General features: G+C 39.2%; 2 protein-coding genes across 2 annotated transcripts; both read right to left on the bottom strand.

The window, feature by feature from the left end:
* Nucleotides 1–14,342: 14,342 nt before the first annotated feature.
* Nucleotides 14,343–59,609, bottom strand: GLMP (glycosylated lysosomal membrane protein). Its single transcript, XM_053704583.1, has 6 exons — nucleotides 59,501–59,609; nucleotides 30,849–31,106; nucleotides 29,237–29,440; nucleotides 28,327–28,545; nucleotides 27,874–28,151; nucleotides 14,343–16,967 (listed from the first exon to the last, which is right to left on the bottom strand). Exons 1-6 carry the CDS (start codon nucleotides 59,573–59,575, stop codon nucleotides 16,799–16,801), a joined length of 1,203 nt encoding a protein of 400 aa, XP_053560558.1. The 5' UTR covers nucleotides 59,576–59,609; the 3' UTR covers nucleotides 14,343–16,798.
* A 786-nt stretch (nucleotides 59,610–60,395) lies between these two features.
* Nucleotides 60,396–70,011, bottom strand: CCT3 (chaperonin containing TCP1 subunit 3). The gene is made up of 14 exons (XM_053704573.1): nucleotides 69,862–70,011; nucleotides 67,289–67,350; nucleotides 67,070–67,120; nucleotides 66,876–66,938; nucleotides 66,512–66,608; nucleotides 66,281–66,398; nucleotides 65,886–66,072; nucleotides 64,684–64,833; nucleotides 64,371–64,503; nucleotides 64,162–64,243; nucleotides 63,502–63,682; nucleotides 62,094–62,339; nucleotides 61,680–61,811; nucleotides 60,396–60,756 (listed from the first exon to the last, which is right to left on the bottom strand). The coding sequence occupies exons 1-14, from the start codon at nucleotides 69,887–69,889 to the stop codon at nucleotides 60,658–60,660; spliced, it is 1,629 nt and encodes a 542-aa protein (XP_053560548.1). The 5' UTR covers nucleotides 69,890–70,011; the 3' UTR covers nucleotides 60,396–60,657.
* Between the last annotated feature and the right edge of the window lie 2,078 nt (nucleotides 70,012–72,089).

Genomic DNA, 72,089 nt, shown 5'->3' with positions numbered 1-72,089 from the left:
CAGCTACCAGTACTCTTACTAAGAGGTTTACATTGATATAGCATTAACCCCAGTCCTATCTTGCAGGCAAACTACCCATTAAAGGACAATCCAAATTTTTCTTCTGAGCACTTTCTTCTTCAACCTCTATGTCACAGAGGCAAAGAATGACTGGGGGAGTATGGGAAGTAGGAGGGATACTTAAAGGGACACTGTACCCAAATGTTTTCTTTCGTGATTCAGATAGAGCATAACATTTTAAGCAACTTTCTAATTTACTCCTATTATCAAATGTTCTTCGTTCTCTTGGTATCTTTATTTGAGAAAGAAGGCATCTAAGCTTTTTTTCTTCATTCAGAACTCTGGACAGCACTTTTTAATTGGTGGATGAATTTATCCACCAATCAGCAAAGACAACCCAGGTTGTTCACCAAAAATGGGCCGGCATCTAAACTTACATTTTTGCATTTCAAATAAAGATACCAAGAGAATAAAGAACATTTGATAATAGGAGTAAATTAGAAAGTTGCTTAAAATGTTATGCTCTATCTGAATCACGAAAGAAAACATTTGGGTACAGTGTCCCTAATGCTTTGGCTGGGGTGTCTTTGCCTCCCCCTGGTGGCCAGTAAGTGAATTCCCAACAGTAATGAATTAATTTGTGGACTCTCCATGTCATTGGAAAGAAACTGTGGTTTCAACCAGAATCCTTTAAGAAATTTAAAAGTATATTGTGAATCTCTAACTTACCATGCAACTAGCTACTTTGGGTTTCAGTACCCAATAGTTGAATACACCCACATTAATTTCTGACCTCCTGTCATCTTCAGACATTTCTCTCAATGTCTGCTTGGGTGTATTTAACAAATAAATATGTTATTGAAACCAAAGTATCAACAAACAGTAGTTAGAATTGACAAGGTTCTCAGAATTACCATACCACAAATAAAAAGAAATGAAAGTCAGAAAATAATACATTTTTAAAGATATTTATTTAACATAGAAACATAGATTTAGACGGCAGATAAGAACCATAGGCCCAGCAAGTCTGCCAAATATATCCTAAAAGTATAAATGTATCTAGTTTGTAGGGTAGCCTTATGCTTATCCCAGGCATTCTTAAAGTCCCCCACAGTGCTTGTCATTACCACCTATTGTGGAATGAATCAATCACCCTTTTCTGCTTCTTCATATTACTCCTGAATCTACTACCTTCAAGTTTGAGATCATGACCCCTTGTTCTTGAATTTTTCGTTTTATGAAAAATACTCAGCCTCAGCTTTACTATGACCTTTAAGATACTTGAAAGTTGCTATCATATCACCTCTTTACCTTCTCTTCGCTATACATAATTTAGATAATTGAGCCTCTAATGGTAAGTTTTGTTTTTTGGATCATGTACCATTTTGGTAGCCCTCCTCTGCACAGATTCCAGTTTGTTTATATACTTCTGGAGATATGAGCTCCAGAACTGCACACAATACTCAAGATTAGGCCTAACGAATGATTTGTAAATTGGCATAAGAACCTTACTATTTCTGCTGCAAATTCTACTGGCCTTGTGATAAATAGCCATCTGATAAGGGTCCTGTCAGAAGAGGCTTATATACAAAGTAATCACAGAGGTAAAAAGTATATTAATATAACCATGTTGGCTGTGCAAAACTGTGGAATAGGTAATAAAGGGATTATCTATCTTTTTAAACAACAAACAATTTGGGGAGTAGAATAACCCTTGAAGGCTAGAGAAAAGGAGATTTAATCTCTAGCAACGTAAATGTTTTTTTCACCGTAAGAGCAATTAAATTGTGTAACTCATTACCTAAGGAGGTAGTAAATGCCAATACCTTAGCTACATTTCTAGCTAGAAACAGAGTTCATGAATATGATTTGCTGGTGTTAAAATAGGTCACGTGTTGTTAAATGGGTCAACTGGAGATTTTATTGTAGATAAATTAAGATTTGTGTAGATTAAACTTGATTGACTTGTGTCTTTTTTAAAGCTCATCTACTATGATAGTGTGTATATATATATATATATATATATATATATATATACACACATACACATGCTCACAAAAGTGAGTACACCCCTCACATTTTTGTAAATATTTTATTATATCTTTTCATGTGACAACACTGAAGAAATGACACTTTGCTACAATGTAAAGTAGTGAGGGTACTTCTTATATACATGCAAATTTGCTGTCCCCTCAAAATAACTCAACACACAGCCATTAATGTCTAAACCGTTGGCAACAAAAAAGTGAGTACACCCCTAAGTGGAAATGTCCACAATTAGCCATTTTCCCTCCCCAGTGTAATGTGACTCGTTAGTGTTACAAGGTCTCAGGTGTGACTGGGGAGCAGGTGTGTTAAATTTGGTGTTATCGCTCTCACACTCTCTCATACTGGTCACTGGAAGTTCAACATGGCACCTCATGGCAAAGAACTCCCTGAGGATCTGAAAAAAAGAATTGTTGATCTACATAAAGATGGCCTAGGCTATAAGAACTTGCTAAGACCCTGAAACTGAGCTGGGCAAGACCATACAGCGGTTTCACAGGACAGGTTCCACTCAGAACAGGCCTCATCATGGTCGACCAAAGAAGTTGAATGCACGTGCTCAGCGTCATATCCAGAGGTTGTCTTTGGGAAATAGACGTATGAGTGCTGCCAGCATTGCTGCAGAGGTTGAAGGGGTGGGGGGTTCAGCCTGTCAGTGCTCAGACCATAGCCACACACTGCCTGGCTGTCGTCCCAGAAGGAAGCCTCTTCTTAAAATGATGCACAAGAAAGCCCGCAAATAGTTTGCTGAAGACAAGCAGACTAAGGACATGGATTATTGGAACCATATCCTGTGGTCCAATGGGACCAAGATAAACTTATTTGGTTCAGATGGTGTCAAGCGTGTGAGGCGGCAGCCAGGTGAGGAGTACAAAGATGAGTGTGTCTTGCCTACAGTCAAGCATGGTGGTGGGAGTGTCATGGTCTGGGCCTGCATGAGTGCTGCCGGCACTGGGGAGCTACAGTTCATTGAGGGAACCATGAATACCAACATGTACTGTGACATACTGAAGCAGAGCATGATCCTCTCCCTTCAGAGACTAAGCCGCAGGGCAGTATTCCAACATGATAACGACCCCAAACACAGCTCCAAGACAACCACTGCGTCTTGCTAAAGAAGCAAAGGGTAAAGGTGATGAACTGACCAAGCATGTCTCCAGACCTAAACCCTATTGAGCATCTGTGGTGCATCCTCAAACGGAAGGTTGGGGAGTGCAAGGTCTCTAACATCCACCAGCTCTGTGATGTGGTCATGGAGGAGTAGAAGAGGACTCCAGTGACAACCTGTGAAGCTCTGGTGAACTCCATGCCCAAGAGGGTTAAGGCAGTGCTGGAAAATAGACACTTTTTGGGCCCAATTTGGACATTTCCACTTAGGGGTGTACTCACTTTTGTTGCTAACAGTTTAGACATTAATGGCTGTGTGTTGAGTATTTTGAGGGAACAGCAAATTTACACTGTTATACAGGCTGTACACTCAATACTTTACATTGTAGCAAAGTGTAATTTCGTCAGTATTGTCACATGAAAATATATAAAATATTTACAAAACAATTAGGGGTGTACTCACTTATGTGAGGTGTGTGTGTGTGTGTATATATATATATATATATATATATATATATATATATCATTGCCAATTTTGCTTGAGAAAGAATAGAGGGTGAGTATAATTTGTACATTATATTGCATTGTTCTTTTACTGGTGTTTTAAATAAAATGTCTTCTCTCTGAGCTTCTCTTCCCGGCTGTGTTTGTAATAGGGTTGCATGCTAAACACAGGTCTATAGTAGCTGAAAAACCAACCTGGTGACAATTACTCGTCACCACTCAAGGGGGCGCAAACGAACCCAATGGTCCAAAAAAACACCACACAAACAATACAATGATAACAATATAAACCAATGGTTATAGTACATATAAAATACTAAGACTTATCAGTCCGTAGGATAATCAGTCGCTGTTAGTGTAGTCCTCACTTGGACCTGCACCCATTGGAGTCTCTTTCCTCCAGTGACGGCCGCTCCTTCCAAAAAGATGTCAAGACAGATCTGTGAGAGGGCAAACAAAACACAGAAGGGCGCCTCCTAGTGTGATATAGTACAGACTATATACATATGTACAATTACGATCGACAGGTACTCACAAGTGTAGCAGCACCCACTCATGCTTAGTGGCACCTACTGAGATCTCTCAGTGTCCCAGCTCACTGATCTTGGGAGAATTAATCAACGTCTGTAACAGCTGCTTATAGGGGTGTGACAACACACTTGTGTTTCTATTGGTCAAGTTTAGTTTAAAGCTCAGAGCTCTCAGTCGGGTTGTAGATGCCTGATGAAACAGCGTGTCAGCTGAGAAACTAGTTGCATGATCTTAATACATAGTGGTAACTTTTGTACACTGTGTTTTTAAACTGTATTTTATTATTATACATTTCACTTGATTGAGAGCCTGAGTTCTTTTAGTTTGGAGGAAACGCCCTCGACGGAGGTGTGTGGGATCCCAAGAGCAGTGAGCTGGGACACAGAGATCCCAGTAGGTGCCACTAAGCACGAGTGGGTGCTGCTACACTTGTGAGTACCTGTCGATTGTAATTGTACATATGTGTATAGTCTGTACTATATCACACTAGGAGATGCCCTTCTGTGTTTTGTTTGCACTCTCACAGATCTATAGTAGCTGAGGCCACTGGTGCAGTAAGAAAAAAAAATAAAAAAATGTATACTTACCTGATAAATGTATTTCTTTCCGGATATGGTGAGTCCATGGCTTGAGTAATTACTGCTGGCATTATCACTCCTGGCCAGCAGGAGGAAGCAAAGAGCATCACAGTTAAACTACTAAGTATCACTCCCTCACCCACAACCCCCAGTCATTCGACCGAAAGGGAAAAGGGAGAAAAAGGATTAAGGGAGAAAAAAGGATTAACACAAGGTGTAGAAGTGCCTGAGGTTATAGTCAAAAGAACAACTGTCTTAAAATAAAGGGTGGGGCCGTCAACTCACCATATTCGGAAAGAAATAAAAATTTATCAGTAAAGCATACATTTTGTTTTTCTTTCCTAAGATATGGTGAGTCCACGGCTTGAGTAATTACTGTTGGGAACCAATTCCCAAGCTAGAGAACATGGATAAATAGGGAGGGACAAGACAGGCAGTCTTAAACAGAAGGCACAACCGCTTGTAGAACCTTTCTCCCAAAAGAAGCCTCAGCCGAGGCAAAAATATCAAATTTGTAAAAAGTATGTAGAGAAGACCAAGTTGCAGCCTTGCAAATTTGTTCCACAGAAGCTTCATTTTTGAAAGCCCAAGAAGAGGAAACAGCTCTTGTGGAATGAGCCTTAATTCTCTCAAGAGGCTGCTGTCCAGTAATCTCATAAGCCAAACAAATTATACTTCGTAACCAAAAAGAAAGAGTAGTAGCAGTAGCTTTCTGACCTTTACGTTTCCCAGAGAAAAGACAAAGAGGGCAGAGGACTGTCAAAAATCCTTAGTCGCCTGTAAGTAAAATTTAAGAGCACTTACAACATCCTAATTGTGTAACAAACGTTCTTTGGAAGGAGGAGGATTAGGACACAGAGTGGGAACAACAATTTCATGATTGATATTTCTATTAGAAACAACCTTAGGAAGGAAACCTAACTTATTATGAAGAACCTCCTTATCGGCATGAAAAATAAGATAAGGGGAATCACACTGCAGAGCTGAGAGTTCCGAGACTCTTCGAGCAACAAGAAACAAAACCTTCCAAGATAACAAATTAATGTCTATGGAATGCAACGGCTCAAACTGAGACAGCTGTAAAACTTTAAGAACAAGGTTAAGGCTCCAAGGAGGAGAAACAGACATAAAGATAGGCCTGATTTTGACCAAGGCCTGACAAAAAGATTGCACATATAGCACATCCGCCAAACTTTTATGTAGTAAAACTGATAAAGCAGAAATCTGCATCTTCAGGGTACTGACTGACAATCCCTTTTCCGGGCCTTCCTGAAGAAAAGAAACTTCTAGGTATTCTAATTCTACTCCAAAAGTAGCCCTTGGATTTACACCAATAAAAATGATTACACCATATCTTATGGTAAATATTTCTAGTAACAGGCTTGCGAGCCCGAATCATGGTCTCAATGACCGACTCTGAACGCTTAATTCTGTCCAAGCGTGGTTTTTCTATCTCCATGCAGTCAGCTTAAGAGAAACGAGATTTAGATGAAGGAAGGGACCCTGAATCAGGAGGTCCTTCCTCAGAAGTAGTCTCCAAGGTGGGAGAGAGATGACATCTCCACTACGTCTGCAAACCAGATCCTGCAAGGCGACGCAGGGGCTATTAGAATCATCAACACCCTCTCCTGTTTGATACGAGCAATGACTCGTGGAAGGAGAGCAAACGGAGGAAACAGGTATGCCAACCTGAAAAGCCAATGAACCGCCAGAGCATCTATCAGAACGGCCTGCGGATCTCTTCACCTTAAACCTTACTTTGGCGTTCTGACAGGACGCCATCAGATCTAACTTCGGCAACCCCCATTTGAGGACTAAGCTGGAAAACACCTCCGTATGAAGTTTTCACTCCTTGGGATGAAAAGTCTGTCTGCTCAGAAAATCCGCTTCCCAGATGTCTACTCCTGGAATGTGGATGGCAGATAGACAGCAATTGTGGGTCTCTGCAAGATGATGTAGGTATTTGGAGGTGGTCTGTGGGCTGTTTTTGACCGTTCTCACCATCCTTTGCCTCTCCAATATTTTACTTGGCCTGCCACTTCTGGCCTTAAGAACTGTGCCTGTGGTCTTCCATTTCCTCACTATGTTCCTCACAGTGGACACTGACAGCTTAAATCTCCGCAATAGCTTTTTTGTAGCCTTCCCCTAAACCATAATGTTGAACAATCTTTGTTTTCAGGTCATTTGAGAGTTGTTTTGAGGCCCCCATGTTGCTACTCTTCAGAGGAGGGTCAGAGAACAACTTGCAATTGGCCACCTTAAATACATTTTCCCATAGATGGATGCACCTGTCTATGAAGCTTAAGGCTTAATGGGCTCACCAAACCAATTGTGTATTCTAATTAATAAGTGCTAGGTAGTTACAGGTATTCAAATCAACAAAATGACAAGGGTGCCCAAATTTATGCACCTGTCTAATTTAGTTTTGATGCATAATGCACATTTTCTGTTAATCCAATAAACCTCATTTCACTACTGAAATATTACTGTGTTCTTCAGTTATTTGATAGATTAAAATGAAATTGCTGATCCAAACACCCAATTATTTATAAATGAAAATAATGGAAATTGTCAGGGGTGCCTAAACTTTTGCATACAACTGTATGTCAACAGTCCACGGATCTGGGACATCTCATATCCAGGCTTGAGAGAACTGAGAAAGTCTGCCCCCCACCTCATCCGATCCTGGATCGGGGGCAAACCCTTCATGCTAATTTGGAGTCAGCTGCGGGTTTCTTTGATTGTTTCCCCTTGTTCCAAGAATGATTGGGTTTCCAAGAAGACTTGGATTGTTTCTGCTTGGAAAAAGAAGGGGAAGGCTTTCCTCTGAACTTCCAAAAGGAACGAAAATGACTCTGACATCGTTTAGGCCTATTCTTCTTATCTTGAGGTAGAAATGACCCTTTTCCACCCATAATATCAGAGATCATTTCTGCCAAACCGGGTCCAAACAAGGTTTTGCCCTTGTAAGGAGTCGCCAGAAGCTTGACTTTAGAGGAAACATCCGCAGACCAGGTTTCAACCATAACGCCCTGCGGGCTATGACAGTGACACTAGAAGTTTTAGCATTCTGCTGAGGCTTAGATACAATGTAATTACAGAGGTAAAACTTGTATAATTATAACTGTGTTGGTTATGCAAAACTGGGGAATGGGTAATTGAGGGATTATCTATCTTTTAAAACAACAAAAATTATGTGTTGACTGTCCCTTAAGGCAGCAATTGTTAGGAAAACTCAGTAAGTACCTCTTTACAAGTTCCTAACTGCTTTAAGGCCACCACTACCCGACTGCAAGGAATGATGTGGAATACGGCTATACCCCAAAACTTGCTTGTAGATTAAATCATAATTTTTCTTCAGACACCTAAACTTCACCTCCTCCATGCACCGAAGGCAAAGAGAATGATTGGGAGTTGTGGGTAAGGGAGTGATACTTAGTTTAACTGTGGTGCTCTTTGTCTACTCCTGCTGGCCAGGAGTGATATTCCCAACAGTAATTATTCAAGCCGTGGACTCACCATGACTTAGGAAAGAAAAATGGGAAAAAGTAGCTAAGACAACAGGAAGGTAAATTACTGAAGATGTCAAGTGTTAAATGTAGTAAAAAAACAAAACAAAGCACACAAAAACAGAATTTATGTTTACCTGATAAATTACTTTCTCCAACGGTGTGTCCGGTCCATGGCGTCATCCTTACTTGTGGGATATTCTCTTCCCCAACAGGAAATGGCAAAGAGCCCAGCAAAGCTGGTCACATGATCCCTCCTAGGCTCCGCCTTCCCCAGTCATTCGACCGACGTAAAGGAGGAATATTTGCATAGGAGAAATCATATGATACCGTGGTGACTGTAGTTAAAGAAAATAAATTATCAGACCTGATTAAAAAACCAGGGCGGGCCGTGGACCGGACACACCGTTGGAGAAAGTAATTTATCAGGTAAACATAAATTCTGTTTTCTCCAACATAGGTGTGTCCGGTCCACGGCGTCATCCTTACTTGTGGGAACCAATACCAAAGCTTTAGGACACGGATGAAGGGAGGGAGCAAATCAGGTCACCTAGATGGAAGGCACCACGGCTTGCAAAACCTTTCTCCCAAAAATAGCCTCAGAAGAAGCAAAAGTATCAAATTTGTAAAATTTAGTAAAAGTGTGCAGTGAAGACCAAGTCGCTGCCTTACATATCTGATCAACAGAAGCCTCGTTCTTGAAGGCCCATGTGGAAGCCACAGCCCTAGTGGAATGAGCTGTGATTCTTTCAGGAGGCTGCCGTCCGGCAGTCTCGTAAGCCAATCTGATGATGCTTTTAATCCAAAAAGAGAGAGAGGTAGAAGTTGCTTTTTGACCTCTCCTTTTACCAGAATAAACAACAAACAAGGAAGATGTTTGTCTAAAATCCTTTGTAGCATCTAAATAGAATTTCAGAGCACGAACTACATCCAAATTGTGCAACAAACGTTCCTTCTTTGAAACTGGATTCGGACACAAAGAAGGCACGACTATCTCCTGGTTAATGTTTTTGTTAGAAACAACTTTCGGAAGAAAACCAGGTTTAGTACGCAGAACCACCTTATCTGCATGGAACACCAGATAAGGAGGAGAACACTGCAGAGCAGATAATTCTGAAACTCTTCTAGCAGAAGAAATTGCAACCAAAAACAAAACTTTCCAAGATAATAACTTAATATCAACGGAATGTAAGGGTTCAAACGGAACCCCCTGAAGAACTGAAAGAACTAAATAGAGACTCCAAGGAGGAGTCAAAGGTTTGTAAACAGGCTTGATTCTAACCAGAGCCTGAACAAAGGCTTGAACATCTGGCACAGCTGCCAGCTTTTTGTGAAGTAACACAGACAAGGCAGAAATCTGTCCTTTCAAAGAACTTGCAGATAATCCTTTCTCCAAACCTTCTTGAAGAAAGGATAGAATCTTAGGAATTTTTATTTTGTCCCAAGGGAATCCTTTAGATTCACACCAATAGATATATTTTTTCCATATTTTGTGGTAGATTTTTCTAGTTACAGGCTTTCTGGCCTGAACAAGAGTATCAATGACAGAATCTGAGAACCCTCGCTTTGATAAGATCAAGCGTTCAATCTCCAAGCAGTCAGTTGGAGTGAGACCAGATTCGGATGTTCGAACGGACCTTGAACAAGAAGGTCTCGTCTCAAAGGTAGCTTCCATGGTGGAGCCGATGACATATTCACCAGGTCTGCATACCAAGTCCTGCGTGGCCACGCAGAAGCTATCAAGATCACTGATGCCCTCTCCTGATTGATCCTGGCTACCAGCCTGGGGATGAGAGGAAACGGCGGGAATATATAAGCTAGTTTGAAGGTCCAAGGTGCTACTAGTGCATCTACTAGAGTCGCCTTGGGATCCCTGGATCTGGACCCGTAGCAAGGAACCTTGAAGTTCTGACGAGAGGCCATCAGATCCATGTCTGGAATGCCCCACAATTGAGTGATTTGGGCAAGATTTCCGGATGGAGTTCCCACTCCCCCGGATGAAATGTCTGACGACTCAGAAAATCCGCTTCCCAGTTTTCCACTCCTGGAATGTGGATTGCAGACAAGTGGCAGGAGTGAGTCTCCGCCCATTGAATGATTTTGGTCACTTCTTCCATCGCCAGGGAACTCCTTGTTCCCCCCTGATGGTTGATGTACGCAACAGTCGTCATGTTGTCCGATTGAAACCGTATGAACTTGGTCTTTGCTAGCTGAGGCCAAGCCTTGAGAGCATTGAATATCGCTCTCAGTTCCAGAATATTTATCGGGAGAATAGATTCTTCCCGAGACCAAAGACCCTGCGCTTTCAGGGGTCCCCAGACCGCGCCCCAGCCCACCAGACTGGCGTCGGTCGTGACAATGACCCACTCTGGTCTGCGGAAGCTCATCCCCTGTGACAGGTTGTCCAGGGACAGCCACCAACTGAGTGAATCTCTGGTCCTCTGATCTACTTGTATCGTCGGAGAAAAGTCTGTATAGTCCCCATTCCACTGACTGAGCATGCACAGTTGTAATGGTCTTAGATGAATTCGCGCAAAAGGAACTATGTCCATTGCCGCTACCATCAAACCTATTACTTCCATGCACTGCGCTATGGAAGGAAGAGGAACAGAATGAAGTATTTGACAAGAGTTTAGAAGTTTTGATTTTCTGGCCTCTGTCAGAAAAATCCTCATTTCTAAGGAGTCTATTATTGTTCCCAAGAAGGGAACCCTTGTTGACGGAGATAGAGAACTTTTTTCTACGTTCACTTTCCACCCGTGAGATCTGAGAAAGGCCAGGACAATGTCCGTGTGAGCCTTTGCTTGTGGAAGGGACGACGCTTGAATCAGTATGTCGTCCAAGTAAGGTACTACTGCAATGCCCCTTGGTCTTAGCACCGCTAGAAGGGACCCTAGTACCTTTGTGAAAATTCTTGGAGCAGTGGCTAATCCGAACGGGAGTGCCACAAACTGGTAATGCTTGTCCAGAAATGCGAACCTTAGGAACCGATGATGTTCCTTGTGGATAGGAATATGTAGATACGCATCCTTTAAATCCACCGTGGTCATGAATTGGCCCTCCTGGATGGAAGGAAGAATTGTTCGAATGGTTTCCATTTTGAACGATGGAACCTTGAGAAACTTGTTTAGGATCTTGAGATCTAAGATTGGTCTGAATGTTCCCTCTTTTTTGGGAACTACGAACAGATTGGAGTAGAACCCCATCCCTAGTTCTCCTAATGGAACAGGATGAATCACTCCCATTTTTAACAGGTCTTCTACACAATGTAAGAATGCCTGTCTTTTTATGTGGTCTGAAGACAATTGAGACCTGTGGAACCTCCCCCTTGGGGGAAGCCCCTTGAATTCCAGAAGATAACCTTGGGAGACTATTTCTAGCGCCCAAGGATCCAGAACATCTCTTGCCCAAGCCTGAGCGAAGAGAGAGAGTCTGCCCCCCACCAGATCCGGTCCCGGATCGGGGGCCAACATCTCATGCTGTCTTGGTAGCAGTGGCAGGTTTCTTGGCCTGCTTACCTTTGTTCCAGCCTTGCATTGGCCTCCAGGCTGGCTTGGCTTGAGAAGTATTACCCTCTTGCTTAGAGGACGTAGCACTTGGGGCTGGTCCGTTTCTGCGAAAGGGACGAAAATTAGGTTTATTTTTGGCCTTGAAAGACCTATCCTGAGGAAGGGCGTGGCCCTTGCCCCCAGTGATATCGGAAATAATCTCCTTCAAGTCAGGGCCAAACAGCGTTTTCCCCTTGAAAGGAATGTTAAGCAATTTGTTCTTGGAAGACGCATCCGCTGACCAAGATTTTAGCCAAAGCGCTCTGCGCGCCACAATAGCAAAACCAGAATTTTTCGCCGCTAACCTAGCCAATTGCAAAGTGGCGTCTAGGGTGAAAGAATTAGCCAATTTGAGAGCATGAATTCTGTCCATAATCTCCTCATAAGAAGAATCTTTATTGAGCGCCTTTTCTAGTTCATCGAACCAGAAACACGCTGCTGTAGTGACAGGAACAATGCATGAAATTGGTTGTAGAAGGTAACCTTGCTGAACAAACATCTTTTTAAGCAAACCCTCTAATTTTTTATCCATAGGATCTTTGAAAGCACAACTATCTTCTATGGGTATAGTGGTGCGTTTGTTTAGAGTAGAAACCGCCCCCTCGACCTTGGGGACTGTCTGCCATAAGTCCTTTCTGGGGTCGACCATAGGAAACAATTTCTTAAATATGGGGGGAGGGACGAAAGGTATACCGGGCCTTTCCCATTCCTTATTTACAATGTCCTCCACCCGCTTGGGTATAGGGAAAGCTTCGGGGGGCCCCGGGACCTCTAGGAACTTGTCCATTTTACATAATTTATCTGGAATGACCAAATTCTCACAATCATCCAGAGTAGATAACACCTCCTTAAGCAGAGCGCGGAGATGTTCCAATTTAAATTTAAATGTAATCACATCAGGTTCAGCTTGTTGAGAAATTTTCCCTGAATCTGAAATTTCTCCCTCAGACAAAACCTCCCTGGCCCCCTCAGACTGGTGTAGGGGCACTTCAGAACCAATATCATCAGCGTCCTCATGCTCTTCAGTATTTTCTAAAACAGAGCAGTCGCGCTTTCGCTGATAAGTGGGCATTTTGGCTAAAATGTTTTTGATAGAATTATCCATTACAGCCGTTAATTGTTGCATAGTAAGGAGTATTGGCGCACTAGATGTACTAGGGGCCTCCTGTGTGGGCAAGACTGGTGTAGACGAAGGAGGGGATGATGCAGTACCATGCTTACTCCCCTCACTTGAGGAATCATCTTGGGCATCATTTTCTCTAAATTTTGTGTCACATAAATCACATCTATTTAAATGAGAAGGAACCTTGGCTTCCCCACATACAGAACACAGTCTATCTGGTAGTTCAGACATGTTAAACAGGCATAAACTTGATAACAAAGTACAAAAAACGTTTTAAAATAAAACCGTTACTGTCACTTTAAATTTTAAACTGAACACACTTTATTACTGCAAATGTGAAAAAGTATGAAGGAATTGTTCAAAATTCACCAAAATTTCACCACAGTGTCTTAAAGCCTTAAAAGTATTGCACACCAAATTTGGAAGCTTTAACCCTTAAAATAACGGAACCGGAGCCGTTTTAATATTTAACCCCTTTACAGTCCCTGGTATCTGCTTTGCTGAGACCCAACCAAGCCCAAAGGGGAATACGATACCAAATGACGCCTTCAGAAAGTCTTTTCTATGTATCAGAGCTCCTCACACATGCATCTGCATGTCATGCTTCCCAAAAACAAGTGCGCAATAGAGGCGCGAAAATGAGACTCTGCCTATGATTAGGGAAAGCCCCTAGAGAATAAGGTGTCCAATACAGTGCCTGCCGGTTATTTTACATAATTCCCAAGATTAAAATAATTCCTCAAGGCTATGAAGTATAAAATATGCTTATATATAACTCGTTTTAGCCCAGAAAATGTCTACAGTCTTAAAAGCCCTTGTGAAGCCCTTTTTTTTTCTTTATGTAATAAAAATGGCTTACCGGATCCCATAGGGAAAATGACAGCTTCCAGCATTACATCGTCTTGTTAGAAATGTGTCATACCTCAAGCAGCAAAAGTCTGCTCACTGTTTCCCCCAACTGAAGTTAATTCCTCTCAACAGTCCTGTGTGGAAACAGCCATCGATTTTAGTAACGGTTGCTAAAATCATTTTCCTCTTACAAACAGAAATCTTCATCTCTTTTCTGTTTCAGAGTAAATAGTACATACCAGCACTATTTTAAAATAACAAACTCTTGATAGAATAATAAAAACTACAGTTAAACACCAAAAAACTCTAAGCCATCTCCGTGGAGATGTTGCCTGTACAACGGCAAAGAGAATGACTGGGGAAGGCGGAGCCTAGGAGGGATCATGTGACCAGCTTTGCTGGGCTCTTTGCCATTTTCTGTTGGGGAAGAGAATATCCCACAAGTAAGGATGACGCCGTGGACCGGACACACCTATGTTGGAGAAATGGCACTAAAGGGTATTATAAAAAAATAACCATGATAACATAAAGCTCTCTTTTACTTACATAAGATTAATTAGAAAAAGTTTATTTAACAAATGAATTAATGCACATGAAGCAAAATATAAAACATTGAATTGTGATGCAACTGGATGGAACAGAGTGGTATTATTTTATGGATATCTTTAAAAAGAAGATGATAGTGATACATTAGTATGATGGTAAGGAATACTAGAGAAAGGTGGTGTATTGTCACACAAACAAACATATAATTACCATTTAAAAGGGGCTTTGATTATAAATGTCAGCAACCATCAAGTAGTTGTTTCTTAGACTCCAGAAGAGGAAAGCGATTTTGTCTGAATTGTCAGCCACAGTGATTTAAAAAACCCTTGATATTTATAACATAATAAAGAAATATGTATTTTGTTAAGCTCTAGCATGCAGTGTAGATCAGATACTTCACCCACATCATGTTTAAATGAGACCATGTGGATCGCTTAGCACTTGCTATGCCCCGGGAGGGGAGAGCGCTAGAAATGTGATAATAACCAAAACAAAGGTCCTACGTTAATAGTGCAAAAAATCTAATAAATATCCCATAGTCCATTGCCTCTATTAGTGGTAGATTTTGTCAGCAATACACCCAATGCTTCCTGTACGTCAGTGATACCATCACAAGGAGCAGCAGAATAGAATGGGAATGTAAAATGATATAAAATAGCACATATTTTGATCTTAAGAGTTTATCGCTATTTCTACTATTTTTCAAAGTGTTCTTTGTTCTGTAACCAGAGTTTTAAGAACAAACATGGGGAAAAAAATCTTCCAGCCAAAGGAAAAAAACATACATTATTGCTTATGTTTTATTACACACCAGTATTTAAAGAGATATGAAATAAAAAAAATGTTTTTCCATGATTCAGATAGAGCATCCAATATTAAACAACTTTGCAATTCACTTTTATTTAAATGTGCTTTTTTCTCTTGTTGTACTTTGTTTAAAAACATACCATTGTAGGCTTGGGAGATGGAAGCTAGCTGATTGGTGGCTGCACATATATACCTCATATTTGGCTTCTCAATGTGTTGAGCAAGCTCCCAGTAGTGCATTGCTGCTCCTTCAATAAAGGATTCCAAGAGAATGAAGCAAAATTAAGTAAATTGGAAAGTTGTTTAAAATTGTATACTCTATCTGAATCATGAAAGAAGAATTTGTGGTTTCATGTAAACTTTAAATTATCCAAAGTGTTGATAAAATTATTATGGGGCAGCCATCATAGGATTTTTTCTTTTTTGTCTACTGATGACTCTTCTTTTGCATTTATTATATTTAGTTCTGAAATCTGACATTCCTCTATAGTGTCATAATTACCTCAGCTGTTCATTAAAGGGACATTAAATTCATGTTTTTTTATATGTACCAGAAATTAAGCAATGTATTACAAAAGACCTGCATACAAAATGAAAAAGCCTTGGCAATAAGTTTATCTTGTGGTCTTTGCTGTGGCCAGTAAGGGACAAATATAAATGAATTGCAAATGAATACAATGCATTGATCAATCACTTGTAGGGCCTCTCTGAGCACCACTGAAAAAAAAGATTCAAGAGAATATAGCAAAATAAATAAGTACATTACAAAGTTTTTGTACTAGACATAATTAAAAAATATATTGGTAATTGTGAGTTTAATGTCCCTTTAAGAAATCTAAGGTTAATAAATTGTCAATAAAGCCATTACAAAACTGTTCCTCCAATTTAGTCGCAGAATAGACATTATTATAAACAGCCAGAAGATTGTAAACAGCAGATTATGAGATTCCCTTAGGTCCTACGACTTCCATACTCATTGGTCCTGTAAACACTGAAAGTACAGCACATATATTGTGCAGGTAAGGTCACAAAGCTGTAGGGATGCAACAATAGGAAGAGATCATCTACAGCCCCATGTTCTATTATTCTAACATCTGCATATTAAACTATAGGATTTGTACAATTTAACGCAATATATAAAAAAGATTATTATAATAAAGACATTTACAAATCAGTAAAATTACTCTCAAGTTGCTGACATAATCCAATTAGCCCAGTCCTGCATATTAACAGGGAAAAGAGTAAAGGCAGCATACAGTGTACACACATAAAAGAAAAACAGTTTATCCCTTTAGTCAACTTCTCAATTACAAAAAAAAACACACAAAAAGACCACACACTTCTACTCAGTTCAGGGCTTTTTGAAAAGAGCAAAAATGCACAGTGCAGTTTTAAAGCAGCAGTGGTGGCAAGAGACTGGCACACAATTCAACATTCTGCAGCACTTGGCACAGATAAAATAAATGTCAAACTGGTTTCACCATTAAATTAAGTTGTTCTGAGGTAAACACTAATTTTCCTGCATTGCCTTATTGCTACCAGTTTAGTTTATATGGGGAGTCCATGTGCAAACAAAGTGAGGGACCCACTCATCCTGTTGAACGACGCTGTCAGCAGTCTCACATTTCCTCATTTGGTCTCACCCAAGTCCTAGTTTATGGGTTCATAATTAGAGTAAACTTTGTTCTTCATTACGGTCACTACAATTGCTCCTATAATAAGCAGTACTATAGGAGTGCCCAGGGCAATCGCCATAATACATATCACCAGGATGGAGAAGGTGTCCTTGGGAGGTGTGCCGTAACCAATAAGAGCAGACCTAATAAGAATAAAATAAATAAATAAAAAGGAACATAAAAGACAAATGGTCAGTAAAAAAAACAATACACTTTTATTTAAATGTAACTATATACATAGGTGTTGCTTACTACACAGTACAACCTGGTAACAGGTTACAAACCAAATTCTGAATGAGGGTATTTACACTCAAAATATAAATTCCCCATAAATGCTTAATTGTGAAAGATAAAAAGATTTTCCAAAGAGATCCAAGGCTCTCCCTTCAGCCCCCCCCCCCCACCCTACACACATAGAAAAAGCCCCACATGTCATATTCAGAGGAAGGGGCTGTCAGTAGCAGCCATAAGGAAGTGTGCTTCAGGGCCAATGGTCTAATCTGAGGTCTGGTTTATGCTCTGCACTGTAAAAGTTCAACAGGGCCAAGGGTCTGATCTGAGATCTGATGTAGGCTCTGCACTGTAAAAGTGCAACAGGGCCGGGGGTCTGATCTGAGGTCTGATGTAGGCTCTGCACTGTAAAAGTGCAACAGGGCCGGGGGTCTGATCTGAGATCTGATGTAGGCTCTGCACTGTAAAAGTCATCGTACAGGGTCGGGGGTCTGATCTGAGGTCTGATGTATGCTCTGCAGTTGCACTGTAAAAGTGCAACAGGGCCAGGGGTCTGATCTAAGGTCAGGTGTAGGCTCTGCACTGTAAAAGTGCAACAGGGCCAGGGGTCTGATCTGAGGTTTGATGTAGGCTCTGCACTGTAAAAGTGCAACAGGGCCGGGGGTCTGATCTGAGGTCTGATGTAGGCTCTGCACTATAAAAGTCATCGTACAGGGTTGGGGGGTCTGATCTGAGATCTGATGTAGGCTCTGCACTGTAAAAGTGCAACAGGGCTGGGGGTCTGATCTGAGATCTGATGTAGGCTCTGCACTGTAAAAGTGAAACAGGGCCGGGGTCTGATCTGAGATCTGATGTAGGCTCTGCACTGTAAAAGTCATCGTACAGGGTCGGGGGTCTGATCTGAGGTCTGATGTAGGCTCTACAGTTGCACTGTAAAAGTGCAACAGGGCCAGGGGTCTGATCTAAGGTCAGGTGTAGGCTCTGCACTGTAAAAGTGCAACAGGGCCAGGGGTCTGATCTGAGGTTTGATGTAGGCTCTGCACTGTAAAAGTCATCGTACAGGGTCGGGGGTCTGATCTGAGGTCTGATGTAGGCTCTACAGTTGCACTGTAAAAGTGCAACAGGGCCAGGGGTCTGATCTAAGGTCAGGTGTAGGCTCTGCACTGTAAAAGTGCAACAGGGCCAGGGGTCTGATCTGAGGTTTGATGTAGGCTCTGCACTGTAAAAGTGCAACAGGTCTGGGGGGTCTGATCTAAGGTCTGGTGTAGACTCTGCACTGTAAAAGTCATCGTACAGGGTTGGGGGTCTGATCTGAGATCTGATGTAGGCTCTGCACTGTAAAAGTGCAACAGGGCCGGGGTCTGATCTGAGTTCTGATGTAGGCTCTGCACTGTAAAAGTCATCGTACAGGGTCGGGGGTCTGATCTGAGGTCTGATGTAGGCTCTGCAGTTGCACTGTAAAAGTGCAACAGGGCCAGGGGTCTGATCTAAGGTCAGGTGTAGGCTCTGCACTTTGACAGTGCAGAGCCTACATCAGACCCCTGGCCCTGTTGCACTTTTAAAGTGCAGAGCCTACACCTGACCTTAGATCAGACCCCTGGCCCTGTTGCACTTTTACAGTGCACTGCAGAGCCTACATCAGACCTCAGATCAGACCCCCGACCCTGTACGATGACTTTTACAGTGCAGAGCCTACATCAGACCTCAGATCAGACCCCCGACCCTGTGCAATGACTTTTACAGTGCAGAGCCTACATCAGACCTTAGATCAGACCCCCCAGACCTGTTGCACTTTTACAGTGCAGAGCCTACATCAAACCTCAGATCAGACCCCCGGCCCTGTGGCACTTTGACAGTGCAGAGCCTACATCAGACCCCCGGCCCTGTGGCACTTTTAAAGTGCCACATGGCCAGGGGTCTGATCTGAGGTCTGGTATCCTTTGTTGAATGATATGCAGCAATGCACTACTGGGAGCTAACTGAAGACATGAGCCAATGATAAGAGGTGTATATGTGCAGCCACCAAAATCGGCAAATGCTTCCAGTAGTATAGTGCTTCTCCTAAACCTACATAGGTATGCTTTTCAAAGGATACCAAAAGAAAAAAGTAAATTAGATAAAATTGTTTAATATTTTATGTTCTATCTGAAGCATGAAAGAAAAAAAATGTGTTTAATGCTCCTTTAACATTTAAAACAAAATAAACATCCTTTTTACTGCAGCTTTTCTTCAGTAGTCAAACTCTATGTGTGTGTGTGTGTGTGTGTGTGTGTGTAAGTAACTGTATGTGCATGTGTATCTGTGTGTGTGTGTGTGTGTGTGTGACTGTACGTGTGTGTGTGTGTGTGTGTATCTATGTGTGTGTTTGTGTATCTACACAGTGGTAGGGAGACAAACACATAGGCAGAGTGAGACACACACATACAGACAGGGAGACACACACAGTGGCAGGGAGACAAACACATAGGCAGGGTGAGACACATAGGCAGGGTAAGAAACACACATGGGCAGGGTGACACACACACAAAGGCAGAGACAAACACATAGGCAGGAGGGACACACAGAGGGAGGGTGACACACACACAGGCAGTAGGGAGACAAACACATAGCCAGGGGGACACGCACACACACAGAGGCAGAGACAGAAAGAGATGCACCTTGCAAGTTATTCCTTACATAAGTTAATGGAAAAAAGTAAGCATAAAACATACAAACAATTGAACTAATGTGTGCAGTGTGATTAAGGGGACATTCAAGTGCAAAAATAAAATAATGTTAGAAGATTTTACTATTGCAAAAAGGGTTAAACACATAGTTAAAGTGAGCTTCAGAAAAGCAATGCTTTTCTGGGTTAAAGGGACACTCAGGTTTTATTAAATTTTCATGATTCAGATACAGCATGTAATTTTAAACAACTTTCTAATTTGCTTCCATTAAAAAAAATGTGCACAGTCTTTTATATTTACACTTTTTTTGAGTCACCAGCTCCTACTGAGCATGTGCAAGAACTCAGACTATACGTATATGCATTTGTGATTGGCTGATTGCTATCACATGGTACAGGGGGAGTGGAAATATACATAACTTTAAAATGTATTAGAAAAGAATCTACTACTCATTTGAAATTCAGAGTAAATGCTTTTGTATTGTCTTATCTTGCATTTGTTGATTATGCAAATCTGCTGTGTTTACTGGTCCTTTAAACACTGTTATTTGCAAGCAACAGTGCAAAAATAAAAGGTTCTAACTAATATGTTAAAAATGTAGGCTGTAGAAAACGTCCATCAGCAATTTGTGCACACCACCCCGCAAGAAAGAAAAAAAAAAGAGCTATTTAAAGGGACAGTATCGAGTATCTTTTACATCTTACAAGCAGAAGCAGTCAATAGTTTTGTACCAGAGTATTTACAACAGGCACAAACACATAGTATCTTTTACTATGGGCACAAAAACCATAGAAGAGGATTTCCTAATTACTTTCTGTGTTTACAGTCAGTAACATGTACAACTGGTTTTGCATTTGCAAGTAGGATTTAATTTCCAAACACCGGTCGGAAGCTGCTGCCTAAGTGTTGTTGGTTAGCTGGGAAACTTGCAGAATGTATATTCTAAATGGGAGCAGTCAATCAGCTTGGCCTTGTCCTGCACAATACAGGGGAGGTTGAGGACGCAAAGGTGAAACGGTAGTCTCCTATATTTTGCTTTAGTTTAGAATAAAGTTTCTCTTAACTTTGGCATATTTTTACCTGACTCTGCCTAGTTGTGGATCAGCGTCAGCCATGAGGGTGTCAGTCACCCAGTAGTGCATTGCTTCCCCTAAGTCTACTCTTCAACAAAGTTTAACAAGAGAAAGCTAAATAAATTGTAAAACTGTTTAAAATGACATCATCTATCTGAATCATGAAAGTTTAATTCTGACTAATTCTAGTGTCCCTTTAAACTCAATTAAATTTCTATCATGCACATGAAAGATAGGAGATATATATATATATATATATATACACATACACACACATACACACACATACATACACACACAGTATATATATTATTATTATTTTTTTGCATGAAAGAGTGGCTTAATGCAGTTGATTTTGCATTTTTACACACACATGGTCCCTAGTTACTGACTGTAATACATTTAAAAACAAATAGAGATTGTTCAATTCATGGATTTTAGAAACAATATCTGAGTTCAACCCAATGAGTTTAACATTTTCACCACACTCATGGTACTACTTACAGCCTCTCTCTGTGTATGCTATTGTATACAAGCCGCTAATGGAACCGTGCTTTATATAATGCACAAGGAGCTCTGACAGAATCATTCTCGTGATAAGCATCAAACTACCCTGTATTTTTGTTCCTGACACATCACATTACTCACCGGCAGGCACAGCCACGCAGCAGCTCTTCTCACACTGGCTCACGTGACGTGTGACAGACAACTCACAGTCACGTGAATCCGTAAACGTACTGCTGATTGGCTCCTGAGGCTTTTAGAGAGCAGCCTCCTTCGGGAGCAGTATGGGCCACGAAGAGCCTAAAACGCTACTGGGTGGCGCAGCTCCGGATACTAAGAAAATTTATGAAGTCAAGCCATTCATATTGCGCAATGGAGGGGGACCTGAACAGCTCACAGCCTCTACTCCATTGCGCTATATGGATCGCAATGGAGGACATCCCACAATTCAATTCATAATGACTCAGTTACATGACGGTGGGTGGAATCGGCATTCAGGGGTGTGGGGGGGTACCTTTTTGTTACATTTTTTTTTATATATACATAAACTTTAAGATTTTTTTTTTCTTTATTAAACATTATTTTAAAAGTGTAATACACACATAGGACAGGTGAGGCGCTGCCTCACCTGCCTCCTATGACAGCACGTCAGTCTGTATTGTAAAAGTGGCTGCAAGGCCGGGGGTCTGATCTGAGGTCTGATGTAGGCTCTGTACTGTAAAAGTGGCTACAGGGCTGGGAGTCTGATCTAAAGTTTGATGTTGGCTCTACACTGTAAAAGTGGCTATTGGTCTGACAAATTTGCTGCAGGAACTAGAAGTCTGACTTGTTCACAATCTACATTTCCTGATGCATAAAATAAATTTTAAGAAGAACAAAGGAGATTCTGCTAGATATTGTCCCCAAACACTTTGGTCATAATAGTTTGGAAGCCATATTACTATCAAAGTGACATTCTCAAATTGAACCAACCAAAAAATGTCACCTAAACATGCATAATATATTTTCATTATTTATTTAAGTCACTTTATTTATATCATATAAAACAGGGCACTTTAATATATATTAAAAAAAATGTATTGATCAAAAAACGTGTACTTCTGAGAAAACATTGTTTGTTATTATTGTGGGGAATGTCATTGTCCATCTCAGAGGCAGAATTTTTTTTTGTGAAAATTGTTCTGCAAGTCATTTTGAAATAGAATTCAATTTTAAATTAAGATGCTAAACTAAACTAAAGCACCAGCTCAATAGCAATATGATGATTAACTGGAGAATAAAGTAATTTTTAAAGTTTTATAATATATTGCAGCAGCTGAAATTTGCAAATTAGCTACAGAGAAAAAAAAATTGTTAAGTTTTCAAAATATTTCTTGAATAACTTTTTTCCTGTGCTCTTAGTCTAACATCACATAAGGTAATTAACTGTAGCAATACAGATGTGCATTGCTCACAAGACTGTTTTAGATTCAGCATTTAGAGCTTTCCAGATCAGGAAAAGCTAGAAGTCTTAGTTTTAAAAATCTGAGAGAAGGTTATCAATCAATGCGCTGCTCCATATTTGGCTGTTTGCTTCAAACAGAGCTTCACTCTGGCTGAACTGTGTTAAAGGGATAGTCTAGTCAAAATTAACCCCTTAATGACCGGACCATTTTTCAATTTTCTTACCCTTAATGACAATGGCTATTTTTACATTTCTGCAGTGTTTGTGTTTAGCTGTAATTTTCCTCTTACTCATTTACTGTACCCACACATATTATATACCGTTTTTCTCGCCATTAAATGGACTTTCTAAAGATACCATTATTTTCATCATATCCTATAATTCACTATAAAGAAAAATATAAAATATGGGGAAAAAATTGAAAAAAACACACTTTTTCTAACTTTGACCCCCAAAATCTGTTACACATCTACAACCACCAAAAAACACCCATGCTAAATAGTTTCTAAATTTTGTCCCGAGTTTAGAAATACACAATGTTTACATGTTCTTTGCTTTTTTTGCAAGTTATAGGGCCATAAATACAAGTAGCACTTTGCTATTTCCAAACCCCTTTTTTTCAAAATTAGCGCTAGTTACATTGGAACACTGATATCTTTCAGGAATCCCAAAATATACCTTGACATGTATATATTTATATTTAGAAGACATCCCAAAGCATTGATCTAGGCCCATTTTGGTATATTTAATGCCACCATTTCACCGCCAAATGCGATCAAATAAAAAAAAAAATTTTGAATTTTTCAAATTTTTTTTCACAAACTTTAGGTTTCTCGCTGAATTTATTTACAAACAACTGTGCAATTATGGCATAAATGGTTGTAAATACTTCTCTGGGATCCCCTTTGTTCAGAAATAGCAGACCTATATGGCTTTGGCGTTGCTTTTTGGTAATTAGAAGGCAGCTAAATGCCGCTGCACACCACATGTGTATTATGCCCAGCAGTGAAGGGGTTAATTAGGGAGCTTGTAGGGAGCTTTTAGGTTTAATTTTAGCTTTAGTGTAGTGTAGTAGACAACCCAAATTATTGATCTAGGCCCATTTTGGTATATTTCATGCCACCATTTCACCGCCGAATACGATCAAATAAAAAAAAAAACTAAAATTTTTCACAATTTTAGGTTTCTCACTGAAATTATTTACAAACAACTTGTGCAATTATGGCACAAATGGTTGTAAATGCTTCTCTGGGATCCCCTTTGTTCAGAAATAGCAGACATATATGGCTTTGGTGTTGCTTTTTATTAATAATAAGGCCGTTAAATACTGCTGCGCACTACACTTGTAATATGCCCAGCAGTTAAGGGGTTAATTAGGTAGCTTGTAGGGTTAATTTTTAGCTTTAGTGTAGAGATCAGCCTCCCACCTGACACATCCCACCTCCTGACCCCCCCCTGACCCCCTTCAAACAGCTCTCTTCCCTCCCCCACCTCACAATTGTCACCGCCATCTTAAGTACTGGCAGAAAGTCTGCCAGTACTGAAATAAAAATATTTTTAATTTTTTTATTTTATTTTTTCATACAGTCTGCAGTGATGGATCCCCCCTTACCCCACAACCTCCCTGATCCCCCCATACATCTCTCTAACCCTCCCCCTCTATCTATTTGCCGCCATCTTGGGTACTGGCATCTGTCTGCCAGTACCCAATTTGCCCCCAAAAATATTTTTTTTTACTTTCTTTTATATAAAGTATTTATTTTCTGTAGTGTAGCTGGCCCCTCTAAATACTATACATCCCTCCCCCTCCCAGATCCCTTACTAAAGAAAGAGATCCCCTGCATCTACATTGATGCTTTTTTTTTTTTTGAATTGCAAGCATATTTTGCGTGCGCGCGCGCATGCGCGCGCACACTCACGCACCCGCCCCACACACCCCCGGCCGCAAATGCCTTCCCACCACTAACTGCCGACAATGATAGTCCGATTGGGGAATCCAAAACTAAGGTACATAGTGCCAAAAGATGCTCCCACCCACCAACGACTTTGTTTACATCCATAGCCGATGCAGATGGGGCCACAGAGTGGCCCTTTCTGCATCGGTATGTTAAATGGGGGATTGCAGTGATGCCTCAATATTGAGGCATCACTACAATCCCTTGTAAGCAGCTGGAAGCGATCATGATCGCTTCCAGCACTTCTAACAACAGAGGACGTACCAGGTACGTCAACTGTCATTAAGGGAAGTTTTTCCTATGACGTACCTGGTACGTCCTCTGTCATTAAGGGGTTAAACTTTCATGATTCAGATAGAGCATGCAATATTAAGCTACCTTTTATTTACTCCTATTATCAATGTTTCTTTGTTCTCTTGGTATCTTTATTTGAAAAAGCAAGAATGTAAGCTTAGGAGCCGACCCATTTTTGGTTCAGCACTTGGGTAGCGCTTGCTGATAGCCACCAATCAGCAAGCGCTACCCAGGTGCTGAACCAAAAATGGTCTGGCTCCTAAGCTTACATTCTTGCTTTTTTCAAATAAAGAAAGAGAACAAAGAAAAATTAATAGGAGTAAATTAGAAAGTTGCTTAAAAATTGCATGCTCTATCCAAATCATGAAAGTTTAATTTTGACTAGACTATCTTTTTAAGGAATACAGTGCAGACAGAGCACAGCACTGTTAGAAGAGAACTGATGTGGAGCAGCGCAGCGCAGCAAAAGTGCTAACAGTTCTTGCATGTGTCCTGTTCTTTTTGCGATGACATCTCAGATCACAGCATGTTCTAACTTGGGGCTGTCCATCAGTAGAGATGTAGGAGTTTTCCTGTTCAGTCAATGAACTTATATACCACAGACTAGCTATGCACAGGCATACATACATACATTTCTTTATACTTTTACAATTATGCAAAAAATAAATTTTCCACATATAATAATGCTCTTTCATATGAATGGCAGAGGTTTCTTCAGTTTAATGTACTTTAAGACAGAGAGAAATCATTTTAAAGCTAAAACATCCAAAAACATCAGCTGTACTGTTATAATGTCTTATATTGATGAGCCGTTTGGTATGGGATATGATTCTCCTTACTGGGAGTTATGGTCCGGACTACCTCAGTTAGGTTTCATTATTGTGAGGACAGGATAATTCCAAAGAGGAAGATCAAATTCCAGGAACAAGAGGGCAAATGGCAGGTACTCCAATAACCAGATAGGCGCAACTGTATTCAGTAAAAAATTCAAAACTTTAATGAAAAAATGTTTAAAAATTGTATATAAAATACACAATCAAGCTGGACACAAAGACAGGGGGTGAAAAAGACAGGCCTGACGCGTTTTGCGCCCCCTAGTGGCGCTTATTCATAGGCTGCAGCACCTAGTGTGTGGTGCCTTTTTAAAGGGCAAGGAAAACCATTAACCCTTAATGTGCAAATCAAAATTAAAAACAGGAACAAGATAAAAACAACAACAAATTTACATTGGGATTACTTACAAAAAAAATGTATAAATACAGATACAGATTCAGACATACCTGAGCCAGTGTGTGGAATAATATGATACCTAGACACGATAATGGTAAATTAATATGTATATCTATTATCCAAGTTAGGATACTAGTTCCAAATAGATGTCCTAATCCTCTCAAATATCTACGGACCAACTAGTATTGTACACTATAGGGATATCACTATAATAATATAAAAAGGGAAATTTAATAGATAGTCTCATAAGTACATAGTACCATTTCAGTTATCCGTGAAGTAGTTAATATCGCATGCTTTGTTCATTCCTTGTGGTTGGCATGTATTAAGCTTTAATATCCAAAATATTTCTTTCTTATCTAAGATTTTTTGCTTATTACCTCCTCTAATTGGAACTTTGGCGATATCAATGATTTGGACTGAAATGTCTGCCTTATGGGTAAAATGTAAACCATTAAAGTGACTAGCGACAGCAGAGTCCTTAGAATAGTTTTTGACGTCTCTGACATGTTCCCCAAACCTGGTTCTGACTTCACGTGAGGTTTTACCTACATATTGACTTTTACAGATATTACAAGTCAAAAGGTAGATGGCAAATCTGGTTTTACAGTTAGCATAGAAATCTATGACATATTGTTTATTATCTACACTTTTTTGGTAATAAGCAAAAAATCTTAGATAAGAAAGAAATATTTTGGATATTAAAGCTTAATACATGCCAACCACAAGGAATGAACAAAGCATGCGATATTAACTACTTCACGGATAACTGAAATGGTACTATGTACTTATGAGACTACCTATTAAATTTCCCTTTTTATATTATTATAGTGATATCCCTATAGTGTACAATACTAGTTGGTCCGTAGATATTTGAGAGGATTAGGACATCTATTTGGAACTAGTATCCTAACTTGGATAATAGATATACATATTAATTTACCATTATCGTGTCTAGGTATCATATTATTCCACACACTGGCTCAGGTATGTCTGAATCTGTATCTGTATTTATACATTTTTTTTGTAAGTAATCCCAATGTAAATTTGTTGTTGTTTTTATCTTGTTCCTGTTTTTAATTTTGATTTGCACATTAAGGGTTAATGGTTTTCCTTGACCTTTAAAAAAGGCACCACACACTAGGTGCTGCAGCTTATGAATAAGCGCCACTAGGGGGCGCGAAACGCGTCAGGCCTGTCTTTTTCACCCCCTGTCTTTGTGTCCAGCTTGATTGTGTATTTTATATACAATTTTTAAACATTTTTTCATTAAAGTTTTGAATTTTTTACTGAATACAGTTGCGCCTATCTGGTTATTGGAGTACCTGCCATTTGCCCTCTTGTTCCTGTATCCATAAGCGATTTTGAGTTGATCGCTGGCTACGGCACTCTGCCAGACATTTTCATTGGAGTATTTTACCTTCTATCACCGGTTCCGGTTGCCGCTACACCGCGCTTACCCTCTGTGCACGCTAGAAGATCAAATTCCACTTAAAATCTTACATTACAGCTAAGCATCATCCATTGTTATAGCACATGTAACATAAGAATAGCAGGTACTTTTGGTACCTGCCACAAAAGGAACTCATATTGAGGTCACTACTAAAACCTCCCTAGAAGAATGCTTGAAAATATTTTTGATTTAAACTCACCAGCTTAAATATTTGCTCTTCTCATAGAAGTCTCCATCTGAGATTCCAAATGAGATATTGAAGGCCTCTAGATTGTATTTATTGTCCAGTTCTTCTCCGAAATAGGCGTAAAGGATGTTTGGAAAGGTCAGAGTGTTGTTTAGGCTCCTCATCTTGTAGAACCTGCACGGAACTGCATCAGCCCTTGTGCGCTTTTTAGAACCATAAGCCACTGACTTCCACTGGAAAAAGCCCTGGGCATTGCTGTTATTGGGGAAATCTGGCACCAGCTGAGCCACCTGCAAATAAATAAATATAAATTACAATATATTTAGATTACAATAAAGCTTTGCAGAGCAAGAGGTATGCAGACCCTATGTATTTTTCAAACCTGGGGAGACCAGAGACCAAAGAAAAAGGTTTTAAATTGCACAGGTGGTGGCTTTGTGAGACATCTAAAGTGCTACATCTCACCTCAAAAATAGTTGGAGTGTACTCATCATCTATGGAGTGCACAGACTGCATCTTTTTATGACCATTCTTTTTTTCCACGGTGACCATTTCCAGGGCAAAACGGGAACGATTGCCACGTGGGTTTATGCCATCTAGCAAAAATTCTAGTTTGGAACAATTAGCCGTGTGAAGCAGGTGGGGCGAGGTGTTGTCGCGCCCAGAATCCTCGAATGCTTTGACCTGGAGTGGAAATATAAGGGTAGAGTCATCTTCATTGCTGATCTTCCAAAAAAAAAACAAAAAAAAAACAACAACTACACTGCTGCTGTTGTTCCCCTACCAGTATCCATAAACACAAGTGCATGATTGTGTACAACTACATCTTGGAACTAATCAGTGGCTGATAAGGACAACTCCCACAGAAAAATATGGTTTATTCAGAAACACTTACATTTAAGAACCTCAACTAGTGCTGCCGATTAGATCAGCGGCAAGTTCTGCTCGGTACTAACAATGCACTGCAGCTCCCGAATGTCAGTTCTACTGTGTGTTTAAGCCCTTTGCAGGGGTTAAACACACAGTACTGTAAGGTCGATAGTCCTAAAATTAAATTTTTCAACTAGAATGGCCCATGGAAGTTTACTTTTTACTACACTGGTTTTTCAGCTACAGTACACAAGGAGGCCGGATTTAAAGGATTCCCCTATAGAAGCCTAGAAAGGATAATACAGATTGAGTTGCTGAGTTAGGGCAACGTGAGGAGACTGCTCCAAAATGGCACAGTTTTTTTATTTATTGCATCTAAAAGAGGGCACTTTCGAAAGTATTTTTTTTCTTTTAAATGGATGATCCTGTACTGAGAATAACAAAAAATAAAATATACAGTTTTTATTCATACTAATTAAGCACAATAATAATGCAGGTTTCTTACCCGAATTGAGAGACTGCCATTTGTAAAGCTCCCTGTGGGATCAGATGAGCTGTACCCAGTCAAGTTGGCACTGAGTGATGAGGAATTTAGGGTGGTGTTAGCATTCTCCCACAGGAAGTCTGATAAGTCATAGGATGGATAGAAATATGTATCCCCTATCCTAGAGAGGTCTGCGGTGTTGTTAACATCAACATATTCCAAGAGCTTAAAAAAAAAAAAAAAATGAAAAAAATAAGAAGAAAAAAAAAAAAATTAAAAGGGACAGTCTAATCAAAATTAAACTTTCATTATTCAGATAGGACTTGTAATTTTAATCAACTTTCCAATTTACTTTTATCATCAAATTTGCTTTTTTCTCTTGGTATTCTTAGTTTAAACTAGTTTAGTTTAAACTAAACCTATGCTAATTTCTAAGCCTTTGAGGGCTGCTTCTTATCACATGCTTTTTAAATCTCTTTTCAACACAAAGAGACAGAACGTACACGTGGGCCATATAGATACCACTGTGTTCAGGTACAGGGGGTTATTTAAGATTTAGCACAAACCAATGCTAAATTTAAGACAATAGATAATAAATAGTCACAGTCATGTGATCAGGGGGCTGTCAGAAGATGCTTAGATACAAGGTAATCACAGAGGTAAAAAGTATATTAATATAACTGTGTTGGTTATGCAAAACTGGGGAATGGGTAATAAAGGGATTATCTATCTTTTAAAACAATAACAATTCTATGGTAGACTGTCCCTTTAATATAAAACAAATTATTTGACATAGTTAGCATTAGGATATCCCTTTAAGGGAGAGCAAACATCAAATGCTCAAATTTATTAGAGCATATTATTTTCCATTTAGTGTCAATTGGTAACAGCATGTTTTGAATCAAAACTGATCATGTGTTGGTTCCCAATGTGATCAGGTCATCTGGCTAACTATATTGATAGCATTTATGATTAGATTCACAGAACTCAAATGTAAATTAAAGGGACACTGAACCCAAATGTTTTCTTTCATGATTTAGAAAGAGCATGACATTTTAATCAACTTTCTAATTTAATCCTATTATCATTTTTTATTTGTTCTCTTGCTATCTTTATTTTAAAAGCAGGAATGTAAATCTTAGCAGCCAGACCATTTTAGGTTCAGCACAATGGATAGTGCTTGCTTATTGGAGGCTTACATTTACCCACCAATAAGCAAGCATAACCCAGGTTCTCAACCAAAAATGGCCAGGCTCCTATGCATCACATTCCTGCTTTTTAAATAAAGATAGCAAGAAAACAAATAAAAATTAATAGGAGTATATTAGAAAGTTGCCTAAAATTGCATGCTCTATGTGAATCATGAAAGAAAAAAAATGTGTCCCTTTAATACAGAGGAGAGTCATTAGCTATTAAGAAAATGTATTTGCTTTCAGATTTAAAACACAATTTTAAAATGATACTGTTCAGATACCTAGAAAATGTGTAGATAGACCCTTTAAAAGGCAAATAGAAAATTAGTGTGCAACGTAAAACCATAGCACTCAAGCTGCTATGCAAAACAGCCCCATCTTTTTACTCTATACAAATTTGCATGTCACCTATGTTACAGGAGAAGTCACATGTTACTTACCCTGGAGAAAAGCAGGGCAGTTGAGTAGCGCACACTAGAAGATGGCTTAATGCTAATGGCTCCATACGGCTCTGGGGAGAGAAGCCTGGTCCAGTTGACCTGCAGCTGGCTCTTCTCACTGTCTGTATAAATAAGCAGCACAGCTGGTGCCCCAATAGTACTCCAGATATAGTGAATGGTACTGTCTGACCCCACTGCCTTAATGTGCAACAGATTCACGGATGACTTCGGATAACCAGGGTTATATTCTAAAGAAACCTGAAGAGGGAAGGAAAAGGACAGTGAGATGCGTTTCAGTACACTGCGCAACTTATGTCTTCCATCTTCAGAAGCAATACACACCACAGCCAGCTCTCTGAGCATGAAAACTGGTGCATGGGCCATCACAGGATATGTGCGTATGCCTCTGAAAAAACAGTAATAACTTTTACTAGAAGCATTTTTGCTAATGGAAGTATATTGCAAAAATGCTTATAGTTCAAAATGAAATGCACTCATGCATATTTCGATTTTTACTTTTTATCCCTTTAAAAACTCCAAAAAAAATGCAAATTTTGCTAAAAATAATTTTTACATACAACTATTAATTTCTGATGCATATATATAAGGGCTAATGTATCTTTAAAGGGACATTAAAAGCATAATTAATTAAATTCCCCAATGTTCAATTAAGGAAAACTCATATACTGTATACACAAACACACACCAACAACACATGATATAGTATACTGTCATGATTTATTTAACAAAAATAAAGCCAAAGTGGAGAAGCCATGTGAGAGAGAGATATTAGGGCTGGGTGATATGGGAAAAAATGTATTTTGCGATTTTGGACCAAAAAAATTGCAATTTAATTGTGATTTTTTAAAAATTACTGTTAAACATACATTTCATTGCTAAGATCTTTCACACAGTGCAGAAAATGTTAATTAATTGTATAGCAGATGCTTTAAATATCTGTGTTAGGGTCTGTTTGTCAGAAATAAATTAGAACAAAACAAACAGTGACATTTTCAAATTCCCAAGATTCCACTTTAAAGTGAAGGTAAAGTTGCGGCTCTCGGATCATTCATATATGTAGCCTATGTGCTAATATATGAAATCGCTAACTTTTAATAACAAAAAAAATAATTGTAAAATTAGATTTTTTAATTATTATTTTTTCTATTGACAGCGCTGTCGCTCCACCCTCTATTCTACGTAAGCAGTCAGGCTCACTCCCTTTATATCTAAGATGTGCGCTGAAGAAAGGCAAATGACATAGCCTATCCCCTGGATACTCTGACAGGAGTGTACATAAGTGTGAGATAATGCTGTGCAAGGATGGGGTTAAATCTGATTCATAATTACTGAGACAATTGAGTGCTCCACAAGGTTCTGGTTCCGATGTCAGGGTTAGGCTTTCCCACGTTAGATCAGCCTGTACACGCACCCAGTGATCATGCAGAAGGTGGTCCAGAAGTCCAGACTTAGAAGCTCTAGTCCAAACAGCCATAGTGAGAGGGGAGAGAAGGTGTTTGCACAGGGAGACACACACCCGGTTTACCCAGCAGCAGAGGGCTAGCCTATACGAGCCCCCTCCTGTACGTCATAGGGGGCGGGGCTAAAAATGGCACACTTTCGCAGTTTTTAAATCGCGGCGATTAATCGCGGTTTTAAATCAAATATGCGATTTACCGTGCAGCCCTAATAAATAAATATATATATATATATATATATATATATATATATATATATTTTAAAAAAACAAAAAAAACAAAAAACAAACACACATGGCACAAAAAACAGAATTTATGCTTACCTGATAAATTACTTTCTCCAACGGTGTGTCCGGTCCACGGCGTCATCCTTACTTGTGGGATATTCTCTTCCCCAACAGGAAATGGCAAAGAGCCCAGCAAAGCTGGTCACATGATCCCTCCTAGGCTCCGCCTACCCCAGTCATTCGACCGACGTACAGGAGGAAATATGCATAGGAGAAACCATATGATACCGTGGTGACTGTAGTTAGAAAAAATAATTCATCAGACCTGATTAAAAAAACCAGGGCGGGCCGTGGACCGGACACACCGTTGGAGAAAGTAATTTATCAGGTAAGCATAAATTCTGTTTTCTCCAACATAGGTGTGTCCGGTCCACGGCGTCATCCTTACTTGTGGGAACCAATACCAAAGCTTTAGGACACGGATGAAGGGAGGGAGCAAATCAGGTCACCTAAATAGAAGGCACCACGGCTTGCAAAACCTTTCTCCCAAAAATAGCCTCCGAAGAAGCAAAAGTATCAAATTTGTAAAATTTGGCAAAAGTGTGCAGTGAAGACCAAGTCACTGCCTTACATATCTGGTCAACAGAAGCCTCGTTCTTGAAGGCCCATGTGGAAGCCACAGCCCTAGTGGAATGAGCTGTGATTCTTTCAGGAGGCTGCCGTCCGGCAGTCTCATAAGCCAATCGGATAATGCTTTTAAGCCAAAAAGAAAGAGAGGTAGAAGTTGCTTTTTGACCTGTCCTTTTACCAGAATAAACAACAAACAAAGAAGATGTTTGTCTGAAATCTTTAGTGGCCTCTAAATAGAATTTTAGAGCACGGACTACGTCCAAATTGTGTAACAAACGTTCCTTCTTTGAAACTGGATTCGGACACAAAGAAGGTACAACTATCTCCTGGTTAATATTTTTGTTGGAAACAACTTTCGGAAGAAAACCAGGCTTAGTACGCAAAACCACCTTATCTGCATGGAACACCAGATAGGGCGGAGAACACTGCAGAGCAGATAACTCAGAAACTCTTCTAGCAGAAGAAATTGCAACCAAAAACAAAACTTTCCAAGATAATAACTTAATATCTACGGAATGTAAGGGTTCAAACGGAACCCCTTGAAGAACTAGATTAAGACTCCAGGGAGGAGTCAAAGGTCTGTAAACAGGCTTGATTCTAACAAGAGCCTGAACAAACGCTTGAACGTCTGGCACAGCTGCCAGCCTTTTGTGAAGTAAAACAAATAAAGCAGAGATCTGTCCCTTCAGAGAACTTGCAGATAATCCTTTCTCCAAACCTTCTTGTAGAAAGGATAGAATCTTAGGAATTTTTATCTTGTTCCATGGGAATCCTTTAGATTCACACCAACAGATATATTTTTTCCATATTTTATGGTAAATTTTTCTAGTTACAGGCTTTCTAGCCTGAATCAGAGTATCTATTACAGAATCTGAAAACCCACGCTTTGATAAAATCAAGCGTTCAATCTCCAAGCAGTCAGTTGGAGGGAAACCAGATTCGGATGTTCGAATGGACCTTGAACAAGAAGGTCCTGTCTCAAAGGTAGCTTCCATGGTGGAGCTGATGACATATTCACCAGGTCTGCATACCAAGTCCTGCGTGGCCACGCAGGAGCTATCAAGATCACCGAAGCCCTCTCCTGATTGATCCTGGCTACCAGCCTGGGAATGAGAGGAAACGGTGGGAATACATAAGCTAGGTTGAAGGTCCAAGGTGCTACTAGTGCATCTACTAGAGTCGCATTGGGATCCCTGGATCTGGACCCGTAACAAAGAACCTTGAAGTTCTGACGAGAGGCCATCAGATCCATGTCTGGAATGCCCCATAATTGAGTTATTTGGGCAAAGATTTCCGGATGGAGTTCCCACTCCCCCGGATGAAATGTCTGACGACTCAGAAAATCCGCTTCCCAATTTTCCACTCCTGGGATGTAGATTGCAGACAAGTGGCAGGAGTGATCCTCCGCCCATTGAATTATCTTGGTCACTTCCTCCATCGCCAGGGAACTCCTTGTTCCCCCCTGATGGTTGATATATGCAACAGTCGTCATGTTGTCTGATTGAAACCTTATGAATTTGGCCTTTGCCAGATGAGGCCAAGCTTTGAGAGCATTGACTATCGCTCTCAGTTCCAGAATGTTTATCGGGAGAAGAGATTCTTCCCGAGACCATGGACCCTGAGCTTTCAGGGGTTCCCAGACCGCGCCCCAGCCCACCAGACTGGCGTCGGTCGTGACAATGACCCACTCTGGTCTGCGGAAGCTCATTCCCTGTGACAGGTTGTCCAGGATCAGCCACCAACGGAGTGAATCTCTGGTCCTTTGATCTACTTGAATCGTCAGAGACAAGTCTGTATAATCCCCATTCCACTGTCTGAGCATGCACAGTTGTAATGGTCTTAGATGAATTCGTGCAAAAGGAACTATGTCCATTGCTGCAACCATCAATCCTATTACTTCCATGCACTGCGCTATGGAAGGACGAAGAACAGAATGAAGTACTTGATAAGAGCTTAGAAGTTTTGATTTTCTGACCTCTGTCAGAAAAATCCTCATTTCTAAGGAATCTATTATTGTTCCCAAGAAGGGAACTCTTGTTGACGGGGACAGAGAACTTTTTTCTATGTTCACTTTCCATCCGTGAGATCTGAGAAAGGCTAGGACGATGTCCGTATGAGCCTTTGCTTTTGACAGAGACGACGCTTGAATCAGGATGTCGTCCAAGTACGGTACTACTGCAAAGCCCCTTGGTCGTAGAACCGCTAGAAGGGACCCTAGTACCTTTGTGAAAATTCTCGGAGCAGTGGCTAATCCGAATGGAAGTGCCACAAACTGGTAATGCTTGTCCAGAAAAGCGAACCTTAGGAACTGATGATGTTCCTTGTGGATAGGAATATGTAGGTACGCATCCTTTAAGTCCACCGTGGTCATAAATTGACCTTCCTGGATGGTAGGAAGGATCGTTCGAATGGTTTCCATTTTGAACGATGGAACCCTGAGAAATTTGTTTAGGATCTTGAGATCTAAAATTGGTCTGAATGTTCCCTCTTTTTTGGGAACTATGAACAGGTTGGAGTAAAACCCCATCCCTTGTTCTCCTATTGGAACTGGATGAATTACTCCCATCTTTAACGGGTCTTCTACACAATGTAAGAATGCCTGTCTTTTTATTTGGTTTGAAGATAATTGAGACCTGTTTCTAGTGCCCAAGGATCCTGAACATCTCTTGCCCAAGCCTGAGCAAAGAGAGAAAGTCTGCCCCCCACCAGATCCGGTCCCGGATCGGGGGCCATCCCTTCATGCTGTTTTGGTAGCAGTGGCAGGCTTCTTGGCCTGCTTACCCTTGTTCCAGCCTTGCATCGGTCTCCAGGCTGGTTTGGGTTGAGAAGTATTACCCTCTTGCATAGAGGATGTAGAATTAGAGGCTGGTCCGTTTCTGCGAAAGGGCCGAAAATTAGGCTTATTTTTAGCCTTAAAAGACCTATCCTGAGGAAGGGCGTGGCCCTTTCCCCCGGTGATGTCTGAAATAATCTCTTTCAAATCAGGACCAAACAGTGTTTTACCCTTGAAAGGGATGTTAAGCAATTTTGTCTTGGAAGACACATCCGCTGACCAAGACTTTAGCCAAAGCGCTCTGCGCGCCACGATAGCAAACCCTGAATTTTTCGCCGCTAATCTAGCTAATTGCAAAGCGGCATCTAAAATAAAAGAGTTAGCCAATTTAAGTGCTTGAACTCTGTCCATAACCTCCTCATACGAAGATTCTGTATTGAGCGACTTTTCTAGTTCTTCGAACCAGAAACACGCTGCCGTAGTGACAGGAACAATGCATGAAATTGGTTGTAGAAGGTAACCTTGCTGAACAAACATCTTTTTAAGCAAACCCTCTAATTTTTTATCCATAGGATCTTTGAAAGCACAACTATCTTCTATGGGAATAGTAGTGCGTTTGTTTAGAGTAGAGACCGCCCCCTCGACCTTGGGGACTGTCTGCCATAAGTCCTTTCTGGGGTCGACTATAGGAAATAATTTCTTAAATATAGGGGGAGGAACAAAAAGGTATGCCGGGCCTTTCCCACTCCTTATTTACTATGTCCGCCACCCGCTTGGGTATAGGAAAAGCATCGGGGGGCACCGGAACCTCTAGGAACTTGTCCATCTTACATAATTTCTCTGGAATGACCAAATTGTCACAATCATCCAGAGTAGATAATACCTCCTTAAGCAGTGCGCGGAGATGTTCTAATTTAAATTTAAATGTTACAACATCAGGTTCAGCTTGTTGAGAAATTTTTCCTGAATCTGAAATTTCTCCCTCAGACAAAACCTCCCTCCTGGCCCCTTCAGATTGGTGTGAGGGTATGTCAGAACCGTTATCATCAGCATCCTCTTCAGTGTTTAAAACAGAGCAATCGCGCTTTCTCTGATAAGTAGGCATTTTAGATAAAATGTTTGCAATAGAATTATCCATAACAGCCGTTAATTGTTGCATGGTAATAAGTATTGGCGCACTAGATGTACTAGGGGCCTCTTGTGTGGGCAAAACTGGTGTAGACACAGAAGGGGATGATGCAGTACCATGCTTACTACCCTCATTTGAGGAATCATCTTGGGCAATATCATTATCTGTGGCATCATTGTCCCTACTTTGTTTGGACACTATGTCACAATCATCACATATATTTAAATGGGGAGAAACCTTGGCTTTCATACATATAGAACATCGCTTATCTGATGGTTCAGACATGTTAAGCAGGCTTAAACTAGTCAACAAAGCACAAAAAAAAGTTTTAAAATAAAACCGTTACTGTCACTTTAAATTTTAAACAGAACACACTTTATTACTGAATATGTGAAAAAACATGGAGGAATTGTTCAAAATTCACCAAAATTTCACCACAGTGTCTTAAAGCCTTAAAAGTATTGCACACCAAATTTGAAAGCTTTAACCCTTAAAATAACGGAACCGGAGCCGTTTTTACATTTAACCCCTATACAGTCCCAGGTATCTGCTTTGCTGAGACCCAACCAAGCCCAGAGGGGAATACGATACCAAATGACGCCTTCTATAAGCTTTTTCAGTGGTTCTTAGCTCCTCACACATGTATCTGCATGCCTTGCTTTCCAAAAACAACTGCGCATTAGTGGCGCGAAAATGAGGCTCTGCCTATGACTAGAAAAGGCCCCCATCTGAAAAAGGTGTCCAATACAGTGCCTGCCGTTTTTTAACAACAATCCCCAAGATTATAATAACTATTAAGAGTTATAATCTGCCAAATATGCTTAGCAAAGTAATCGTTTTAGCCCAGAAAAAGGTCTACCAGTTTTTTAAGCCCTTATAAAGCCCTTTATTCTTTTACTTAATATAAGAAAATGGCTTACCGGTCCCCATAGGGGAAATGACAGCCTTCCAGCATTACAAAGTCTTGTTAGAAATGTGGCCAGTCATACCTCAAGCAGAAAAGTCTGCCAACTGTTTCCCCCAACTGAAGTTACTTCATCTCAACAGTCCTGTGTGGAAACAGCAATCGATTTTAGTAACGTTTGCTAAAATCATCTTCCTCTTACAAACAGAAATCTTCATCTCTTTTCTGTTTCAGAGTAAATAGTACATACCAGCACTATTTTAAAATAACAAACACTTGATTGAAGGATAAAAACTACATTTAAACACCAAAAAACTCTTAACCATCTCCGTGGAGATGTTGCCGGTGCAACGGCAAAGAGAATGACTGGGGTAGGCGGAGCCTAGGAGGGATCATGTGACCAGCTTTGCTGGGCTCTTTGCCATTTCCTGTTGGGGAAGAGAATATCCCACAAGTAAGGATGACGCCGTGGACCGGACACACCTATGTTGGAGAAAACAATTTATGCTTACCTGATCAATTTCTTTCTTTCAGTATATGCAGAGTCCACAACGTCATTCAATTACTAGTGGGAATATCACTCCTGGCCAGCAGGAGGAGGCAAAGAGCACTTCTACAGCAAAGCGATTAAGTGTTACTCCCCTACCCATAATCCCCAGTCATTTGACCGAAGGGAAATGGAAAAAAGAATAACACAAAAAGGTGTAGAGGTGCCTGAGGTGTAGTCAAAAATAATAAAGGGTGGGGTCGTGGACTCTCCATATCAGGAAAGAAAACAAAATTTATGCTTACCCGATAAATTTCTCTCTTTCCAAAGATATGGATAGTTTACAATGTCATTTTATTACTAATGGGAACCAATACCCAAGCTAGAGGACATAGAATGAACAGGGAGGGAGAACAAGACAGGCAGACCTAAACAGAAGGCATCACCGCTTGAAGAACCTTTGTCCCAAAAGAGGCCTCAGCTGAGGCAAAAAAAATCAAATTTGGAAAAAGTATGCAGAGAGGACCAAGTTGCAGCATTGCAAAGCTGTTCCACAGAAGCTTCATCTTTGAAAGCCAAAGAAGAAGGAGACCACCCTAGTGGAATGAGCTGAAATTCTCTCAGGAGGCTGCTGTCCAGCAGTCTCATAAGCAAAATGAATCATACTTTTCAACCAGAGGGAAAGAGAAGTAGAAGTAGCCTTCTGACCCTTACGCTTTCCTAAGAAACAAACAGGGCAGAAGACTTGCGAAAATCCTTAATCGCCTGTATGTAGAATTTTAGAGCATGCACAATATCCAAGTTGTGCAAAAAACTTCTTTATGAGAAGAAGGATTGGGACAGAGATAAGGAACAACAATTTCCTGATTAATATTTCTATCTTAAACCACTTTAGGAAGAAACCCCAATTTAGTACGAAGAACCACCTTATCCGCATGGAAGAGAAGCGAAGGCGAATCACACTGCAACGCAGGGAGTTTAAAAACTCTCCGAGCAGAAGAGATAGCAAAAAGAAACAAAACCTTCCAAGATAGCAACTTTATATCTATGGAGTGCATTGGCTCAAATGGAGCCTGCTGTAAAAAAAATTAAGAACAAGATTAAGGCTCCAAGGAGGAGCAACAGGTTTAAACTGACAAAAAGATTGAACATCTGGCACATCCGCCAGACGCTTGTGTAACAAAATAAATAATGCAGAAATCTGACCTTTCAGAGAATTGACTGACAATCCTTTCTCCAGACCTTCCTGGAGAAAAGATAAAATTCTAGGAATCCTGACCCTACTCCAAGAGTAGCTCTTAGATTCACACCAATAAAAAGGTATTTACGCCATATCTTATGGTAAATATTACGAGTAACAGGCTGGCGACCCTGGATCATGGTCTCAATGACCGACTCAGAAAATCCACGCTTAGCCAGAACTAAGCGTTCAATCTCCAAGCAGTCAGCTTCAGAGAAACGAGATTTGGATGGAAGAATGGACCCTGAGTTAGAAGGTCCTTTCTCAGAGGCAACCTCCAAGGCGGCCGAGAAGACATCTTCACTAGGTCTGCATACAAGATCCTGCAAGACCATGCAGGAGCTATTAGAACTACTGATGCTTTCTTTTATTTGATATGAGCAATAACTCGTGGAAGGAGAGCAAACGGAGGAAAAAGATATGCTAGACTGAAATCCCAAGGAACTGCCAGAACATCTATCAGAGCAGCTTGAGGATCGCTTGACCTTGAACCGTACCTTGGAAACTTGGTGTTCTGCCGAGACGCCATCAGATCCAACTCCGGCACCCCCTCCCCCATTTGAGGGTTAACTTGGAGAACACCTCTGGATGGAGAGCCCACTCCCCGGATGAAATGTCTGTCTGCTCAGGAAATCTGCTTTCCAGTTGTCCACTCCAGGAATGTGGATGGCAGACAGACAACAATTGTGAGCTTCCACCCACAATAATCCATGCCACCTCCTTCATGGCTAAGGAACCGAGTTTCTCCCTGGTGGTTGATGTAAGCCACTAAGGTGATGTTGTCCGTCTCAAACCTGATAAACCGGGCTAAGGGCAATTGAGGCCAAGCCATCAGAGCATTGTAAATCGCTCTCAACTCCAAGATGTTAAAGGCGCAGAGACTATGGACTCGGGAGGAGTCTGCTCTCCCCATAAACGAGCCCCAGACTACTCCCCAGCCTAGCAGGCTGGCGTCCGTGGTCACGATCACCCAGGAAGTTCTCAGGGAAGCATGTGCCCTGAGACAGATGGTCCTGAGAAAGCCACCATGGGAGAGTCTCTTGTTGACTGGTCTAGATCTATCCTCAGACAGATCCGAATGGTATCCGTTCCATTGTCCGAGCATCCATAATTTCTAAGCTCTCAAATGGAATCGAGCAAAGAGAATGATGTCCATGGAAGAGACCATCAGACCAATTACCTCCATACATTGAGCCAGTGATGGCCGAACAGTAGACTGTAGAGAGACACAAGAGGAGAGAATTTTGGATTTTATGATCTCTGTCATAAAAATTTTCATAGATAGGGAATCTATTATGGTCTCTAAGAAAACCACCCTTGTAGCTGGAACAAGGGAACTCTTTTCCAGATTCACTTTGCAACTGTTGGAATGTAGAAAAGACAAGATGATCTCTGTATGAGAGTTGGCTTGTTGAAAAGATGGCGCCTGAACCAATATTTCGTCCAGGTATGGTGTCACTGCAATTCCCCGAGACCTGATCACTGCCAAGAGAGCCCCCAAGAACCTTTGAGAAAATTCTGGGAGCTGTGGCAAGGCCAAAAAAACGGAGGAGCCACAAACTGAAAGTATTTGTCCAGAAAGGCGAATCTCAGGAATCTGTAATGATCCCTGTAGATGGGAACATGAAGATACGCGTCCTTCAGGTCTATAGTTGTAATGAACTGACCCTCTTGGACCAAAGCAAGAATGGAACGAATGGTTTCCATTTTGAAGGAGAGTACCCTGAGAAACTCGTAGAGGCACTTTAGGTCTAAAATGGGTCGAAAAGTTACCTCCTTTTTGGGAACCACAAACAGATTTGAATAGAATCCTAGACCCTGTTCCCTTTCCGAAACTATCACTCCCAGGGAGGAAAGGTCCTGAATGCAGTTCAAGAATGCCTCTCTTTTTACCTTGTCTGCAGATAATCTTGAGAGGTGGAATCTGCCCCTGGAAGGGAAAGTTTTGAATTCTATTTTGTAACCCTGAGATACTATGCCCACAGCCCAAGGATCTAGGACATCTCGTCTCCACGCTTGACAAAACAGGGAAAGTCTGCCCCCTACTTGATCCAAACCCGGACCGGGAAGAAGACTTGGACTGCTCCTGCTTGGAAGAGGGAGAGGAAGACTTTTGACCTTTGAAGTTACGAAAGGAACGAAAATTACTTTGAGTCTGTTTTTCTTGTCTTGTGATAGAAAAGACCCTTTTCCACCCGCAATATCAGAAATTATTGAAAGGAAGCGCCAGAAGCTTGGACTTAGAGGTAACATCAGCTGACCAAGATTTTAGCCACAATGCCCTGCGGGCTAGGACAGTGAAGCCAGAAATCTTGGCTCCCAGTCTAGTAACTTGCATGTTAGCATCAGAAATAAAGGAATTGGCTAGTTTGAGAGCCTTAATCCTATCTTGTATCTCCTCCAACGGAGTCTCTACTAAAATTGATACAGACAAGGCGTTGCACCAATAGGATGCCGCACTTGCTACTGTGGCAATACAAACTGCAAGTTGCCATTAAAGACCTTGATGAACATAAATCTTCTTCAAATAAGCTTCCAACTTTTTGTCCAAGGGATCCTTAAAAGTGCAGCTATTCTCTATAGGGATTGGAGTTTTTTTAGGCAGAGTAGTAATAGCCCCTTCTACTTTAGGAACCGTGCACCAAGAATCATTAATGGAGTCGGCAACAGGAAAGATCTTTTTAAATACGGGAGACAGGGAGAAAGGAATCCCTTGCTTCTCCCATTCCTGTGAAATAATCTCTGTTACACGGTCTGGGACAGGAAAAACTTCCACAGAGGAAGGAACATCATAGTATTTATTAACTCTACTAGACTTCTTAGGGTTGACAACGACAGAAGTATCTGAGTCATCCAAAGTAGCCAATACCTCTTAACAGTACATAAAGCTTAAATCTGAAGTTTACTTCTTCAGTATCAGATGAAGGAATAATACTGTCCAAATCTGAGATTTCACCCTCAGAGGCTACCAGGGTATCCTCCTCATCAGACTTATGAGGGAGGGCAACCTGCGTAGCAGTAGGTGGAGCAGAAACCTTACTATCTGAATGTTTAATTTTCCTCTTGCGTTTTCCCAGCATAAGAAAAGCAGATGCCGCAGAAGATACCTGTGCAGCAAAATCTGCAGGCAAATAAACTCCTCCAGGAGGCTGAGAGGAACTGCAGGGCACTGTATGTGACGCCATAGAGGCTTGGGACGTTTGAGGAGAAAGCTGTGGCATTGCCTGAACAGCATTATCCTGAGACATTAGGCTCAGAGGGTAACAATTTATTTTTAAATAAAAGTGTTCTAGCTAAGCATGCAGCACAGAATTCCATAGGCAAAACAATTTGTCAATAAACAGAGTCTTGGTCTATGTCTATAATACTAAATAAAAAATTCCCCAAATTGTTGAAATTTTTTAAATATACTGTAACTTTAAGTACCCAAAAATGGAATTAATTTCTTCAGACACCAAACTTCACCTCCTCCATTGACAGAGGCAAAGAGAATGACTAGGGATTATGGGTAGGGGAGTGACACTTAAAGAGACAGTCAAGTCCAAAAAAAACAAAAAAAAAACAAAAAAAACTTTCATGATTCAAATAGGGCATGTAATTTAAAAAAAAAACTTTCCAATTTACTTTTATCACCAATTATGCTTTGTTCTTTTGGTATTCTTAGTTGAAAGCTAAACCTAGGAGGTTCACATGCTAATTTCTTAGACCTTGAAGGCCGCCTCTAATCTAAATGCATTTTGATAGTTTTTCACCACTAGGGGGCATTATCATGTGTTTCATATGGATAACATTTAGCTCATGCATGTAAATTTACCATGGAGACAGCTCCGATTGGCTAAAATGCCTTTCTGTCAAAAGAACTGAAATAAGGGGGCAGTCTGCTGAGGCTTAGATACAAGGTAATTATAGGAGGTAAAAATTGTATAATTGTGTTGGTTATGCAAAACTGGGGAATGGGTAATTAAAAAGGGACACTGTACCCAAAAAATTTCTTTCGGGATTCAGATAGAGCATGAGATTTTAAGCAACTTTCTAATTTACTCCTATTATCAATTTTTCTTTATTCTCTTGGTATCTTTATTTGAAATGCAAGAATGTAAGTTTAGATGCTGGCCCATTTTTGGTAAACAACCTGGGTTGTCCTTGCTGATTGGTAGATTAATTCATCCACCAATAAAAAAGTACTGTCCAGAGGTCTGAACCAAGAAAAAAAGCTTAGATGCCTTATTTTTCAAATAAAGATAACAATATAATGAAGAAATATTGATAATAGGAGTAAATTAGAAAGTTGCTTAAAATTGCATGTTCTATCTAAATCACGAAAGAAAAAAAAAAATTGGTTCAGTGTCCCTTTAAGGGATTATAGATCTTTTAAAACAACAAATATTCTGGTGTTGACTGTCCCTTTAACAGCTTTGCTGTGGTGCTCTTTGCCTCCTCCTGCTGGCCAGGAGTGATATTCCCACTAGTAATTGAATGACGTTGTGGGCTCTCCATATCTTAGGAAAGTCCTAAGCTACTTGCCAATTCTGATTCCACCATCACCTGTCCATGCTACCCCACCCCCTTGTTGCATATGTTTAGCCATTGTGAAACACCTTATTGTGCAGTCATTTTTAATATTTTTTATTTTAAACAATAAATTAATAATATCACTGCTCTATGGAATAGAGGCCTATAACTTGATAAAGTGAACAGTCATTTGAAACTGTCACCTATACTGATCTTGTCAATATTGCAGCATTTGCTTTGGAAATCTATTTAATCAAAAGGTAATAGCAGTGGGGGTATAGTGAGTGAATACTGATTCAACATTCAGTCGCTATCTTTCACTACTTTAAAAGGGACACTGAACCCAATTTTTTTCTTTTGTGATTCAGATAGAGCATGCAATTTTTTAACAACTTTCTAATTTACTTCTATTATCAAATTTTCTTCATTCTCTTGGTATCTTTATTTGAAATGCAAGGATGTAAGTTTAGATGCTGGCCCATTTTTGGTGAACAACCTGGGTTGTTCTTGCCGATTGGTGGATAAATTCACCCACCAATAAACAAGTGCTGTCCAGAGGTCTCAACCAAAAATTAGCTGATGCCTTTTTCAAATAAAGATAGCAAGAGAACAAAGAAAAAGTGAACATAAGAGTAAATTAGAGAGTTGCTTAAAATTGCATGCTCTATCTGAATCACGAAAGAAAAAAAAAATTGGGTTCAATTTCCTTTTAAGCTTTTTATTTATTTTTTTACTTCATCATATGTGGGGGTTATGATTGACTAAGTATATTTAAAGTGACAGTCTACAATAGAATTTGTATTGTTTTAAAAGATAGATAATCCTTTTATTACCCATTCCCCAGTTTTGCACAACCAACACCGTTATATTAAAAGTGACAGTCTAGGCCAAAATAAACTTTCATGATTCAGATAGAGCATGTAATTTTAAACTATTTTCCAATTTACTTTTATCACCAATTTTGCTTTGTTCTCTTGGTATTCTTGGTTGAAAGCTCAACGTAGGAGGTTCATATGCTAATTTCTTAGACCTTGAAGCCCACCTCTTTTCAGATTGTATTTTAACAGTTTTTCACCACTAAAGTGTGTTTTAGATCACATATTTCATATAGATAACACTGTGCTCGTGCACGTGAAGTTATCTGGGAGCAGGCACTGATTGGCTAGACTGCAAGTCTGTCAAAAGAACTGAAAAAAGGGGCAGTTTGCAGAGGCTTAGATACAAGATAATCACAGAGGTTAAAAGTATATTATTATAACTGTGTTGGTTATGCAAAACTGGGGAATGGGTAATAAAGGGATTATCTATCTTTTAAAACAATAAACATTCTGGTGTAGACTGTCCCTTTAATATACTTTTTACCTCTGTGATTACCTTGTATCTAAGCATCATCTGACAGCCCCCCTGATCACATGACTGTGACTATTTAAAATCTATTGACTTGCATTTAGTACTGTGTTGTGCTAACTCTTAAATAACTTCCCGGGCGTGAACACATTGTTATCTATATGGCCCACATGAACTAGCAGTCTCCGGTTGTGAAAAGCAAATACAAAAGCATGTGATTAAGAGGCCGTCAATAGAGCCTTTGAAATCAGCAGAAATTTAGAGGTTTAAATGTTATAAAGTATATTAATCTAACAATGTTGGGGAATGGGTAGTAAAAGCATCTATCTTTTTAAACAATAACAATTTTTGTGTAGACTGTCCCTTTAATGCTGCCACCTTTTGCTGTCTGTGAGCGGTACTGCATTTAACTGGACAGTGGACAGTGACATAACAAGCAGAGTAAAATACTTTATTTTTCCATTATCTGTCCAGCTGCCTTTCAGGGTCCTCTGGCGTACTTTAGCACAATGTACATGAGCAAGCTGCCTACCATAACTATAGTAGCCAATACTTCATTTACACACAGAAAATAAACACTCACCGCTCTAGCATAGAACTAGCGCAGGATGTCTTCCCGCGCAGAACACCTTAGGGGTGGGAAGTAGCAACTGACACGGAGGAGACCAAGAGCCATGTACATTTAAATAAAACTGCTATACATGTCCTTTTTATATGCAGCAAATAAAACAATGACTGCTCACTCCCCACTGCCTTATTGATAGATAGTGACATACCTCACAAGAATAAGAACAATTTTTATATTGCCGTTTTTACATTTACAGCATTAATTCCAGGAAAATATATATATATATATATATAAAAACACATACAGGAATACCTAGTTTTGTTGCGCTTTGCAGATTTTATTTTTTTTACAAAAATTTAAAAGTTTGTGGCAACCTGTGTCAAGCAAGTCTATCGGCGCCATTTTCCAACATATACACATAAATACACACACACCACCAGCAAAAAGATTATGACTCAGTGAAGGCTCAGATGATGGTTAGCATTGTTTATAGCAATACATTATTTTTTTAATTAAAGGGACATTCAACACTGCCCACAACATTAATCTATGTTGAAAAACTATAAATAAAGATCAAGCTGCAACGTGCCCCCTTTCTCTTACTTCCTGCCTTCACTGTTGAATCCTCTACGATCACTTCCAAATTGTTGTCCTAATATGGCTGCTTAACTCCCCCCACCGTGACGTATAGAGCTTCTTCTTCAAACTTGCTGCCAGTGATATCCCATCTCTCCTACTTCAATGCAAAGCGCTTTCACGGCCGTTAGCGCATGCGCGATACACTAGGAACACTAAAAGCGGAACCATAATAAGCCAATTTGTTTCAGAGTACTATGCGTAATATAAGCGGAACGGAAACAAATTGGCTTATTATGGTTCCGCTTTTAGTGTTCCTAGTGTATCGCGCATGCGCTAACGGCCGTGAACGCGCTTGGATTGCAGTCCGAGGAATGGGCTATCATTGGCTGCTGGTTTGAAAAAGAAGGTGAATACGTCACGGTGGGGGGAGTTAGGAAGCCATGTTAGGACACCAATTTGGAAGTGATCGTAGAGGATTCAACAGTGAAGGCGGTAAGTAAGAGAAAGGGGGCACGGTGCAGCTTGATCTTTATTTTTAGTTTTTCAACATAGATTAATGTTGTGGACAGTGTTGAATGTCCCTTTAAGCTATATACTTTGTTTTTACATATTCTACTGTACACTTAATAGGCTACAGTATAGTCTAAGTATAACTTTTATAGCACTGGGAAACAAAATAGTGTGACTCACTTTATTGCTATATTTGCTTTATCACCTGCATATATTTTACATTACTACCATCAATTTTGAGAAGTGCCTGGAACCAAATTCATTTACTTCCCTGACTTACATTATATAACTGGGCTCATTTTACACCAACTTTTTTTTTTACAACTATTCCTTCAGGAACAGAACCTTGGCATAAACTGAGGTCTACATACACATATTATATATATATATATATATATGTTTGTATTGTAAACAAAAAAGGAAGCACATGATCTTTACTCCACAAAGTTAGGACGTTCCATGTCTTTCTAACAGCGTTTTAAAGCCCAGCACTTTTAGGACAGCATGGAACGTCCTAAGGACACCTAAAGGTTAAAAACGGAGTGATAGCAAAAATGTTAATTCTCAGGCCAACTATCTCTAGGGGGGTTAATTGTGGGATTATCTAAGCAGTCTTGTCAGTACTGAGATCCCTAAAAACAATTTAGAAAGACAAATATTAGCTTGAGAGCTGTTTATCTAGATGTGAAGTAATGACACCTACATTATAATATAATACTCAAAAAAGCTTCCAAACATGTTGTGACATTTCTCTCCATGCTGGCAGGTATAAGATCATTAGGTTCACAGTAACAATATACAGTATCTCACAAAAGTGAGTACACCCCTCACATTTTTGTGAATATTTTATTATATATTTTCATGTGACAACACTGAAGAAATGACACTTTGCTACAATGTAAAGTAGTGAGTGTACAGCCTGTATAACAGTGTAAATTTGTCCCCTCAAAATAACTCAACACACAGCCATTAATGTCTAAACCGTTGGCAACAAAAGTGAGTACACCCCTAAGTGGAAATGTCGAAATTGGGCCCAATTAGCCATTTCCATCCCCAGCGTCATGTGACTCGTTAGTGTTGCAAGGTCTCAGGTATGAATGGGGAGCAGGTGTGTTAAATTTGGTGTTATCGCGTCCCAGAAGGAAGCCTCTTCTAAAGATGATGCACAAGAAAGCCCGCAAACAGTTTGCTGAAGACAAGCTGACTAAGGACATGGATTACTGGAACCATGTCCTGTGGTCTGATGAGACCAAGATAAAATGTATTTGGCTCAGATGATGTCAAGCGTGTGTGGCGGCAGCCAGGTGAGGAGTACAAAGACGAGTGTGTCTTGTCTACAGTCAAGCATGGTGGGGAGAGTGTCATGATCTGGGCCTGCATGAGTGCTGCCGGCACTGGGGAGCTGCAGTTCATTGAGGGAACCATGAATGCCAACATGTACTGTGACATACGGAAGCAGAACATGAACCCCTCCCTCCAGAGACTGGGTCGCAGGGCAGTATTCCAACATGATAACGACTCCAAACACACCTCCAAAATGACCACTGCTTTGCTAAAGAAGCTGAGGGCAAATGTGATGGACTGGCCAAGCATTTCTCTAGACCTAAACCCTATTGAGCATCTGTGGGGCATCCTCAAACGGAAGGTGGGGGAGCGCAAGGTCTCTAAAATCCACCAGCTTTGTGATGTCGCCATGGAGAAGTGGAAGAGGACTCCATTGGCAACTTGTGAAGCTCTGGTGAACTCTATGCCCAAGAGGGTTAAGGCAGTGATGGAAAATAATGGTGGCCACACAAAATATTGACACTTTGAGCCCAATCTGGACATTTCCACCTAGGGGTGTACTCACTTTTGTTGCCAACGGTTTAGACATTAATGGCTGTGTGTTGAGTTATTTTAAGGGGAGAGCAAATTTACACTGTTATACAGGCTGTACACTCACTACTTTACATTGTAGCAAAGTGTTATTTCTTCAGTGTTGTCATGAAAAGATATAATAAAATATTTACATAAATGTGAGGGGTGTACTCACTTTTGTGAGATACTGTATACAGTAGTGCGATAATAAAATGCTCAAATCATAGGGGTTGATTTATCAAGCTGCGGCTGAATTCCGCTGCCGGAACTCAGGATTGCACAAGAAGGCAATTTTGAGCTCTTGTGCAACGCTGCCCCCTTCCCGCGCACAGCCAATCACGTGCGCGCAGGAGCTGTCAATCTCCCCAGTCGGACGAGACCAGGGAGATTTAAATTCGCCACTTAAGAGGTGGAGAGAGAGGTTAGAAAAGTAGTGGTCTCATGACTGCTGCTTGTTAAATACGGACTGCAGGTTCTCTTGTGAGAACCTGCAGTAGTATGGGGTCGAAGGCTGGCGAAAGCTTTTGATAAATCGACCCCATAGTGTTGTATTATTGGGCTATTATGTGCCATTAAATAAGTAAAGTTCAAAACCACCATTTCATACTTTAATCAATATAAATAAATGTACACCTGGCAAAAAGAAAAACTGCATAGAAATCCTGATCAGAATACCCCAGTGGATACAATGCAGTGTAATATACTACTAAAGAAGCTAAATTCAAACCTTCAAATGGAATACTGTTTTTAACCAATTTGTAGGTCTCTGTTGCATGACGTATTGTGACTCTCTGCTAAGAGAAGCTGCTGTTTATAGCTTGAAAACTACATAAGCAACAGGATGTCTGTAGCAGTAAACAGGTTATCTAAATTATTTAAAATTTGTTATGCATCAAAATCTGCTTGTAGAAAATGATGTATCTATCAGTAAGAATGGATGCAAGCAATGGATAAAGACACATTTTAGTTGCTGTATCTCTAAATCTTGCCTTTTTCAGTATCAAAGGGTCAGTCAACACCAAAAATGTTATTGTTTAAAAAAATTTTTTTTAAAAAGACCCATTCCCCAGTTTTGCACAACCAACAATGTTATATTAAAAGGGACACTAAACCAAAAAGTTCTCTTTCATGATTCAGTTAGAGAAGACAATTTTATTTTAAACATCATTCCAATTCACTTCTATCATCTAATTTGCTTCTTTCTTTAGATATCCTTTGTTGAAGAAATAGCAATGCATATGGGTGAGCCAATCACACAAGGCATCTATGTGCAGCCATCACGCCTATCTAGATATGCTTTTCAGCAAAGGATATAAAGCAAATTAAATAGAAGTAAATTAGAAAGGTGTTTAAAATTACATGTTCTTTCTAAATCATGAAAAAAAATATTTGGTTTCATGTCCCTTTAATATACTTTTTACCTATGTGATTAGCTTGTATCTAAGATTCTGCAGACTGCCCCCTTGTTTCAGTTCTTTTGACAGACTTGCATTTTAGCCAATCAGTGCCCTCTCTTAAGTAAGTTCACGGGTGTGAGCACAATGTTATCTGGCATACATGAACAAACAGTACATGTTATTAGCTATTCACAGCCAGACTGTGAGATAAGAGGTGGACTGCAGAGTCTTAGATATCAGCCTATCTAGCCTATACCAAGAGAAAAAAAAAGCAAATTTTGATGATAAAAATAAATTGGAAAGTTATTTAAAATGACATGCCCTATTTGAAACATGAAAGTTTAATTTTGACTTTACTGACCCTTTAAACAACAGATAGCTGACTAGAAAGGGGCCATGTATGGCTGCAAGCAGTGCACTGAATACCATTTGCTGTCTTGTAGATCTTTCCACTGCTGACACTGTGGTTGCTGATCTTGTTACTTTCTGCAGAAAGTGCTTTGTTCTGCTTTCTAATTTAATAACAAACAGGATACCCATTTAATAAGTATTCACCCCTTGCACTATATGGATGTAGGTACTATGTCACACTTTGCCCAACATACTGCGTAGACGTTATACCTACATCCATCAGAGAGGCACTTAGACCCTGGGAGCTGCAGCCAGGGGGAAATATGAAAACAGATTGCTGATCATTTCAGAGAAAAACTGTCTGTGTCACCCTCTTATGATCCGCTGTTGGTGCTGAGGGGGAGTAGTCGGAAGGAGGGAGGCGGGTGGGCAAGGTTCCCTAAACTAGAGAAAACTATGCTACACTATGGAACAATATCGGCTGGTGGCGGAGCCTACTCTACAGAAAAATAAGAATAATTTAGAGGGGAGCAGTGGGAGGGGGGAATGTTAGAGGGCTGTTTTTTTTGGGGGGGCGGGGAATCAGGGATCTACACTACATAAAAAAAAAAAACACACACATAAAAAAAAAATAGATACAGTATCTCACAAAAGTGAGTACACCCCTCACATTTTTGTAAATATTTTATTATATTTTTTCATTTGACAACACTGAAGAAATGACACTTTGCTACAATGTAAAGTAGTGAGTGCACAACCTGTATAACAGTGTAAATTTGCTGCAACAAAAGTGAGTAGACCCCTAAGTGGAAATGTTTAAATTGGGCCCAATTAGCCATTTTCCCGTTATGTGACTCAGTGTTACAAGGTCTCAGATGTGAATGGGAAGCAGGTGTGTCAAATTTGGCGTTTTCACTCTCACACTGGAAGTTCAACATGGCACCTCATCGCAAAGAACTCTCTAAGGATCTGAAAAAAAAGAATTGTTGCTCTACATAAAGATGAATGATGAAACGGGATATATAGGAGCGCCAATGGCTTAGATATACCACAGGAAATAGAAATAGTCTCCAATAGTTTCTATTAAAATTGGAATGTTCAAATGTCAAACATATTTATTATATTAAAACAATATAATTCTGATCTCCAGAATTCATAAAAACACAAAAACACATATAAAAATACATAAAATACAATACAGCCAATGATAAAAAATACAACAGATAAATTGAATCTAATCCAGTTGTTTAAACTGGATGACCAATATCTAATGGTCCAGTTTTCCGTGAGTAAGTCCTCTTAAAGACCCTCTAGTAGGTACATAGATGTGTGTGAAAAAACAAATCTGTATTTTTTTTTTTTTTATATTTTAATTTTTTTATTGAGGTTCAGAAACGTACAAAGTAAAAACAAACAGAAAAAAAGACCATACAGGAAATAATGAGACTGAATACAATTGTCATACTAATGGTCTAGTACAGTGAGGACTAGGGAATGAAATTATATACATGTACCATAGTTATAGTCTAGTACAGTGAGGACTAGGGAATGAAATTATATACATGTACCATAGTTATAGTCTAGTACAGTGAGGACTAGGGAATGAAATTATATACATGTACCATAGTTATAGTCTAGTACAGTGAGGACTAGGGAATGAAATTATATACATGTACCATAGTTATAGTCTAGTACAGTGAGGACTAGGGAATGAAATTATATACATGTACCATAGTTATAGTCTAGTACAGTGAGGACTAGGGAATGAAATTATATACATGTACCATAGTTATAGTCTAGTACAGTGAGGACTAGGGAATGAAATTATATACATGTACCATAGTTATAGTCTAGTACAGTGAGGACTAGGGAATGAAATTATATACATGTACCATAGTTATAGTCTAGTACAGTGAGGACTAGGGAATGAAATTATATACATGTACCATAGTTATAGTCTAGTACCAATAAGACTAGATCAATTGCAGACAAAACCTATGACATACATTAATATCAGAAACCTCATTTTCTTTTTATAAGCACACCTTCTGTTTCAAACTAGTCGGGCCACTCTTGGACCTCTAATCATTTATAAAAGGAAGTAACAGAAGGTAAAAGATATAAGGCCACTTTTGGGCCTTTATAGACCTAGGCATAAGATGATATATGTACTACAAATATAACATATATACAGAAATCAAATATGTAAGGTAACCAATGGTAAATTAGCTTGGAATATTAGTGCGCACTTCTAATACAGTAGGAACACAGGCATGAATGTTAAGCCATCTAAAACATTACAGTATACAGAGCATCTATGGGAAACAAACAGTGCTTACATAGACATAACAGAATTAGTGAATTAAGAAGGGTGTAGGTATAGTATACACTTCAAGATGCACAGCAAATCATTCCCCTTATATCAAATCAGTACCACTCAGTTTAGGCATTGGACTCAAAAACAGTCTTAAACTTAATATGCAAACTGTCAAGTCTCTTGAGGAATCGTCCGTTAGCAAGACAGCTTCATAATGAGTCTTAGTGAGGGAATAGGGTATGACAGGCTGTAGTGGCGATTGAAAGAGGAATGTCTTACCCCACACCAATTCTCCATAGTTGAAGTCCCATGTAAACGCCATATAATCGCAACCTGCCATCCACGGCTCCACTAGTGCTCTTAAGGGAAGCTGAGAGCTTGGGGGGATCATATCTGTGATTCAGGAGAGGCTCCGCGAGCCGAAAAAACCACAGTAGCCCGACTTCCCTCCACTCGGTGTATTCAGCAGGCTTCACTGCAGTAGGGTGTGATAGACAAAAAACCTCAACGACCTGCTCCCCCGGGCCAACTCTCAGAGCACTGTTATCATCTTGAAGACCCTGCAGGGAAGGTAGGCTGCCTTTAACAAAATAGATCTGTAGGGGCCCCTTAGCTTCACGGAGCTCGCGTGTAAAAGCTGGTGCAGTCCGATTGTCCTGAGAGCCCTCTGCACTTCCTCCGACTGCCCAACACGTCTGTTCAGGCAAGCTGTTTGTTTGGCTCACGGTAGAGGCGGTAGATGCGGTATCTTCTGTCGGGAGTTCAGGTTTCCCCTTACCATTTCCTTTCGGGTTGGAATGTGAATCGCCATATTTCTCTTTCTCTAGCTCAGGGGCTATAGCTGTGTTGCAATCCAGCAGAGGTAGTTTGGCTGTGGTCTTGTGGCGCAATAAAAGTAAGGACATGTCATGTTCCAACTCTTCAAGGTGCTCGGCAAGCGCCCGTGTTATGGAAATTTCCCATCTATCAACCGCCTCCATATTAGCAGTGTCCTGTAGTGCGACCATAAGAAGTTGCAGCTTATGTCTAGCAAATAGACGAGTGTCCAAAGTTATTACTGTGTTCTGGGAATTCACACTGTATTTAGAAAGTAAGACAGCTCACACGGCTGTTATTCCTGACATATCAGGATTCAGGAAGGGTAAATGAGGAGTCAGGTCTATTGCTAGGCCTCCGCTGCGCACCTCACTTATTCCGGTCTGCCTGGCTGGAATTCAAAGTTAAAGAACATATATGTCCGTTCTCTGTATATTAAACTATAATACTCTTGTAGTTTAGAGCTTGAATCAGATACTTGTGAAGCGTTAGGCAACGGTTCCCGCAGCTCCAGAATTCAGCCTCAGTGAAAAGCAGCCATCTTGGTCGGTGTTCAGACCCGCCCCCACAAATCTGTATTTTTAATTATCAAATAAGTGTACAAATAAACCTGGTGTCCAATAAATGATATAATAATAACTTTAAATAATAATATTGACAATAATAGTGTCCTTAAAAAGTCAATTGGTAAAAGTGAATCCTTAAAAGTCTGGTGAAGGAAATCCTCAATGTGTAGTGGAGTCCAAAGTCCTACTCCTATGTTAAGACAAAATACCTGAAAAAAAAATTCATTTCATTCATTATTTTCATTTCATTTCATTCAATTCATTTTTTTCAGACATTTTTTTCAGGTATTTTGTCTTAACATAGGAGTAGGACTTTGGACTCCACTACACATTGAGGATTTCCTTCACCAGACTTTTAAGGATTCACTTTTACCAATTGACTTTTTAAGGACACTATTATTGTCAATATTATTATTTAAAGTTGTGGAAACACACCTTTAGGAGTTGTGGATTAGTTTTGGCCAAACTATACACAAACTCTCTGTTTTTTATGTCGTTCATATTAATTATATAGCTTGTGTTATTTGTTTATTGGTTTATTGTTTTTAAGATATTAAAGTTAGACGCATTATCGGACCACTGAGTCCATCATCCAGATTCAATCAGGCTAATTGAGGTAATAGCTGGTACCAGCTTAGTTTAGAATCCCACTAGTAGGATCCCACGTTTAATTTTGTTTATTTTATATTTTTTGCATTTTTCTATTCTATTTTTTGACTTTTATGACCACACCCACTTGATTACTTCATATTTGTATTTTATTATTTATTGTGTGTTATATTCTGTAATCCATAATATGGTTTATTTGATAGCTTAAGGAACCCAACACATTGTATCTTATTTTTGATTTTTCACGGCGTTTATTATACGATTTAAATGTTGCACTACCTGTATGTAAAGTTGACCTATATAGTGGGTCTCGTATCACCATATTAGTGATCTTATCACTCTGATAAGAATATTTGAGTTATTATTATATCATTTATTGGACACCAGGTTTATTTGTACACTTATTTGATAATTAAATCAAATACAGATTTGTTTTTTCACACACATCTATGTACCTACTAGAGGGTCTTTAAGAGGACTTACTCACGGAAAACTGGACCATTAGATATTGGTCATCCAGTTTAAACAACTGGATTAGATTCAATTTGTTATCTGTTGTATTTTTTATCATTGGCTGTATTGTATTTTATGTATTTTTATGAATTCTGGAGATCAGAATTATATTGTTTTAATATAATAAATATTTGTTTGACATTTGAACATTCCAATTTTAATAGAAACTATTGGAGACTATTTCTATTTCCTGTGGTATATCTAAGCCATTGGCGCTCCTATATATCCCGTTTCATTGTTCCGTTTTTAGACCTATTAGGGGGTCTTCTTTATAGTGAGCAGATATCAGTCCTGGGCGCTAGTTACTTTTCTTCTTAACTCTACATAAAGATGGCCTAGGCTATAAGAAGATTGCCAAGACCCTGAAACTGCAGCACGGTGGGCAAGACCATACAGCGGTTTCACAGGACAGGTTCTACTCAGAACAGGCCTCGCCATGGTCAACCAAAGTTGAGTGTATGTGCTCAGCGTCATATCCAGAGGTTGTCTTTGGGAAATAGACAAACGAGTGCTGCCAGCATTGTTGCAGAGGTTGAAGGGGGGGTCAGCCTGTTAGTGCTCAGACCATACGCTGCACACTGCATCAAACTGGTCTGCATTGCTGTCGTCCCAGAAGAAAGCCTCTTCTAAAGATGATGCACAAGAAAGCCCGCAAACAGTTTGCTGAAGACAAGCAGACTAAGGACATGGATTACTAGAACCATATCCTGTGGTCCGATGAGACCAAGATAAACTTATTTGGTTCAGATGGTGTCAAGCGTGTATGGCGGCAACCAGGTGAGGAGTACAAAGACAAGTTTGTTTTGCCTACAGTCAAGCATGGTGGTGGGAGTGTCATGGTCTGGGCCTGCATGAGTGCTGCCGGCACTAGGGAGCTACAGTTCATTGAGGGAACAGTGAATGCCAACATGTACTGTGGCATACTGAAGCAGAGCATAATCCCCTCCCTTCATGTGTATATGCGTGTGTGAGCATGCGTGAACGTGTTTATGTGAATAACCTTTTGTGCACGTGTCTGTGCGCACAAGTGTTTTGAAAACATTGGTGAACATTTACTTGGGGGGGGGGGGGGGGGGGGAACAACTGAATTTTGAGTGCCTAGGGCAGCACAAATCCTAAATATGCCACTGGGTGAAAGGCAGCATTTATTAAACAGGGCTATACAATCTTTTTTTATTATTATTATCAGGGTAAGTAATGTATTTTTAGAAATTAAATCTAAAGCTATTCTCCAATATACAACATGAACTAAGCAATCTTAGCAAACAATATCTATCTTTTAAAACAATAAAAACATTTGAGTCGACTGTCCCTTTAAATAAGTTGTGTGTAGTCAGAGTTTTGCAAATGAGGGAAAGTAGATAAGAATGAATCAGATATAATGTCACAGAACACCGAGCTGCACATTCTCAGCTTTGACAATCATTTTGAAAGCAATATAAAAACCATCTACTATTCAGGCGCAATTTGGAGAAGAGGAGGCTAAAAACAAATACAGGGATGGCGCTCAACAGCCCTTGAACATTAGGTTGTATCACTGTCCTAAAATGTAAAATCTCCCCATACTCTAAAAGTGAACAATTTTTAGAACAGAACTCAACAAACCCAGGGAGCCACTGGCTCCTAGAAATGTACCCCTGGCTCTTAGCTTTATTGATTATGCTCCTTTTATCTATGTACCATTATCAAAGTCTGGCTACCAACTATTCTTACTGGATCCGAAATTTTAAACAGATTTGTTGACCCCTGGTTTAGAATGAAATCCCACCTGGCGAGATGCTAGCTGTGTCAATCTCTCTGTGATGGTAAATGGACAATATGCTCTTCAATTATTAATTACATGGTTCATCTTTAACACATATTTTGAAACATACCCTGAATTTGCCTCTAAGTTTAATTTCTTGAAGAACATGCTGATTGATAGAGAATAATTGTAGTGCAATATGATATACGACAGCGGCTCCCAACGTGTACCCCTGGGGGTATGCGGCAGACCTGTTGGGGGTACGTGAAAATATTGTTGGTGATGGTGGAAGATGCGGGGGCAGCACTCTCAATGGGTCATCAACTAATAACCTTTGTGGAACTGTAGCAGGAGGGGGTGCTCAGCCGGAAAGTGACAAGTGAAGACCTGGCCTGGCATATAGGCAGATGGGAGCCCCTGCATCTGAAATATGTGGGCCGGGTGTGGATGACTCCGGTCCACATATTAATGATCACCCCGTGTCAACAGACAGCTTAGGTTCCTGCTCCACCCACAAAATTTTGACTGCGAGTACGCAGTTAGAAGCTGCACTGCAGCAGCATAGCTGCGTGGGCACGTGTGGTAGAGCTGTGAAGGTTGCGACTCGCACAGGCGAGGTGGGTCTGCATCCCCAAATACGTTATAGTCACTGCCGGTAAGTAAAGTACTGCTGCTAGTGCTCGCTTGATTCAGATTGCTTCACTTCCAACTAAAAACGTCCATAGTGGCTGGGTGTTTATGATCTTTACTCTATGAACCTCCTAGACTTAGCTTTCAACTAAGAATACCAAGAGTACAAAGCAAAAATTGGTGTTAGAAGTAAATTGGAATATTGTTTAAAATGATATGCCCTATCTGAATAATGAAAATTTGTTTTGGACTAGACTGTCCCTTTAACTATTATCAGGGTATTGTCATTTGTTAATCAACTATTATCTGGGTATTGTCAGGTATTAATAAACTATTATCTGGGTTTACCCTGATAAGTTTATTAATACCGGATAATAGATAGTTTATTTATACCTGACAATACCCTGATAATAAATAGTTTAAATTAAAAATAAACAACTTTTTTTGAGGGATGGGTGGGTGTAATGAAGAGGGGAAGTACTCAAATGAAAAGCCTAATCAAGGGGTACAGGAGAGAAAAAAAGGTTGGGAACTGCTGTTTTAACAGTTTTGGTTTTGCCATATGGGAAAGTAAGCAACTACAAGGTCTTCTTCACCCAGGACACCTGATAACAGTTTCTAACCCACTTATACATTTTCATAATTCCTTAAAAATATATGTGGCTATTACAACCAAAGGGTAAATTTAAAAAAATAAATAAAAAAGAGACGTAAAAGTAAACAAAACTAGAAAAAAAAAAAAAAAAAAACACCATTCAGGATTCAGATAAAAGCATGCAATTTTAAAAGACTTTTCAATTTCCATCTGTTACTTTGTTATCTTGGCATCCTTTGTTGAAAAGCATACCAAGGAAGCCCCAGGAGCAGAAATGCATTACTGGGCGTTAGCTGTGGATTGGTGGCTACACGATTTGTTTCATCACTGTTTCACCAGGTGTGTTCAGCTAGCTCCCAGTATTGCAGTGCATTGCCTCTCTGGATACTGATTTTAACTATGTGTTTAATCCCTGTGCAAGTGTTAAACACAGTCACAAGCAACAATGAATAATAAATTGACCTAACAATATAGAGTATTTTCTTTGTGCACAAAAATCGTGTCACAAGTGTGACAAATAGGCATTTGATAAACATTAAACGAGATACACTAGAGATATCAATCTCTAAGACGTCACAGTAGTATTTCTACAATAAAAACATAACTGTGGATACATCTAATTAAAAAGCACAGCGTCCTATTTTTATACAAATGTAAATCAATATACGCCCCCACTAAACTAAACAACAGAGCGGAAGTGTATGCCCAACCGTCCATCCATTTACATAACAAACCGGTTCTAAGCCATCCCACATACACCGGTGCTTTTCAGTAGTGCACGATCTCCAACCACCACCACTGCGGTTAAAAAGATCCCCACAAGCCAGAACTTCAGATTCTTACAGCTAGTGCTCCCCCTGACCACATGCTCACCGTTCTCCGGTCCTCCTCGGCCAGCACCCCCGCACACAGAGCGAAGATCACAGTCAGCCAGACCCCGGTACACATGGCTGTTACTTTCCGAGGAGGAAAGGAAATTAAGGACTCATGTGACCAGTCAGCTGACTCCTTTAAAGGAATGCTGACACAGACTTTAACGCTTTGTGTGCCGGAGAGCGCTAGCGCCACCTAGAGCAGCAAAATACAGGCGCAGCATCTTGAAAAGTTATTTACCTTCACTAACAGCCAAACTACGCAGCTGATTTGATTTTCTGTAAATTACATTTAAAATGGATTGTTGTCGAAATCATTGTCCAGTATAAATAGGTAACCACCCACAAAATAAAGTCCTTACAAGTTATATAAAATTACAATGTTCCTTAGTTATCCCTTATAACACGTTTTATTATTTTAGGATACTGTTGTATTTACTTTACTGTCTTTTAGATGAAACAAAAAAACTTGTGGGAGATGTAGAAATTGATGTATAAGCAGCACTTTATTTACTTTTCAGTGTAAACAGCTTTTATGTAATGGTTTCATGAAAACATTTACTAGAGACTGCAGTGCCTCCATAGTTCATTATGGTGACATTACTGACCTTGCAACATTCTACACATTGATTGTTTAGATCAGAATACAAGCTACATCTGTCCCTAATTGAACATAGGAAAGGAGATCTGGATCAAGGATTCCACCATCTTTCAAGGGCTGTTGAACCACAAACCTTGCCCACTTTGTCAGCAAAAATGACATTTTTAAAAAACATTTCCTGTGTGCACAGACATTTTATAATACAGTGCTTATTTGCGGATATAGGCTATGCATATAATAAATAATAATTTTATAGAAATAATTGACTCAAGCCATTGCACACAAATACCACAGATTCCAAACAATGTTTTTATTGTCAGAAAGAAAGCAGAACATATAACCGAGGCTCAGTCAAGAGCATAACATCACTTCTCCTGCCTTTACATTCATTCTCCCCTATCCTCAGACGATAATAAATACAAAGAGTTTCCATCTGTAAGATCCTAATATAATGGAAGAGGGACGAATGGAATCTCCAATGGCTTTTGTAACGGCTGATCAAGTGCTGAAGTCTGTTTCCCGCTTGGTTCTATACAACATGCTTAGGCTGGTACAACTCATTCTTGGGGTTCTCCCGGAGTAGGCCTGCCCTGGTCGTCACCCTTTTTCTTGTGGCCAGATACAATATCATCTATACGGAGCAATAAAATTGCAGTCTGCAAGAAAAACACAACATACAAAGTTATGTATTAGTATGAGAGAAAGATGGACTTTATGCAGGCAAATCTACTAAAATACACAATGTATATGACTACTTCTTACATTTACAAAGGAGATGCTTATGCAAAAATTATATGCTCAAAATAGTTATAGCATGTCATTTTGGTATTATTTATAGGTTAAGTCCTGCAGCTCATAAACAGGAAAAGCTGGTGAGCCAATGAAAAGCAGCAGTTACGCCTAGGCACCAATTACAGACTATTTCCTGCTTGAGAGCTACAATGCTTGCTAACTTAAAGTTGGACTTTACCTATGTGTTTAACCGCATTGCAGTGATTAAGCATATAATAAGCTTTGATAAATGAAACAAAAATGACATGTTCTTATGAATTAGAGCTTTAAATGTTTACAATACAATGTCCTTTTTCAATGTATAGAATAACTAACTGACTTAAGTTGCTTTCACGGGCAATAGATGGAATTCATTTCTTTCAAGACAAAATTTATAGATTTGATCTCAAACCAAATATAAAATTTTTAAGGCTTTACGGTTTGGTTTTAGAAATTATTTAACATAGGCATGACGACAACTTTACAGTGACAAGAATTAAATGCTAACACAAACAACTACATTTAGGTAAATGATAGCATGGACAAAATATGGCCACTTTGTGTGTATACATTTTTATATTTGGAACTTGAGTGACTCTTTTTTTCCCCTTTCCTTGGATTAAAATTGGATAGATATATATTCAGCTCAATTATAAACTATAAAGAAAGTCACTGAAGCCCTGATATATTCCTACATTCCCAGAAGCTTCTTATTATTTTATCAAGTTCTAAAACCAAAGCATCTCTTGGAACTTTGGAATTTTCGATCAGACATTGTATAATAAGAGAAGTATAATAAAATTCTCACCTCCACTGCGGTTTTGTAAGTCTGCAGTTTCACAGCCAGTGGCTCACAAATGCCCAGCTCCTTCATGTCTACTAATACACCGGTCTCACCATCAACACCCCAGCTCTGGCAGCCTTCTTGGGTGTGTTTTGCCTGAATAGACATAGCAAAAGTAAATAAACAAGAAAAATATATCAACAAAGCTTCCCAAATTCCTCATAGGAATGGTGTCTTCATTTATGATATCTTTACATTTTAAAACTAAAAACAAAAAGCTGAGGGTTCAGTTAGTGGTTATGATGACAAACTGCTGAAACTAAGGTGGTTGGCATCAGTGTTTACAGAGCTCCAGAAACAAGCCCCCAAACACAGAAAACCAGTAACTAAATACATTTGCAAAAAAACATTTAATGTAAAACAAACAGGTTCTCTTACCCTCAAAGAAGTCAGCACACGGATGGTGCTGGCTCCACAATTCTGAATGAGAGTCCTGGGAATGACCTCGAGAGCCTGCGCCACAGCACGATACGGCCACTGCTCTACACCAGTCATGGCTTTTGACTTTTCTGTAAGGGCATGAGCCACACACATCTCAGATGCACCACCTCCTGGCACAAGGTAAGGGTCAATCATCACATTTCGGCACACCTGCATAGCATCTTGGAGATTGCGCTCTACTTCCTATAGTTGGTATTTAAAATAAATAAAAATACAGAAATAAGAGAAACAAAAACTTAAAAATCCATCAACAACATGAAAGAGCAACATTTAAAAAAAAAAAGTTAATATATTTTACATGAAAACATTAAGTTAAAGTTGCTTACATAGATATTAAACTGAGCAGCTTTTGCAAGCTTGTAAATAACCCATTCTTTTGTGAGACAGCTCACCAAGTCTGTTGGCAGATATTGTCACTCCTCAGAAGCATAAAACTACTTATTTATTTGTATATTAAAAATAAAGGATTAATGATCCCTCAAATGTTTCATTACTTGACCATCACTTAATAAGAATTTACCTTTCAAAGTAAGAAACATTGTTGAGTGAGAATTATATTGTGGAATGTGAAAAATGTTCAGGTCATGGAATTGTTCACAATTGGACTAGGTAGTATAGCAAATGACACAGCATGGAGAGAAATTCTGCAAAGTCTTATTTTCTATTTTTTTTGTAAGCATTATATTGCATTGTCTCTCATTTACATCCAGAACCTTGCATAGCACTCAAGCTAAACCTCCTTTTAGTTTTAAAGGGACAGTCTACTCCAAAATTTGTATTGTTTAAAAAGATAGCTAATCCCTTTATTACCCATTCCCCAGTTTTGCATAACCAAACAATGTTATATTAATATACTTTTTACCTCTGTGATTACCTTGTATCTAAGCCTCTGCAGACTGCCCCTTATCTCAGTGCTTTTTACAAACTTGTATGTTAGCCAATTAGTGCTGACTCATGAATAACTCCCCAGAGTGAGCACAATGTTATCTATATGGCACACATGAACTAGCAGTGACTTTCTGTGAAAGTCTGTAACAAACGCCCCGATACAAAAGGCGGCCTGCAGGGGCTTAGAAACAGGCAGATATTTACAGGCTTAAAGGTTATAAAGTATATTAAACGTAACAATGTTGGTTGTGCAAAGCTAGGGAATGGGTAGTAAAGGCAGTATCTGTTTTTAAACAATAAAAATGTTGGTGTAGACTGTCCCTTTAAACAAACATTTTTACAATTTTAAGGCAGTGCAGAAAATTAAATAATGTGTTTATAGGGAATATTATATGGTTAAATATAAATTGAATGTTTATTGCATTTTTAAATGCCCCTCTTCTAGTGAAACACTCACTGCCAGTATCTCCTTGCTGGCCCCACGGAGAACAATAGTACAGGCTTTGGGATCCTTGCATTCTGTGATATATGTGAAATATTCATCGCCTATCTTCTTGATTTCAAAAAGCCCTGCTCCAGTTCCCACATCTTCATCCCGCAGCTCATCCGTACGGCTGGCAATACGAGCTCCACAGGCCCTATGAGAGGACAATCATAAGTGTAAGCTAGTGATTATAACTATATATAATATCTATATCTGTCTAGTCAGTCTATTTGAGAACCTTATATACATCATCTCCCCTCATTAACATGGAAATTCTTTTGACATTTATGATTAATATAGTCAAAGCTTCCCTCACTAAACAGAGGACAAAATAGGTTGCTCTTTTTTTTTTTTTTTATTTAAAAAAAAAAAGGATATAAAATGTAAAATAAGGAATTTTTCTTTATCCTCAAACAGTTATAGGTACCGCAAGTAGGTTCTACCATTACCAGGGTGGAGAAAACTAAAATCCAACAGGTTAGAAAATGTAGGCCCAACTATTAAAAATATGGCAAGATATTATGAAACATCTCATACCATCATCTGTTTTTTTATGTTTTTATAGTATCTGACCCTTCCGTTATTAAATCCTTTTGGAGGAATCAACATGTACCTAGGTGCACAGAACTCTACCTGGCAATCCTGTTGTTGTCAGTCTTACGGACCCTGCGAATGGCGGAAATATTAGCCTTAACCAAGTAATGCTGAGCCAAATCTGAAAAAGAATGCAACCTATTATATTAAGTAAACAAGCAGGTGCACAATGAGTAGATAACATGGTAACAGCTTCCAAAACATTCCAATACAAATTCCAAGAAAAGAAACAATATAAATAAATGTACCAGAGATTCCTTTCTCTGTGATAACAACGTCTGGTTTAAGTCTGACAATATCCTCACAGATCTGCTGGATGTACTCCTCTTCCATCTGAAGGATGCGGGCAAAATCCTCTTCCTGTGTGATTTCAATTTCTGTCTGTATGGAATGATTTAGAAAGACACTACTCTTAGAAATATACTTCTAGACAGTTATTGCGCAAGGATCCTGCCAAATATTAAAATTTACTAGGATTTTAGTAATCATAATTTTTACACTCCCAAAACACAATGCTCTTTCAACCGATTTTGAATATCAAACAAAAACCAAACACTGTACCTGGCTTTCTCCTTTTTTATACTCTAGAGAGCAGTCTAAGAGAATGATACGAGGGTTCTTGATCACCCTACGCATCTTCGAGTGAGTAATGTCTTTATTCAACATAACGCCGCGAAGGACACAGGAGTCTTCAATTATTCCCCCAGGAATCTGTTAACCAACAAGGACAGTATGATAATCAGTGATAAACAATGACAAAATGGTTAGAAACACAAATTGCAGAACAGTTTACAATAAATGAGTTTAAAATATTCCAATCAGTTTTCTGTCCATAGAGTGATTCACTACGTTTTCATGATTAGATTTTATTCAGCTGTAGACACCAGGTTGATGAGGGGACTAAAAGTGATAGTAAATGCTAGGGTTTGTGAAACACTAGGATTTTGTTGAAACAAATAAAGGGGACTTTCAATCATTAAACCCAAATATTTTCTCTCATTATTTAGATAGAGAATGCAATTTTAAGCAACTTTCTAATTTACTCCTATTATCAATTTTTCTTCATGTTCAGGAATGAAAGCTTTGGAGACTGCCTGTTTTTGGTTCAGTACCCTGGATAGAGCTTGCTGATTTGTGGCTACATTTAGCCATCCAATCAGCAAGCACAACCCAGGTTCTCTGCCTAAAATGGGCCAGCTCCGAAGCATTTATTCCTGTTTTTCAAATAAAAGATATCAAGGAAATGAAGGAAAAAAATAATAGGAGTAAATTAGAAAGTTGCTTAAAATGTCATGCTCTGAATCATAAAATAAAATATTGGGGTTTACTAGAGCTGTCTCCATGGTAAATTCACGTGCATGAGCTCAATGTTATCTATATGAAACATGAACTAATGCCCTCTAGTAGTGAAAAACTATCAAAATGCATTTAGATTAGAGGCGGCCTTCAAGGTCTAAGAAATTAGCATATGAAGCTCCTAGGTTTAGCTTTCAACTAAGAATTCCAAGAGAACAAAGCAAAATTGGTGATAAAAGTAAATTGGAAAGTTGTTTACAATTACATGCCCTATTTGAAACATGACAGTTTTTTTTTTTTACTTAACTGTCCCTTTAAATTTAATGCACAGACATTTAAATGGCAAAATCAGTAAGAACTAAAATTGCAGATTCCTACCATGGAGGGTAACATACTAAAAATATACTTATAAGCTAATGGCTCTTGGCTAAAGATCCAATGGAAAAGAGAAAAAAAACTGCACTTACCTTTTCTACTTTAGCATACTTCTTAATATCAATCTCCTTTCTGCCATTCTCTTCAAAATGGACAGTTTTCACAGCATCGAGAGCAATGTTGCAGGCCATATCTGCCCATCTTTTAATTGCCTTTGTGTTTACAGCACTGTTAATAATCTTCAGCATCAGTTCTTTATCATTAACATCAACAGGAGAGCTGCAGAGAAAAAAAAAAATCCCCAGCGCCAGGAAATTAATTATTTAATAACTACTTAATTTTAAAAAAAAATTATATACTGTATACACTCTCTCCCCTTTAAGTTGAAAGAGATAATAGGTTGGCTATAAAATTACAAAATAGTAACATGCATTCAGCTAAGAGAATTCAAAGGCCAAATGATGTGTAGGACCTGCAGAAACTCTACCTGATTTCTTTCAGAGAAGCAACCATGTCATCCAGGGCCTTGCGATACGCGCTAATGATAACAGTTGGGTGTATCTGCTGCTCCAAAAACTGCTCTGCTACAGCCAACATCTCACCAGCTATAAGAGACAGAATGAGATCAAGTAATTTTATCAAGTCCTGTGATAACCGAGAAATCAAGGGATCTGCACCATCTATATTACAACTATGTATGCCCCGGCCTCCTACTCACCAAGAATGATGACAGATGTGGTCCCATCTCCCACTTCCTCGTCCTGAGTACGGCTGATTTCAATCATAGATTTAGCTGCTGGATGCTGCACCTGAATCTGGAGTTGCAGAGAGACAGGAATAATGTTTACTGTCAACAAACATCAACACTAATGACAATGTGTAATGCTGTTTTACACAAGATGCACAAAACAGTGGCAAATGGAAGTATGCAGGGATGGATTAAACTGCAAGCCAAAACACATCAGTGTGCAAAGGAAGTGAACCTACACGACAAAGTAAACAAAAACAATGTTGATATTCACTTCCCACACAAGGAATATAAGTCTCTGTTGTACTATGTATGGTTTGTAATGGTTACACACCTCTCTGAGAATTGCATTTCCATCATTGGTCATCACAATTCCACCCATTGGATCTAGAAGCATCTAGAGAAAAGGGGGGGGGGGGGGATTTAAAAATTTACCAAACATAGATAAGCTTACAATTACAATAAAAAAAACAACTTTTTTTTTTTTAAATATAAGATCTAGATTGTATAACAATAAAAAATATTTACCTTCATCATAGCCCTTGGTCCCAAACATGTTCGAATGATGTCTGCTATAGTCTATATTAAAAAAAAAAAAAAAAAAACGCAACAAAAAAAAACACAAATAAGAAAAAGTAGAGAATATGAGGTCTATAAAAATAATTCTGTACGTATGCAAAACTAAATTTTACCCAACACAAATATTTAGATTGTCTTATGACAACCTGCATAAAAGAATGAACCTACCTTTGCAGCATTAATATTTCCCGTCTGGACCTTCCTTCCAGACTCTCGTTTTACGTTCTGACCTGAAATGCACAAATAAAAATATTAAAAAAGAGATTTGTAACGAAGAACTAGGAAGCTATACACATAGCTGTACCACCACCACTCATACTGATCAGAAGAACTAATCAGACATTTTTAAACTGTGTTTAGCAAACAATAAAACACCTTTGTGCTCTATTCTCCTAAGTAGATTGCTTGCGTGTATGGTGCCATTGAGTCAATCTGTGGGTTAAATAAAAAATGTATTTGCATGAAAAGTTAGGAGCGAACAGTCATTGTGGTAAACAGACAAAATGACAAAAATACATTATGATCAACAGTCTCCATTTTTCCAATTTACTTCTATTATCAAATTAGCTTCATCTAGATAGGTGGTGTGCACATATCTGGATACTACAGGACAGGAAATAGTGCTGCCATCTAGTGCTCTTGCTAATGTATAACATTCTTACAAAACCGCTGCTGCCATATAATGTTGCAAACACGAGCACACGCCTGAACTTACCTTTTTGCTTTTCAAAAAAAAAAAAAAAGGATAAGAAAACAAAGAAAATTTGATAATAGAAGAACGTTGGAAAGTTGTTGAAAATTGTATGTTCTATCTGAATCATTAAAGAATTTTTATTTTATGTCCCTTTAATGATAATTTGTGCAACAGACATTGAAAAAGTTATTAGCAAATTTTATCTTAAAGGGTAGACCGTAAAATTAGGCAGGTGATATAAACGCTAAGGGCCAGATTACAAGTGGATAGCTATTGTTTGTGCATAAGCGATATTGGGTATAAAGTTAAAATTGCACTTGTATTACAAGTTGAAAGGAAATGCCAAGGCGTGAGCGCAACCGAGATGACGCTAGAACGATTACTTCTACTACACTCATAAGTGTTTTTTTTTTTTAAAGGCTCAAAGATATGAGATCTCAAGCAAAGGGCATACATATACATTTCTAAAGAGATTATATATACACACACACTGTATTTGCTATAAATATTTCACATTCCAATGTTTTGCACATAGGGAATATGATATATATAATGATATATATATATATATATATATATATATATATATATATATATCCAAAATACCATCAGATACAGGTAAAAATATGTATTTATGAATAAATGGGACATATCCTGCTATGTGAAGAACACTGGAATGTGAAATATTCATATTTTTATGTAGGGTTAGCACGAAAGTGGGGTGTTGGGAGTTTATTTTCTCCATTGACTTCTATCTTCAGCTTGTTCCACGAGCGATAACTTTTTACTTTCAATACAAACCCAAACCGATATGCACAAAAACTTTACTTCTAAATAGCTCTCCACTCATAATCTGACCAAACACAAAGTTTGTTCATCATACAAGAAGAATATATATATATATATATATATATATATATATATATATATATATATATATATATATATATATATATATATATATATATATATACACATACATTCTCCAGCCCTTAAGATATTACAGGAAGAAGAAAGAAAATATATATATATATATATATATATATATATATATATATATATATATATATATATATATATATATATATATATATATATATATATATATATACATACACACACACATACACATATACACACACACATATATACATACATACACTGCTTTTCACTGCAGCAGTTTTAACCCATACTTTAAAACACACACACGTGTGTGTATATATATATATATATATATATATATATATATATATATATATATCTATCTCACTATGCATATTACACATGCATTCATACACTTAGACAGAAGTTATTATAAAGGGCCTGTACACTATAAATTGTTTTTCCCTTAATGTATTTCTAATTACTTGTTATACCAGCTGCAGAATATAAAATGTATGAGAAATTGCATTTTCAGGTTTATATGTGTATAAGAAATGACTAGTTTTGTGCTTTGAAACCACAGCCTATTACAATGGGTTGCGCTTGCAGGTAAAATAAAATCTAATTATGTTATCACTTTGTGTACACACACAATACCTTAGTTTTGTCTGTAAACCAAAGCTCAATACTTAGCAAACAATGGAAAATTATATTTGTATTAGTTATTTCTTCTACACCCCACTGTGGGTGTAATTTCTAATACTGGCTGTTTTTACATTGCTGTCAATAGCCTGTACGTAAATATAGAGACTTTCAGTATAGGTGGGGATACCACCAGCAAAATCAGATATTGCAAATGCCGAAATAAGGGTAAACAAGTTACAAACTGTATAAACGTTACAATAGCTTCATGGTTACTAAAATCTTTGAGATGTATTCTCCATATTTCACAAGAGTTCTCAGCATCGGAATGGGCAAACCGATGGATTTCTCAACATTGTTTATAATTAATACTAAAGTATAACACCCCCCCATCCTGTCACCAGTCCCTGTGCCCACCCTGCATGACAGAGCGGATTAGCATTTAGTCCCTATAACCGCTAAGTCCCACATCAAGTAACGCTCTATCCCACATGACAGCTAGACGCGTTCAGCGGATACTCACTGAGCACGAGTACCGGGCGGCCCATCATCTTGGGGACTGAAAGGAGATAAGGAAGCCGGCAACGGGGAGAAGCTTCTGGAGAAAGAAAGAACCGGACCACCTCCTTCAGATCAACCTAACCTTCAGCACACCGTAATCACACCAATAAGAAACACCAAATGTCTGCATCAGCCAATAGTGAAGCCTGAGGGCGGGACCAAAAGGCCTTGCCTTAACAAGATAGCTTGATACTACAGGATCCGTTGGTAGCCTCGTGGTGACCGTTATAGTCCTGCGCATGACAATCTCGCAAGTGCTCCTGGAAATTGTAGTTTAACTTCTGCTATTGCTTAGTTACAACGACCAATACATTACTAAGCTATTTCAGTGCTTCGCCAGAGGCCTGGCTTTCAGCAGGGTGTAGTTTTTTTCCAGCTGCATTCTGGGATTTGTAGTTTTCAGTGTGTCACTCATGCTGATTTTTACAAGCCCACAATGTCTAAATTAGGTAAAAGCTGCTGCAGGGTTAGAAAAGAAGAGATCCAATGTATTAACCTTTCTCCCAGGCACGCGTCTTAAACCAGGTAGCAATCAATTGCTCAGTTTACTGGAGAATTTTGATTGCAAAATAATTTGAATAAACATGCAATTTCTTATTGTTCTGAATTGTTATATTTGCTAAAAACAATGTACTATTAGGATTGCTAGGTGCCCAGTAGTTCAACAGAATGTCCAGTATAATATATACAAAAACGTTAATCACTTAAGGGAAATTCAACACAAGAATTTTTGTTGTTTAAAAATATAGATAATCCCTTTATTACCCATTCCCCAGTTTTGCATAACCAACATTGTTATACTAATATATATAAATATATAACCTTTAAACCTGTTTCTAAGCTTCTAAAGGCCGCCTCTTATCCCAGTGCATTTTTATAACTTTTCACAGCTAGACAATGCTATTTCATGTATGCCATATAGATAGCATTGTGCACACTCCTCTAGAGTTATTAATGAGTAAGCACTAATTGGCTAAAATGCAAGTCTGTAAATAGCACTGAGATAAGTTTGCATTATTTAAAGGCTTACATACGATGTAATCACAGAGGTAAAAATTTTAAGTGAAGGTCAATTTTCATGTGAAAGTGCCCGGTTTAAAAAAAAAAAAAAAACTATTAAAAACAGGGGCACTTTCATTCATGAAAATTGACATTTCACCCGTTTTCTTAAAATATACTGCTCCGGTGCTTCACCAGCCTGTCGCAAGCCTCTTCATACGTCAGCAATGACAATTCTGGCATCCTCCAATCACTGTTTCACTCCCGGGGGAATCATTGCCTGAGGCAACACTGTGATTGGACAGAGCCGGTTTCGTCATTGCTGGGTAAGTAAACCAGGAAGAAGCAGGCGGGGCATCGTTTCAGAAGAAAAAGTTAAAGGGACACTGTACCCAAATTTTTTCTTTTGTAATTCAGAAAGAGCATGCAATTTTAAGCAACTTTCTAATTTACTCCTATTATCAAATTTTCTTCGTTCTCTTGCTATCATTATTTGAAAAAGAAGGCATCTAAGCTTTTTTTTGGTTTCAGTACTCTGGACAGCACTTTTTTATTGGTGGATGAATTTATCCACCAATCAGCAAGGACAACCCAGGTTGTTCACCAAAAATGGGCCGGCATCTAAACTTACATTCTTGCATTTCAAATAAAGATGCCAAGAGAATGAAGAAAATTTGTTAATAGGAGTAAATTAGAAAGTTGCTTAAAATTTCATGCTCAATCTGAATCACAAAAGAAAAATTTTGGGTATAGTGTCCCTTTAAGTAAATCACTACTCCTAATGGAATATATGGGGTTTAAAGGAAAATTATAGCTAAAAAATGACATGCTTTTAATTTTAGCACTACCAAACATGCAATAGTTGAAGTAACGGTCAGGAGCTACAGAGGACTGCTGGTACCAAGCCGATTCCGCCAATCACCCAATCAGCAGCAGTAATTACACAGCTTGGTTGTGCAACTACTGCTACTGATTGGGTTAGCGACCTTGTCCGCTTGGGATCATTATTTCTTTGTGGCCCTTTAGCACATTTGTAACTATGTGTTTAGCCCATTTGCGTTGGGGGGATCACTAGTGTTGAAATTAAATACTCTATTGAAATAGAGCATGTAACTTATCCACTATAATAGCCCTTTAACACGTAAAATTGGTTAAACACAGAGTTAAAATACTGTTTAAGAGCCACAGAAA

The sequence above is a fragment of the Bombina bombina genome, chromosome 1 (assembly GCF_027579735.1).
Source record: "Bombina bombina isolate aBomBom1 chromosome 1, aBomBom1.pri, whole genome shotgun sequence".
NCBI lineage: Eukaryota > Metazoa > Chordata > Amphibia > Anura > Bombinatoridae > Bombina > Bombina bombina.
The sequence above is the reverse complement of the archived record's forward strand: the minus strand, read 5'-3'. Positions and strand labels throughout refer to the sequence as shown.

Excerpts from the sequence above, each read along its gene's own strand:
- CCT3 (XM_053704573.1), bottom strand. The coding sequence starts at position 69,889 with ATGATGGGCCGCCCGGTACTCGTGCTCA. Across the intron at positions 67,351-69,861 it reads CCGCCCGGTACTCGTGCTCA|GTCAGAACGTAAAACGAGAG; the intron begins GTGAGTATCCGC and ends TGTGCATTTCAG. Across the intron at positions 64,244-64,370 it reads CACAGAGAAAGGAATCTCTG|ATTTGGCTCAGCATTACTTG; the intron begins GTACATTTATTT and ends ATTCTTTTTCAG.
- GLMP (XM_053704583.1), bottom strand. The coding sequence starts at position 59,575 with ATGTGTACCGGGGTCTGGCTGACTGTGATCTTCGCTCTGTGTGCGGGG. Across the intron at positions 31,107-59,500 it reads CCGAGGAGGACCGGAGAACG|GTTTCTTTAGAATATAACCC; the intron begins GTGAGCATGTGG and ends TTCCCTCTTCAG. Across the intron at positions 29,441-30,848 it reads CTGCCCTGCTTTTCTCCAGG|CTCTTGGAATATGTTGATGT; the intron begins GTAAGTAACATG and ends TTTTTTTTTAAG.